Source organism: Lactuca sativa, chromosome 7, assembly GCF_002870075.4.
Source record: "Lactuca sativa cultivar Salinas chromosome 7, Lsat_Salinas_v11, whole genome shotgun sequence".
Lineage (NCBI taxonomy): Eukaryota > Viridiplantae > Streptophyta > Magnoliopsida > Asterales > Asteraceae > Lactuca > Lactuca sativa.
Window position 1 is genome coordinate 181,908,461 of NC_056629.2, and position 72,089 is coordinate 181,980,549.

Below are 72,089 nucleotides of genomic sequence, written 5' to 3' on the forward strand. Positions count from 1 at the left end.
AGATACTAAAAGGGTTTCAAGAAGTAATCAAGAATAAAAAACATGTATTTCATCACTAGCACACAACTAGAGGTTTATAACCTATTGTGTTGACATTTCTGTGCCCATTCCAGTTAAGTTGGCTATACATTTGAGTTCTACATGTTCTCAATTGTTTGCATAGCTACTTGGAAGCAATGGCAGGCCTTTGAGCTGCCAGGTGGCAAGAATTTAAGATTGCACAAGTTCAATCCATATAAGTTAGGATTTGTTACTAACCTGGTCTTGTGATTATGGTTTTGACAAATTCACATGGATAGGAACACTTACACCATAAAATCTAAGTGTCATAAGGTTTCTCCTTGATTCATGAAAATGATGGTAAGGAAACTTTCACTAAGTAGATTTTGAGTAGATAGCAATTGTGGGAATGACAAAAGGTCTAAACATTATGATTACGGCATCCCTCTTCATAATTGTTTAGACACACATGTGGCCTATCTAAGAGAGGTGTATGATTTTGATAAAGTCTTATCAAGGCAATCTAGTATCAAAAATTTGAACTTTAGTAAGAAAGTCAATAAAGTATTGATTTCTAGAAGTCCAGTTGATTTCTGGGTACATGTCAAAGCTAGTGGGAGCATAAGTGTTATGCTAATAATCATCATGTCAGTGGGAGCATGATAATTATGGTAAGAATTGCAAGACAGCAATGTAAATTATAGAAAACAAAAGTTTCAATTTGTGAGGTTGCACGGGTTGAAAAAGTTGTTTTGCTATAATTAAGGAAGAGGAAATTATACTTCATTTCAATTCTAAAAACCTTAGATTGAGTATATGATCATTCTAAAGAGCTTATATTGAGGTTTTAATCACCTTTAGTCAAGAATATATATATATATATATATATATATATATATATATATATATATATATGAATTTCATGTTGGATTGGTTCAACATAAGAAAATTCTATATATTGCGTTCTCAAAATTCGATTATGATTACGACATCCCTATTCATAGTCAAAATTTGAGATTATGGCAAACAAAAATTACTATGGCAAAAGACTGGTCTAGAATCATGTCCTTATGTGAAACATCATGAATCGTGTCCCATTTACTTTGGGTACAAGATCAATTACATGTGCTATAATATTTATCCTTTCTGAATTTTCCAAATGCCTTGGGGCATTAAGGAGGAAAATGTCTAGAATTGGATATGACTAAATTGATTAAGCAATTGTCGAGGACAATCTAAGGTTTACCAAAGATTGGTTGCTCAAGGACAGTTGGAAGTATACTGTTAATATTGGAAGGACCATATTGACATAGTCTAAAAAGAGGCAACTCTTGTTCAGAAGTGGTAGTCAAAATGGGAGTATAGAGTTGTCTTCATAGGTGGAAGCAATGTGTGTAAGGTTAAAGAAACTTCATGCAAGAAGCATGTTCAAAGAAATACGCTTTGAATCTGAGAGATCGTTTCCATGGAACTGCTCTTCATTGAAATACCCTGTAATGACTGTTGAAAAGTCTTTGTGACTTTATTCAGATTCATTACAAGAGGGTCTATGCATATAAGTTTAAAATCTAAACAGATTTCGATAAATGATAAGAATTTGGAATTCTTACATTTAAGACAAGGAATTGGGAGTGTGAAAAGAGAATCATTGAAATTATGTTCAATTGATCTAATTCACAAAGAAAAGGATCATAGACAAACATAGAGTTCATACTTGCTGTATGGCAAAGCTATTGTTTAGAAAACATAGTGTACATGCTTGGAGCATGGGACACATAGTGTTTTTAATTCAAGTATAAAGTTGATAAAACTGAAACAATGAATAATGAGTAATCAGTATGGTGATAAATAGAAAGTTTTTTATTTATATTCATAGGTTTTGATACCATATTAGATTCATTTATTATTGTGTTTCACTTTGCATGTTTTGACTTCCATAATAACTAGGTTATTCTTCTGGGGTGACTAAGTTATTCAAACCATCCACAGTCGGTCATATGTTGGAAGTAGATATGAATCAATATTGTCATGGGTTGGCTTGTAGAGGTCCAAGTTGGTGGACAAAGTTGTGCTACAACACTCATGAGTGCTCATAAGTTCTGAGTATTGGATTCAACCTACGCTCATTTGAATCACTTCATGGATTTTATCACGAGTGATCATGAGATGATAATATCTTACGTTCTCCAAACCTAGATATATGAGTTGTTACTATGAGTTGATAGTATATTGATTGCACAAAAACGCATTGGTAACTCGATGTTATAAAACGTGCCTTTGTGTATGATTCAACAAGTAGTAGAACATGTCATATGAGTCGAAGTTTATCCATTGCTTTTACCTTCGGGATAAAAGCGATATATGTGGGCCCTCGATGATTTAGCGATGACACATGTGCGTGCTTGGCCAAGCCAGGGCTGATTTGATTTGTTCAATCAGTCAATTATCATAAATCGGAAATCGAGAAACAACAAATGAGAATGATTATAATCCATGTCTCAGTCCAATCATTGACAAGGTCAGAGTTTGACAGCGGCTTTAAGAGCTACGATTGCCAGTTAGGTTTTGAAGTCATACTCAATAATAGTTTTAGACTTATCCAAGTGGGAGACTGTTGGATTAATGTCTAAGTCCATAACTATATTTGGTATGTACTTGGGTTGCACTTCACCGACACAATTTATATGGATAGTCTTTTGATGATAGTATATTTATGATTAATATTAATATAGTATAAGTCCTAATATATTAATATGGAATCATATTATTTAATTAGTATTGATCAAAAATTAATTGAGGATTAATTAAGTGAACAAAATGAACTAATTAAATATGGAATCTTAGATATATGTGTGTGATGGGCAAAGTTCATTTAGGTTGGGCTAAGCTTTCATGGATAGTCCATGGAGTGTTTAACCCATGGATCATATGAAATGAAAGGTCATGGGTTTAACCCTAGTCTACACACTATATAAAGATGTCCTTGGTTGGTGAAATTGGCACTAGTGTGGGTACACTAAGAGGGCTAGCCGATTTCACTAGAGAGAACCAAAGTATTCTTATTCTCAAAGTCTTCCATGGTGTTTTGGTGATTTGTGATTCCACTTGAGGCTTCCACAGTATTGGGGCTAAGCTCTTAAAGCTTGAAGACATCAAGCTACATGAAAAGGTATGTCATCTAACTAGAACTTTGTAGTATAGGTGCTTCATAATATGCTAGTTAGGATGAAACCTTGGAATATTTAATATTTGCATGTGTAATAGAGAAAACATAGATCCAAGGTTTATAGGGTTGCATGTACACCATAGGAGTGTTAGAATGCTTAAAACCCAACAACATTCTTGACTCCTAAATCCAAATTTCATAATCTTTTAATGTATAATCAAATATTAAGCAAAGATTATTAAAATTTTACAAACTCATTGGAATACTTACCTCGTGATAAGCATATTCTACACTTCTAGTAGGTAAGTATCAAATTACCCTTTTGTTCTTAATTACTAAAAAATAATTGGGACATATATGAATAAGATGATTTCGGTTCAACTTACTTATACCCGATTTCAAGTAATCCCTTAGTGGTTTGTGTATTTTATATAGTTCCAATTCTATCAGAATGGAATCACGAATTCAAATTCTATCAGAATGGAAACACAAATTCTAATTCTGTTGGAATGGAATATGAATATTTTCTCATTGATTATACATGTTCTACAATTTTTGGTTATTGGTTTTAGTGCAATTAACAAGTCTGTATATTTTTCCAAATGAATATAGTTTTTTTATTTATCATTTGCTAATGCGTTATTGGATTCTAAACTACAATTTGATTTGTTTTCACAGAAGTTGATGCTTTAAGAAGTTGATGCTTGAAAAACGGACAACAAAATTGAAATTGTTTCTTAGCAACATTATTCTTATAGAATGAATTAGTGTATTTGTTAGATTTTGATGTTTTTTTTCCCGATTTGAAAGGTTTTTAGTATTATTCTTTAACAATAAATGTAATTCTTAGCAATTGTTACATGTATTCTATAAGAATTCATGTAATTTTTGTTTTAATTCTTCAATTGATGGTTCGAGAATTTTGTTATTCTACAAGAAATTTTTAAAGTCATGATCAAGAAATATGTTTATTATTTTATGTTTTAACAATCTTTTTATTTTTGAACATACTCAAACATATTCTGTTAAAATGTCCGAATTAAAAACCTTATAATTTGTAAAATCAGATTTTTAAAATTAATAGAATCTATGATCCCTTAAAATATGCTAATTTCCTTTATTAAATCTATATTAATTGACTAAAATACCCTTCTAGTTAAATTAGATGGTATTTTTCAATTATATTTAATTCAATAATATGTATTAATCACTTTCTTAAAATAAATAAAATGATTGACCCACATTTATGCATACAATAACAAAATAATTACTTTGAATAGAATAACCTAAGCCTATATATATATATATATATATATATATATATATATATATATATATATATATATATATATATATATATATATATATATATATATATATATATATATATATATATATATATATATATATATATATATATATCATCCATCCAAATCCTTCATTGTTCATCGACTTTAGAAATAGAGCCAAGGCTTACTTCTATTGTTCATCGGCTTCAAAAGGGTATTCTATACATCTCATCCTTCCAAATCCTTCATTATGTCCACCATGTTCTATTCACCAACTCGATTCCACAATAAAAAGCTTTAACATTGATTGAATACTAGGTTATAACCCGTGGGAACCACGGTTACAAAAATAAATGATTTTTTATAGTTAAAATTCATAATTAGTTAATTACCGATTACTTTTATATATCTCCTTCATTCATATAATATAAATTTTAAACTCATGGAAACCACATTTGAGAAATTAAAATAACAAAGATATGGGTAATAATAATAAATAAATAAGTTAAATTTTGGCATTCTAGGTATAATATTGAAAGTATTAAAACATTTATCTTACTTACGTTGACAAAAAACAATATTCTCTTTCACAAACGACAAATAATATGTTATATCATAAGAAAAACATATATATGATATTCGATAATTAACGTGTGACTAATTATAATAAAATAAAAAGAAAGTAAGAAGATCATGAGGAGAAAAGCTATTTGGTTTTTAATTCACCATATGTTACCTTAGACCGTTAGACGGTTCCAAGCTATTTAAATATCCAAGGTAAGAAGATTATGGGCCGAAAAGAAATTTTCGGTAGAAACACCATAAAGGTGTATAATTAATTAACTTTAACTCCCCCTGTGTTATCTTAGTTGATGTCTATTATCAAGGTGGGGCATTAACACATGATCTTTTTCATGTTTCTGTATGAACTCAATTATTGATACATCAAGGAGTATAATTATCCTTTTCACCAATAAAAACAATAAAAGTCAAAATATTTTAGCCATTTTCAGAAAAATTATCAAAGTTAACATGGAAAACCATATTTCATGACAATACGATCGAAGTCACATTCTTTTATCCAATTATCTCACTCAAATGATCAATTCGACAATTACCCATCCATCTGCAAAAAATTTCTTGCCTGTATTTAGCATGTAAAGCATAAACCTCTATATCCTCTTGTATAATTTTGGAGCCACCCACCGATTTGTTGAGATCTTCTTTATATCTCCAATAGTTCTTTGTAATTTAAATTGCATTATGTTAATTCTAGTTAATAACTTTATATATAAAAAAAGAGGATAAAATTTAGAATCAGAATAAAGACATACAATTAGATAGTCCGAGCAATCAAAAGCTTCAACTTCACTAATTCAACACACACATTATAGCATATTTTTTTAGAATTTCTTTGGATTGTTATCAATTACTATCTCAACATCTATACATGTCACACCCATTTGCTTTTTCTTTGTTGGTAGTTTCTTTTTTATGATTAAAACATATTGCATACATCATTGTTGGCCAACGAAACATTCAACATGACCTAATAGCTCCTTGTTTATTAACAAATTAAAAACTATAACGTCACATGTAAAATTAAGTAATATCAATCCTATATATCATATTTGCATTCAGGAGGAAAAAGGGATGAGATTACACCATCGATGCAACGTTATTTGAACCATTTTTCCTGTTTCGAGTCCACTACCTCTACTTTCATCCAGCAAGTGTGTAAAACATGCAATACATACTACTTCACAACTAAGAAAATCCATTTTCCCGATGTATGTAAAGTAAACATTTGAGCATAACATCAATTATCTACATAGAATAAATAGCAAGTGTCCTTTGCTGATACCACATATTTAAACCAAAACATATAAATTGAAATGGAAAATTATATATATTTTTTTCTTGAGAATAGAAATGCAAGGAGCTCAAAATGTCGTTTCAGATTAATGAATGTAAATGCAAGTTGAGTTGAGTGTAATCAATAACCAAAGTATACCATGTCTTTCTATTTATTTCAGTGAGAACATCTCCTACAACGCTCTTCTTAGGAAGAGCAATATTGTGATTACAGGGTGCTAACACAACATAATTCAGAACCCAAGCAATATTATGAGTTTAACTTTTAGGGTAAATGGCACAAAAAACACTCTTTTTACACAGAAATTCGATTTTGACACCGTTTTTTTTTTTGTGTCAATTTTGACACTGTGTTTTCTAATTTGTTACAATTCTGACCACCTGACCGGTTAACCAGGTTGCATGCTGACGTGGCATGATGACGTGTCAGTTTTGATGACGTGGCATGCTGACATTATATGCTGACGTGTCAAAATTGAATTTTTTTCTCACAAAAAACACTAAGTTTTCATTTTTTTCGATTTTGACACTAAGTTTAATTTTTTCTTTCAACTTTGACACTATGTTTTTTTGTTTCAAATCGAACATCATTTTTTCCAATTTGGTTCAATGTTGATAATTTTCTATTTGAAACCGTATAAATATTTTTTTAATACATTTAAACCGTATAAATATGTTTTTTTTTCATTTAAAAACCATAGTTTTGTATAAATAAATTTTTTTACACTCAAACCATATTTTTATGTATAAATATGTATTAGTTATTTAAAAATTGTATTTTTTATTAAATATGCAACTTTAAAATGTGTTTGGAGATTTGGAGGCGTGTAGTTGATCAAAACTCGAATATCAAGTTTCCAACCCATCAAATTTTTACATCTTATTAGAAGCTTATGGTTAGTTTGATTCTCATGATATAACTAATGCTTTGATTGTAAGAAAAAAAACACCTTGTATTTAAATAAAAATGTGGTTTAAACGAAAAAAATATGTTTATACGGTTTAAAATGTAATAAAAAAAAATATATTTATACGGTTTCAAATGGAAAATAGACAAAATTGAACAAAATTTGATAAATGATGTTCGATTGGAACAAAAAAACATAGTGTCAAAATTGAAATAAAAAATTAAACTTAGTGTCAAAATCGAAAAAAAAGTGAAAACTTAGTGTTTTTTGTGGAAAAAAAATCAATTTTGACACGTCAGCATATCATGTCAGCATGCCACCTCATCAAAACTGACACGTCATCATGCCACGTCAGCATGTAACCTGGTTAACCAGTCAAGTGGTCAGAATTGTAACAAATTGAAAAACACAGTGTCAAAATTGACAAAAAAAAAAAAAACACGGTGTCAAAATCGAATTTCTGTGTAAAAAGAGTGTTTTTTGTGCTATTTACCCTAACTTTTAACATAGAAACCTGATTACATTCAACTCTTTGATGGCTTCAGAAAAGGAATGCTTGATCGTAGTTCTCCTAGCCATTTTATCAAATGCCTAGAATGCAAAAATAAAAAATGATTATGTGTCTTTATGTATTAAACTTTAGTAATTCTTTTACAAAAACCCACAATAGGAAGGAAAGGAAGAGAATCACCAAGATTTGAGTAGTCTACTGGTTATGCTTGACACTTTTGATCAGGGCGGAATGCAATATCGTTTCTTAAATCGTACCAAATGGTAAAGCAACCTGCAATTAAACATAATTTAAGAATAAAACAATTGCACAAAACACCATTAATAAAAGATTCAACAAGATGGTACATCAAATTCCACTGAATATTCAAACCCATTGTTGAAAATATTAGCGAAACTTGGGAAAATTTTATAATGGCGATTTGACTATGAACAAAAACGTTATGAAGAAGGAAGAACAATAGCCCATCTTACTTATTACGATATTGTTTGAAAGGAAAGATTTTTATACCGAAGGCAACAACTGCAACTTTAATCATTCTTCTATAATCTCACTTATGGAAGCAAGGATGGAGCAACATAGAGAAGACGAAGAGGGTGGCCGAGAGGTATTGATTATAAGGTTTGGTGATTTTTTTCCGTGGAAACTGGACGAAGAGAGAAATTAGGGATAGATTCCTGATTTGCTTCCTTGAAATCTGTTTGATTTATTAGCGTTTTAGAACAAATGACAACTGGCAAAATGGCAAATGAATGGACACGTGGAAAAATGGCTAATAAAATGACATGTGGCAAAGTTAAACTTGTCTTTTATTAGGTAGGATTTGAAAGCTTCAACATAGACTGAATCTTTGCAATTATAGTGTTTCGAAAACTTGGAGAATCCCTCAGCATGCTTTAGGTACATTTCTGCTTTGAGTTTTTCTCCTGTTTTGTTTTTGTTTTTGATAATCGTACTACTAAAATGTTGTCATGGACGTCTTAATCAATTAAAAATAACTGCTTGGTTGCATTAATGGGTTGCACAGTGTGACAACCGGCAAATTTGGATCAAGCTAGGTTTAAAATGTATCTATGTATAAGTATAACCACATTGTAACCTTGTTGAAATAAAACTTTGAAAGCAAAAAGGGCATTGTTTGTATATATATATATATATATATATATATATATATATATATATATATATATATATATATATATATATATATATATATATACAATATCGTGTGTAGAAAAAAAACTTCAATGGAATTACACACTTTTACACTAGTTTCATTTTATTTACACACATTATCATGTGTTAAAACTCTTAGGATAAGATCATTAGACTTGGAAATCTTCACACCATCTCTTCAAACAACCCTTAAATCCACTCAAGGTGAGTTCATACCCCCACATTTTCGAGATTTCCATGTTTTAGGGGGGGGGGGGGGGGGATACAAGTCAAAAAAAAATTTATCATACAAATACTTACATGTTTCATCTTTATGTTAAAATATAAGTCATTATTTGCTTAAGATATGGTTATTACTAGATTTTATATACAATTATTTGTGATATATTAGTTTTGAAATGCAAAACTGACAAAAACAAAACATGATTTATGTTATAAAAATCATGAGAAAAATGATGATTTGAAAAATACAAGGTTTTTGGAAGCTTTTTACCAAAATATAGATTTTCTAACCAAATAGAGTACACTCTAGTTATTTCACTATTTTGTAGGTTACAACCCAAAAATATTATGTTTGTCCTTACATTTTGAAACTAGACAATATGATTTCTATGTATTTATATAAATGATTATATAAATGCTTTTGACAAACAAACATGGTAAACTATAATTGGTATAGTTTCGGAGTCACAAACACTACACTATTATTTTAGAAGAAACAAATAATTATTTAAAGATATAATTATTTCATTTACAAGAAAAAGTAGTTTTCAGTTCACTTAAATCGATTGATACTAGTTGTGAGACATTTGGCTTCACCGTACCTACCAGAGTACACATATTGTGAGCTGCATTACAACCAGAGTCTCTTGTAGGGAGAGTGTGACACTTGTGTATAGATCTATAAGGGATTGACAACCCCACACCTCAGTTGTTAGCTACAGTTAGACCGACCAGTCTAGGATGACAAATGTCGTAACAATTTCAATGTCCGAAGCATGTCGTTCAGGCAAGTAGTCACATTAGCATGGTTATAATAACTCACATAGGGTATCGACAACACATTTGATTTACGGGTTAATATACATTCAAGTAGTTTTATATAAAGATAAAACTTCATAACAACATTTTTCAGTACAGTACTACTTACATTTTTAGTCTTGGGATTTAAGACTTACAGCGCATTTATGAAGAAAATATCAGATTTTTTAAAAGTATACACTATCATTTTACACGAAACATTTACAAATCCTTCTCATACAAAAACGCTTATGAATTCACCAACTTAAATTTTGACACTGTTTAAAATCACTTGTATTCTCACGAAATCAGTAAATAGGTAACCACATAAGTTTTTCGTTTATAAAATAAAAAAAATTATAAAACTAAAATCCAAAAATATGTCCTTATAGTTTTCCGTTTGTAAGTGATTATCTAGGAAGTGATATGAAGCTTAGTGTTAAAGGGCAATCAGAAATTCGTATGATGCACTAGAGCTGAATTGTTTAGACTTTTTACTCAATGTGCTGGTAGGCACGAAGGATTCAAAAGGACTAGACATAGATTGATAATGAAAGGACTTGACAGTGTGGACTTAGATAGTTTCGTTTGGACTGACCATACGATGCTTGGATAGATTGAGCAGTGAGATAAACTAGGGAACTTGCGAGATACATTAAAGTCATATGTATGTAGAAATGTGGCTCAACATTTCCTCGATGTACGGACTTATGTCCTTAATTCCGGTACTGATAAGGTGATTGGGGGTTCTCATAAAGTAGGTCTGTAGGAAATTATTTTCTTGCTTTTTATATGTCAGTCATATGTTGCCTCCTTTGCGCGATTGGAATATATCCGACTTGGAATACAACATATGCAACTCTATCTTTATGCACCTCCTTATCTATGCAATTCTTTGTATATCTTAGTTATACGATCTCTCCTCTACATGATTGGAAACAATCCGAACTGGAACACAGCATATGCAACATTCTACCTCTCAATCTCTCTATTTGTGTTAGTCACATGTTGTCCCCTCTGCGTGATTGGAAGAAAATCCGACCTGGGACACAACATATGCCTTTCTATATCTACTTTCTCTTTATTAATAATTGACTATTCACCTAAAGTAAAGATTTCTTTGGAAGTTCTTGATTACAGGGGTATATTAGGACATGGGGAACACGTTCTATTACACCTAAAATTGAACTACTTGAAAGGTTGTCTTTAGATCTCGCTACTGAATTTAAGTGGACAACAATATTCTTGGTCGTCGTCAGCTAAATGGTCCATTTAGGAATATAGGTGTGTGCTGATAAACGATACTGAATTGCTTGACAACTATGATTCCAAAATTCTTAAATTTAGTTATTATTTTTGTTTCTGTTAAATTTGTTCATAGTTTTCCTCTATGCACAAATTAAGGGGGAGAATTAAAAAAAATTAAAAATCAAACAAAAATTAAAAAATTAAAAAAAAATCCAAAAATATTGTTTTTGAGCGTATTTAGTTTTATCTTTATTTTTATTTATTTCTTAGTTATTTCTGTTGTGTGCTAAGTTTTCTTTTAGTTTTTTTTTATCTCAAAATTTTCTTTGTCTTGAAAAGCGAATTAAAAATCAGAGAACTCAAAGGAAGAAGAGACTCAAGGAGACTGTATCAGAACTTTCTGAGCCAAGGTTTCATCCTTGAACAACTGTGGTGAGAAGGGTTTTTCATAAATCTGTGATCCACAGGAACTTTCTACTCAATGGTTACTTTTCAAGGTATAAAGATCATCGTTAAAGAACTCTTATTCGAAGGAAGAAGAAATGAAGATTGTTTTTCAACATTTAATTTTTCAACCCTAGAAGCAAGGTGAATCTGTACTTGAAGTTATGTGACAGATTGCATTGAAGCCTCCTCAATCAATTTGATGTTATCTATGAACCTGCTGAAGTGATCCAGAAGAATCAGACTCTCTGTTGCTTTCTCGGAAGATTCCTAAAGCTGAAGGTGTTGATTTTCAAGAATCCCTACTAGAAGCCACCACACCCAATGTGCGTTCAAAGTAAAATTTTTGAAGAAAAGTCCAAGTGTTAAAGATGAAGCCATTCATTTAGAAATTCGTTTGCTCATCTTGAAGTTATGAAGAAATCGAAGACAAAAGCTAGAGCCAAGCACAAAGTGAAGATTGAAAAGAAAGGCAAGCTACAAACCTAGGGGAAGTTTGTTAGGTCATAAGAAAAGAAAGCTAGAAACCAAGGGGGAGATTGTTGGGTCTAAATTTATGGTTTATACTTTACTTTTCTAGGCATTTGTAGTTTTCGGTCTAGGGCCGAAAACAATCTTGGTTTTAGTTGTAGTTTGGACCAAAATCACATGTGATTTCGGTTTGGCCTTCGGGTTTTGGGCTTGGGTTTGTTCATTTGTATAAATAGTGTGTTATTAGGCATGTTTGGGTGGTCTCTAGAGAGTAGAAAACATGAAAGGGGAGGCCATTATTATACTTGATGTTCTAGAGAAGAGAAGAACAAGAACAAGAACAAGATGAATCTTCAATACACACAATATTATTCAGTGATGATCCGGTACACAAGATTCACACACAAGATTCAGTAAATAGGTAACCACATAAGTTTTTGGTGGATGGGATGTCGTTGCATCATGTTATTTATTTTGTCATATGTATTTGTAGGGTTTAAAAGTACTCCATGGATTGTGGCAATGGCCCCTCTTGATGAAGTGTAGGTTAAAAGCCCAAAACTTGTCTTTTCCCTATAAATAGTCATGTATTATTCATTATTAGGGTTAAGAGTGAGGCAAAATGCAGCCGCCATGTTGTGAGGTTTCTTATGTAGAGTTAGATTATTTATTCTATTCTGAAAGTGTAATCTATTCCTCATGATTTGAATAAATCGAGTGATCATTCGACATAATCTTCATATTTGTGTTTGTTTTTATTTTCCAAATCTTGTTAATCAAATATCAATTATGGTTTTATTCCTAAAAAGGGTTATCAAAGCGGGTCTTTGAAGATCTATTAATTTTTGAAGTATCGGTTCTTGATTTGATGATTTTCTGCACAAGATTTTGAAAATTATTGGTGTTTTTGGCGTCTTGGAATCAAAATTATGTTCAATAAACTGTTCATGGAGACTTATATACTTTGTTGTTGTTCATCTAGTATTATATCAATCCCATTCATTTTTCTATTCATATATTTCTTTTTGGATCTGGTCATTCGTTTGATGTTGACAATTCTATTTCCTTGTTTTAGCCCAGTTTCTTCCGATTAATGTGTAGCATCTAGTTCCTGGTATGTATTTTAATCTAAGTAATTTTTGGCATTTTAGCTGGGACTCGGCGAGTTGTAGGCCCGACTCGCCGAGTAGAGACGACATTTTGAGCACGTTTAAGTTGGCGACTCGGCGAGTCCATATCCTGGAGTCGGCGAGTCTGCGAGTCTGGAAGAAACCCTAGATCTACGGGTTTTGCACCCTATATAAAACATGTTATGAGCCCCAAACTCGCCTCCTTCACCCTCAGAGCATCATTTAGCTAACCCTAGCCATTCCTTGAGCATTTTGAGCATTTCTTGTGTGAATCTTGAAGTTTTAAAGAGAAGAAGGAAGCTAGATCCAAAGGAGTAGAAGGAGATCCAAGATCTTGCGCCCACTACAGAGTTTATTGAGGTAATGATCGGATTCCTTTTATTTCTATGAGCGATTCTCCATTGTTAATCACATTTAGGCCATTTTATCCATTTCTTAGCTTGTTTATAGTAGAGAGATCACATTAGGTTGATTAGGCTTCGGATCTAGCCATGTTTCAGTTCCAAAAACATAGATCTAACCCCTTTATGGAGCCATTTTGCATGAAAGCCCAAGATCTACTCTTTTAAGTCTCTTTTGAGCCTTTAAATCCCTTTTCATGCATATGTACATGTAAAGTTGGAAACTTTACATGGTAAACAATCCTTAGAAACCCAGATCTATAAGTTGTATGCAGTGGTTTTGAACAGAATCGATTGTATAGAAGTGCATGCAACCGACTCAGCGAGTCGTTCTTCAGACTCGGCGAGTCGAGTCGCGAGTCCTTGAGTTTTCCCCTTCTATGTTTATGTCGAATGGAACCAGTGAGTTTTAGGTGAACTCAGTGAGTCGGAGATCGGACTCATTCACGGAGGGACTCGGCGAGTCCAAGGAAATCTTCATATCCCAAGAACAGACTCGGCGAGTTGTTCATACAACTCGGCGAGTCCCAGTTGGAGTGTTAATTTGATGAAGGAGAACTCGACGAGTTGTTCATACAACTCGGCGAGTCGGATGCAGATTGACTAAGAGTTTGTATCAAAGAGGAACTCCTCGAATCTATGCCAAACTCGACGAGTAGTAGGGAGCAGAATTAAGAAATGAGAATAAGGACTCGACGAGTTGGTGGGCCAACTCAACGAGTCAGGTCAACTGTATGTTGACTTTGACCAAGAGGTTGACTTTTACCAGGGGTAAAATAGCCAGTTTACCCTCAGTATAGTTATCAGTATTTGATTGAGTGTACTTATGGAAATTTTAGCCGGGGTGAAACCGGAGCCGCAACAGACAGATTCCAGAGCAGTTCATTCAGCAGCTAGACTACGACGTGAGTCTTCCTTCCAGTAGGAACGACTCTACGGCCACAATGCCGACCTGTTTAGTTAGCAGTAGTTCCGGACCTCGGTCCGATGCAGTAGTTAGATTGCTTGACGTCTTTGTGATTCGAGCATGCTTTGTGTTATGTGTTCCGGACTTCGGTCCGATGCAGTATACAATATATGTGCTTATGTTAGTTGATATGTTTATACTAATCCATGTTATGCTCAGTCAGTTTTCAGACTTCGGTCCGATGCAGGGGACAAGGTCCCAGTCAGTTCCGGATTTCGGTCCGATGTAGCTAGTTCCGGACTTCGGTCCGATGCAGGGGACAAGGAATCGGGATGATGGAATTGATATGGATGTATTCAGCACTTGAACCATAGTCAGAATTTCTGATAAGATCGAAAGTTCACTAGATTCTATATTTCTTTGAAGTTATGTTCGCATCACCAAGTGGGTCTTGTAATCAGTGCTTTTAGAACAATCAGAATAAATTGAATGAGGTCTCAGAAATAAGCATGTGTTTGGAATGTTGGGGCTTAAATCGTAAGTGTGGTCAAACTTCAAGGCCAAAGTTGTTATGAAAAGTTCTTACCTGTGAACGAATGAAGAACGAATCGATCTCAATTAGGATGAACATTGGTCAACAGAAAAGTCAAAATCCCTATGAAAGTCTTACCTATGAATCCTCAACCTATGAATGTTTGTTGACTATGTGTCACGAGCAAACCTGTGAACGGGTTCGTCTTTGAAATTGGTTTGCTTTGGGTGTGATACTAGGCGTTCAGAACTCAGGGCTCGGTATGAAGCTTGTGCTCAAATCGAGCATAGAACGAACTTAGGTTCGGTTTTTATCCTTGGAAAGAAAGAGGGAAAAGCAAACCTATGATTGGATTCGGTTTGGCTTAGGTTTCACATTTGTTCGCATCGTGATGCTCGGACCGAACATGGTTTCGTTTTTGTATCATCGATCTTGGAACGGACTTGGATTCGGTTTCTTGTGCTTAGAATGAAAGTACAAATCGTGGTGGTACCGTTCCAATCGTGTTCTTTAATTCAGTCGCATATATTGGGGATGAAGACACAATGTTACGTTAATGGTCCATGCAACTTCAGCGAATTGACACTTTTGGTCACTATTGTTTTCATAGCTTGCAGGTTTGGACCATTTCTAGAAACTGTTGCAAATGAAGGGGAATATGATGCAGATTTATTATTTTAATCCCATAACTTTCAGCAATATGATAGTTTCAGCCCATTTTTCGAAAAGTTTGCAAATTTGAGGGCCGGTGAACAGTTTTGGATTTTTTAACGCACATATTTTTTCGTAAACAGAAAATTATGCATTCCATCAGGTCTTCGTGGTTCGTAATTTATACTTTTTCGGATTTTATACTTCATTGTGTATATCATTTTGTCACGGGGGAGCGTAGTAATTTTTTTTCCATTCAAGATCATTCTCATAAACATTTGAAGGCTTTATAATCACATTTTTTTATTATAAATTAGGGGAGAATTTGGTATGGCCATTCGAAATTGGATTTGTGACTTTTCACATTTGAAGATTTTTGATAAAGGTTGTGGTAGAATTATGAAGGTAGCTTTTTACTGTAGTAGTTCTTCATCGAGCTCTTCTAAAGCTTTTATAGAGAAGTATCATATACAGTAGTAGTTCTTCATCGAGCTCTTCTAAGGACTTGTTATATCTCCGACTTCTAGTATTTTCAAATCTTAAAATTTGGTTGTTACATGATAATTTTTGGTAGCTTATATGATTAGCCTATTTGAAGATCATTGTGACTTGGAGGGGGATTTCTTACAAGACAGGAAATGATTTGGTTTCTTAATTTTGAAATGGGTTTTTATGGCGGGTTTGGCTTTCTTGAAGATCTTTGGGATTACATTAGAAAATGAAGTTTAAGGACATTACTTCAGTGTTTTGTTTATATATCCTAGCACCTGTTTTGGAAGACTTATGAAGAATCAAGAATCGTGGATTGCTTCAAATATTCCTCTTCGTGAGATCATTTCTTATTTGCTAGATGCTTGTTTTCGAAGTTGAAGCCTTGTCATCCATTCTATACTTTGAGGGGGAGATTGTAGGGTTTCAAAGTACTCCATTGATTGTGGAAATGGCCCCCCTTGATGAAATGTAGGTTAAAAGCCCAAGAGTTGTCTATTCCTTATAAATAGTCATGTATTATTCATTATTAGGGTTAAGAGTGAGGCAAAATGTAGCCGCCACGTTGTGAGGTTTCTTATGTAGATTTAGATTATTTAGTCTATTCTGAAAGCGTAATCTATTCCTCATGATTTGAATAAATTGAGTGATCATTCGACATAATCTTCATATTTGTGTTTGTTCTTATTTTCTGCATCTTGTTCATCAAATATCAATTAGGGCTTTATTCCTAACAATATTTGATATCATGTAAACATTGTTTTGAGCACAATGTAAACTTATTAAATATTCAATACAATGATTGTAATTCTTTGATCGCTATTATTCAATTGTTATGATACTGTACATGAAGTCATCCGCCCCCAGACGTTTTCGTCATTCTGGTTTGGGGGTGTGACACACACGGAAGTATGGTCGAACCATTAGGGACTCATCCTAAAAGGGAATGCCTCTTTACCTAAGACAAATACCAGTCAAAAAATAAAAATGTAAAAAAAGTTTTTTTTTGTGATTTAATAACTTAAAATAATAGTGAAAATAACTTAATAAAATTCAATAATAAAAAGCATTTCAGTTTAGTTGCGACTTTCCTAATTATGCAATCAACACAACCCTAATTATTTAAAATGTGTTTTATCTAAGATGGTACTGAAAACTACTAATAAGTTATATTAAGTTCTCTTTTACATAGTTAATTAACCAAATCAAGCTCTTCAGATAATCCTAACTTTTTACTAACCTAATTAAACCAACTCTTAACCATGTTAGAAAATCGACATTATGATCGGTGTAAAATTCCCAACAATATTCAATACTTCTCACACGCTCTGAAGCGTAAAAATATGAAATTTCAGTTTATAACAGTCAAATCCCAATACGAACCAATCTATTACTTGTTACTTATTACCAGTTTATAAAAACAATTACGAATTTTAACAACTGATTAACTAGATTGATTTAATCCTAAATTAGGAAATCAGACTAAAAAGAACTAAAATCAAACATTCCTTAAGCACAAAACTGAAATAACTAGATAAAATCACACAATAAAAACCAAGTCTAATTATTTATTACATAAAAAGTACTAATCTTTTGTAGAACTGAAAGGTAGAGTTTTAGCCTGATATGGCTAAAAACGATCTAAACTAATAAAAAGAGAAATTAAATAACTAAATCTTACTAAACTAAATGAGAGTGACGATCCACAGTCTTTAGATCTTTAGAAATTGATGGAAATAGAGAAAAATTACCAAAAATTGCCTGATAAAGGGTTTCTTCCGCCTCTGGTCGTATAGGCTTCTAATGAGAGAACACCTGGTATTTATATAGTAGACTTCACAATAAATAAGGGTTCTAGAAAGAAGCACACCCCTTGCTAAGGAAGTTAGGCTTGTGTTTGGAGGCGGATGGAATCCATGTGCAGTTAAATGAAGTATATTGCCAAAAAGAGACCTTTTTTAGAAGCATGGGCATGAAGAATGACCCACGCTTTGGTTTCTAGATCGTGCTCACTCAATGCAATTTGAAAATCCGAGAAAATTAGAAAAAATTAGAAAAAATTAGAAAAATGGACTTCGATGGGGAAGCACGGCCCGTGCTTAGGCTTCGTAGATATCAGAATTCAGAAAAATACTTCATAAGTTGTTCAGAGGTGGAGCACGACCCGTGCTTAGGCTACACAACTTTAAACATAAAAAACAATCCATTGTTTAGGATCAGCTGGCAGGCACGAACCATGTTCGGGAAGCACAACCCATCCTTCATGACCAAAGTTTTTAGAAGGCCACAGAAAAGTTCAGAAATCTTCCGGTTAAGTTTTAAAAGTGGAGAAGGGGCCATATTTTGTCTTTTTTTAGCGTTTTAGCTCCAGATAAGCTCCATTTATTCTCCAGATATGCTCCAATGAATCCAAAATTACCGCTCCACTCGAAATATCTGAAAAATGACATAAAAACAGATGCAATATGGGAATTTTGATGAAATACGTGAGTTGAACATTATTTAAACTAATGTATAAAATTGTATAAAATATGATGAAAAAAACTAATAATAACTACAATAAAGATGCATAAAATGACATCTAACATGTACCCTCGGTGCGTATTTACTCTTCATCTTTTTTTCTAAGGAAATGGAGTTTGCGATCTCCTCCGTCGTGTTTGGTCGGCAGCTGTTAAGTCGAAGAATAAATTAGAGTTTGCAAGAGCGGACGCCTGTTATACCGTTGTTGTGCACGATTTGAGCAAATGACATATTACTAGTAGTTCCACTAATGGAATAACACAGGGAAGTAGGGTCGAATCCTCAGGGACACAACCTAATGGTCAATGTCTCTTTACATAAGGCACGTACTAGTCATTACAACAGGAAAAATATAACAAATGGGGGTTTTGATTATTAACTAAAAACTAGAATTATAGTGAAATAAACTAAATGAAATTAGTAATAAAAATGAATTCAATTATGCTATGACTTTCCTAATCATGCAATCAACATGGACCCGATTATTTAAGATGCATTATATCTAAGTTGGTACTGAGAACAACTAATAAGCTCTAGTATATTCTCTTTTACCTAATTAGTTAACCAAAACAAGATCTTTAAATTAACCCTAACATTTTATTATCCAATTAAAGAAGCTCTTAATTAACATCAGAAAGGTTGTATTAATATGTGTAAAATTCCCAGCAACACCCAATACTTCTCATAAACATGGAAGCGTAAAGATATGATCTTTCAGTTTATATCATAGTTGTATCCCAACACCGAACCAATATTATACTTGTTACTTATTACCAGTTTACTAGAACAATTACGGATTCTATTAATTGATTAACTATAATGATTGATTACATGATAAGTAATAATCTGTGTTGAACATAAAAATTAGGGTTTAGCCAGATATGGCAAAAATCCGATAAAAACTAGAGAATTGAAAGATTAAACTACTGAATCTTACCAAACTAACTTAGAGACACCATCCACGGTCTTCAAATCTTCATTAATCGCTGAAATCGGTGAGAAATTAACTTAAAAATAGTGTTTTTCGTCGTTTGGGGCATCAAGAATCGACTTGGGTTCAAAGTGATCACAGGGTTCATAGTTATATGCAAGCTAGTTACCTCCGGAGCAAGAAAGGCAAAACCACGATCACATTTATCCAAAAATGCGATCACATTAAATCTTCCAGTTTACTAGTTTTTATCAGAATTTAGCCATGTCTCGCTAAACCCTAGTTTTTAGTTCTGCACAGATTATTACTTATCATGTAATCAATCATTAGACCTGGTTTTGATTTGTGTTTCTATCGAGATTCTTTAGCTTTGAACTTAATCACTGTTTGATTTTAAATCTTTTTAGATTGATAGCTTAATTACGATTAAATCATAAAGAAAGGCAAAACTACGATCACCTTTATCCAAGCATGCATTTAACATCAACAAGCCTTTTGTTCAAGTGCTCTATGGGAGTAAAATCTATATGCCCAAGAGTCATTATAGAATGATATTGCTAAGATAATATTTGATCCTAAAGGATCACACTAAAAACAACTTGATGCAAATATATTATTTATAAGAATTTGATATATATATATATATATATATATATATATATATATATATATATATATATAATATATATATATATATATATATATATATATATATATATATATATATATATATATATATATATATATATATATATAGGCTTAGGTTATTCTATTCAAACTAATTATTGTACATCTATCGTATCCTATGAGAATTATTAAGAGAATAAGTTGTTTAGCAATGTGAATACGTTCAACCTTACAAGAATATCGTCATTTTCATGCATTCTCGTTAATTATTATTTTTTTTGTTCTCACACATCGTTTTTCACTCATTTTCATTCTGACAGAATACGATCGAATAAAACATTCTGACAACACTTGTGAGAATAATAATAATAAGTGTATAATAACCTTATAGGCGATTTAATTAGTGAGAATGTGTGTTAATGACAATAGTTATGTAAGATTGAACATATTTATATTATCAAACAACATATTTTCTTTATCATTCTCATAGCCTACGAAAGATTTATAATAATTAGTTAGAATACTTGAAACTACCTCCTCTCTCTCTCTGTCTCTCTCTCTCTCTCTCTCTCTATATATATATATATATATATATATATATATATATATATATATATATATATATATATATATATATATATATATATATATATATATATATATATATATATATATATATATATATATATATATAGAGGCAATCAAGTTCGTATAAATAATATATTTGCATTAAGTTGTTTTTAGTATGAGCCTTTATGATCATAAATTATCTTAGCAATATCATTCTATAATGACTCTTGTTTATTTCATGGAAATACTAAATTTCAATGTTAAGCATCAAAATGTATCATCATATATCATAAGGTATAATTTATTATCTCATGTCCATCTTTTTGGACCAAAAGGGTTTTTTGTCTTATACAGATTTATATGTTTTATAAGTTATAAAGATTAGAAGAGTTTTATAGAAAGAATAATCACGGAAACCATAAAGAAGAAGGAAGACTTGCTTTTGATTAATTTATTCCAAACATCATGCTCTTAGAAAGCATGGCTAGTTGATTTGATGAAGCATGGGTCTTAAAGTGCTAACACCCATGGGATAAAGGCTTAATGTAAAGAATTAAAAGGACTAGTTTTCTTACTTCCTTCACTATGTGGAAACCACGAAATTTCTGGCTTCCCATCTCCATATTTTGTGTAGTTTTGTCTCTTAAAGTGTTAAGAACATAAAGATGAAGATGACACTTGAATACTTTCTTTTAAGGCAAACTAGTTTCCTTGTTCGGAGAGCTTAAGAGATTCTTTTATTACAAGAAGAAGACTAGCATCTTATCAAGTTGATTTATTGTTGGTAGATATATCTAGATAACTTCTACCTTGAAGTTTCATTCCACACTTCATCAACTTTAAATCTCCCATGAGAATCAAAGTTTTCAAAGGTTCTAACACTTTTCTTTGTATGATTGTTCTTATCTTTCTAAGTCTTGAAAAATGATCTTTTGGTAGGAATAAAACTAGTTTTATTTTTATTCAAATCTCAAGAATTTCGTTGCATTGTTTATGTTTTGAAGCAATTTTTGAATAAAAACTCAACAATTAGTATCATAGCCATTTTTGCAATATTTGTAAGATTAATTGTTAAGTTGATGAAATCTTTGTTTTTGGAAAACATGGATGATTTTCTCTTTGCAAGAAAAATCCATACATATTTTCAATGACAATTTTAAAATGAAGAAGGAGCCATTTTTGAAGACCAAAGGATAATTTTTGCAACTTTGAAGTGTGGAGGGGATAATGCAACCTTTCTAAATATTGTTACAAAAGGTGTTGTTGTTGGCAACTTCCCTTGCTTGGAGCTATTTGATCTAATACAACCTTTTCTGAAAAGTGTTGCATGTTGCTGAATTATTACTTCCAAGAAGCTTTTCAACATTTTGCAAGCAATAGGTGTTTTCTCAAGTAGAAGCTTCTATAACAACATTACTAGAAGATTTTTGGTCCCTTTAAATGTCTCTTTAGGAATGGACTTGACATTTTGTGATGTCTCACAAAATGTCATTAGTTGGTTGGTTTATGCACTTGTGTTTTAATATGTTTGTGTTTTTTTTATATTCATGTTGTTATTATTATGTTATGGCTGATAAATTAATTTTTCAAATGAAAAATAATATTTAAACATAAATACATATCACAAAGGATAAAGATATAAAAGTGGTTTTAAATTGGTGTAAAACCCTTTTTAATTTGAGAAGAATCCCGTAATGAATGATGTGTAGTCTTACATACCAAGACCGAAGGTATACAATAAAATCTATAATTATTGATGTAAAAAGTGATTTTAAATCGACATAAAACCCCTTTTGATCTATAAAAATTCCCGTAAACTTTATGAGTTGTTAACTTCCTATGTGAGTCGCTATAATCATACTATGACTGAATGAACCTGCCACGACGTTTCTCAAGCGTCGCAAAACTGATATGACATTTGTCACCACAGACCTGCCGGTCTAGCTGTTGCATGCAGCTCAGGTGTGGGGTGTCTAACCCAATATAGATCTATACACAACTATCACGTTCTCCCTACAAGAGACTCTGATTATAACTACTAGGAATTTGGATCCCGCACTCGGACGTTCGGGAAGAGAATGTCTCACAATTTAAGTTAACTAGTTTACGTGTGGTGTGCGTGAGTGTAAAACCTTTTTCAGTGGGAATAAAACCTTCCGAAATGTGTTTGATGTGTTAATGGAAACATAAACCATACCTATTATAGTTTATCAAAACGTTTAAATGTAATAGTTATAACTTTGTTTATTATGGTTAACTACTCTATTTGTGAATTTTTGTTTACCGATATGCATATGTACTTTTTACTAAAGTGAAGCAACATGCATTATAACAACTAATCGATTACCATAGTTTTGTAGGTAAAACTCCATTAGTTTTCTGATGTATGACTATATACTAAGTCAAAATGTCATCTATTTGTAAGAACATAATTTCACATAAAGATTTACACCTTGCTCAACATGTTACAAAGTGAAATGAAATTGATAGCATTTTTCTATTGTTAATATTTTCATTTACTGTTCTTAGAAAATTTATAGAAAATCATCAAAGGTCCAAATCAAAATCCGTAAAATTCTGAGAGTTTGTGAAATGAGTTTAGTTTGTTCATAATTTTAATTATGAATTTTAACCACCTTCAACTTGTGTGAAAAAGTACATAATCACAGACTGGTCCGGATTGATGTTTGAAATGATAGGAAGTTTTGTAAAAATCACCATAAATTGTAGAAAATCGTATGGAGATTTGCAAGTAGTCATTTTAAAGCTGAGAACTTGAACTACTTGCACCTAATACAGTTTTGAAAACTAAAATGTTTAAGTTGTCAACAACAGTCCGTGAATGGAGTCCAACTTTTCTGATGAAAGATGTTAGAAAAGTATAGTTATGTTCTTGGTGTTTTAACTTGTATTCCCCCCCCCCCCCCCTAAAAACTTAAGAAAACATGAAAATGTAAGGGTATGAACTCATCCTAAGTGATTTCAGTAGATGAATGTTGGAGAAAGGAAGTGTTCAACTCAAGAACACTTGAAGATGCCTTGCAGATTTTCGAGAATCTAACATCAAAGTGATGGAGTTTGTGTAAGCAATCAATGATTTGAGTAGAATGAAGTGTAATAATCACAAGGAGGTTGAATTATACTTACCAAGAGTATAATAAAGCTTGATGATCAGCCTTGGAGTCTCGAAATATAGAGAAAAAGTTTGAGAGAAAAGTGTTTGATCTTTTGGTGGAAAATGAGAAAATGAATGAAGTGTGAGGAGAGACGATGGATGTTCCATCTCTAAGAACGTGGGAAATGGCTGATGATTGATGGAAAGGTAAAAGGAAGTGACTAGGGATGGTGGGGAGGAGTGTGGGTTAGTCATGGAGTGGGTATGGTGGTTGCTTGTGTCATAAACTAAGGAAAAGTCAACACTCCACCTCTTGTACTTCACCCACCCTTCTTGGTTAAGGCTTATCCCCAAAAACATGATTAATTAAAAAATATGGGGCCTTATATGTTAAATTAAAGTTTTGGGTGAAAATCACATGTTAAAACAATTAAAAACGGGCCTAAAACGCAAAACTAGTCGAAAACCGGGTGAAAAAGAGCTCCCTGCGAGGCCTCTCAGTCCTAGGCCGAGGTTCGGTCCCTTCTGCTGCTGGGCCGAAGGCGAAATGGAGCGAAGGGGGGGGGGGGGCAGGGGTAGGAGGCGAAGGCGAGGGTAGCTTCGGTCCCTTGTGCGAGGTTCGGGCCCAAGAGGACCCTTCGGGTTTGGTCCAAGAGGGTTCGCTTCTGATGCCTTCGCTTCTGACACCTTCGCTTCTGACAAGTTCGCTTCTGACAAGTTCGGTTCCTAAGAGGGGTTTCGGGTCCTTAAAAGGGTTCGGCTCCTTAAGTGGGGTTTCGGGTCCTTAAGTCATTTTTATCCGTTTTTGCCCCGTTTTAAGCGGTTTTTGACTTGGTTGAGGGTCGGGATGGCCCGAAAGACTACAAAAAGTTTAAGAAACTTTTGAGAGAGATTTGGGAGAGATTTCACATTCTTGGAGAGATTTCTCATACAAAGAGAGATTTGGGAAAGGTTTGACATTCTTGGAGAGATTTATCATACAAAGAGAGATTTGGAAGAGATTTGACATACGTGGAGAGATTTCTCATACAAAGAAAGATTTGGGAGAAATTCCACATTCTTGGAGAGATTTGGGAGAGATTTCACATACTTGGAGAGATTTCTCATACGGAGAGAGATTTAGGAGAGATTCCACGTTCTTGGAGAGATTTGCGAGAGATTTGACATACTTGGGGAGATTTCTCATACGGAGAGAGATTTGGGAGAGATTCCACATTCTTGGAGAGATTTGGAAGAGATTATAGATAAAGAGAGATAGAGTGAAAACGATTGAGAAAGGTTTCGTGTGTGAGATTTGTGAGTGTTTGGCTCCGCAACACAAGGTCCTTATATCCCGTTAAGCCATGTTCAAGGACCTTACACACTCCCGATGAGTATGCAACATTGTTTTAGCGGTTTGGTTTGTTACTTACCATAGTTTTAGGTTAAGGAAATCTAGATGTACGTAATTTTCAATTTATGATTTCTCATTAGAATAGCGAGTTGTATAGTAATTACCTAACAGAAGCCCTAGTACATAAGGGTTAGTTGAGTTGCCCGGATTGACTTGTTGACTTTATTTGACTTTGACTTGACCGGAATTTGACGGTTGTCACATCATCCCCCCGTTAGAGGGAATTTCGTCCCAAAATTAGCACTTTGACCGAGACTTCATGAATTTGGAGAAAAGATGGGGAAAACTTCTCGTAGTACAAGTAGTTGATATGGCGGGGACCAATCCGCCTGATGTTAAATGACGCCTTGGAATTTCTTATTGTAACTTGAGCTAAGTCAATTTAAAGGAGTTATTGTTTTTGAAATGATAGTGTCTTCTATGTGTGCCTTTATGCTCCCCGCTACAAAGTGAAGACTCTCGTTCGTTTCGATTTCGCCAAGTGGTAAGTGAGCACACCCACGTTTTACCGAAGTTAATCACCCAAGCTATTAACATGTCGCCCAAGTTTTGAACAATCCCTTCTGTTCTGCCCGTTGGTTTGCTGTTGGTAGGCCATACACAAGTCCAACCTAGTTCCGTGTAAGGGTTGCCAAGGTGACGAAACGAATCTACTCTCTCTAATAGAGATGACAGATATTAATAGACCCTGTGGTCGCATAATCTTTTTGATGTACGTTCTAGTTGATTCCTCCATCTTGTCGGTTTCTTTGATTAGCAGGGAGTGTGCGGATTCAGCCAGTCTGTCGATCGTTACCCAAATGGTATCGAGACCATCCATTGCCTTGGGTAGCTTGGTTATGAAACCCATGGCTAGCCTCTCCCACTTCCTTTCAGGTATCACTAGTTGTTGCAGGAGACGCGAAGGCTTCATTTATTCTCTCTTGATATTGGCACAAGTCCGATACTTTCCCACATGTGTAACGATGTCTGATTTCCTATTCTCCCACTGAGGGTACTTTTTAAGGTCCGGACATATCTTGTCCGAGCTTGGATGAAGGGAGTAGCGAGTTCTCGTGTGCTTCGTTCGTGACATTATTTTCTGAATCCATCAACCTCGGTGTCCAGATCCGGTTCATAGTATGACATGCCCTTCCGTCCGTGCCCTCTAGGTTCTTATGATTGGTGAACATTGTATGCTTCATGTCGTAGAGATGGTGCCTCTAAACCTCTAGGGCGAACACTACCACTCCTAGTTCGAGGTCATGCGTTTTCTAGCTGACCTCGTATGTCTTTAGCTGTCTTAAGTCATAAGTAATAACTTTTCCTCAGAGCGCTGCATAGGGCCTGTTGTAGTGTTCCTCGATTGCTTAGTTCGGTAGGAAGCATGAGGGTTTGGTTTACGCGACTAAACTTATTCGGATAGTAGGACGTTCACTAGTCCTCCTGGGCAACCTTGGCCCGAAGTTCATGGCAGGACTCGACCTGGTCCATCTATCATTAAGTTGCACATATAGGTCGTATGTGGCTAAGGTTAGCAAAACAGTTGGATGGGTGACTCTGCCCCAAGTCCACCACCAGACATGGAACAGGAAATAGGGCGGAAGAACACATCCAATGTTCGTAGAATCTTAATTATACGTTGTCCTCGCGTATACACGTAGTAGTGGTAGATTAACAATATGATGGGTTTTATTCATAAGAACATCCTATGTGCTCATACAAACCCTAATGCTTGGATCTAGTTTTCTCTATTGTACATGCAATTCATCCAAGACTATAAACCCTAGATCTAGAATATGATAATCAATATAACATATGAATTAGGGTTTAGATCATACCTTGATTGTTATGTACCAATAACAATCTCAAATCCTTCTTGTATTGACTTTAGAAAGCTTAGAGTCACAAATGTCACTCCTCTAATGGTTCACAACACCAAGAGCAAGAGGATGAAGAAGAGAAGAGAAGGAGGCTCTCAAAAACGTGTGGAAACCCTAACCAATTAGTTCACCATGTTTTTGGGGCATAAGGGCTCTTTAAATAGTGAGGCTATTAGGGTTATCTAACAATGAAACCCTAATTTGGATGCTTAAGCCCTAAGCAACCCATGGACTCCTTTCCTTAAAGGCCTTGGACGATTTCTAATGGGTTTCCCCATAGAATTCGTCCAACCTTATAATATAAGGCAATCCATAGCCCAATTCCAATTATCTTATAATTACAATTCCAGTCCCTTAAGATTAATTAATCTCTTTTAGTCACAAACTTAATTCTTATTCATTCTTGACTAATATTAATTAAACAATATGATTTCTCCTTCAATATATTATTCTCATAATATATTAATAAATCATATTTAATCCTTTCTCTCCATAATTCATCCTATCAAGTTGCTTTGGTGAAGGCAACCCAAAAGGACCATTCACCTTCGGGTCAAGTACATACCAAAATAGTTATGGACTTAGACACTAATCCAACAGTCTCCCACTTGGATAAGTCTAATAACTATTATGCGTATGACTTCCGATCCAGATCTACAATCGTAGCTTTCCAAAGCCGCTGTCAACTCTGATCCTATCAGATACGCGTGTCCTTTAGATAAGGGATCATATATTCCTCAATTCTAGATATCGTATAAGACATGATTTCTAATCATTCTTTCTATACTATTTCTCGACTTATGATTTATCACGACTGACTAATTGAACAAATCAAATTAGCCCTAGCCTGGCCGAGCATTTACGTTTGTCATCACTAAATCATCGAGGGGCCCAAAGATATCGCTTTTATCCTTCTTTGGATAAAAGGAACGGATAAACTTTGATTCAATGCTCGCTTGCAGTCACTCACCGAATCATACACAACAATATGTTTTATGACACCAAGTTACTGGTGCGTTTACATATTATCAATGTGCAACCGATTTGCAAGATATAACTCACACGTCTTGGTTTCAAGAATATAAGATGTTATTGTCTCACCAATCACTCGTGATACAATTCATGAAGTGATCCAAGTGAGCGTGGGTTTAATCCAATGCTCAAATCATATTCATAAGCACTCATGAATGTTGCAGCAAACATTTGCTTATGTCTAATGCTCTTTAGACAATCCACACACCAATTCACGACAGTCTTCATTCATACCTACTTCCAACATATGAACGACTGTGGCCCGTTCGAATAATTTGACTGTTCAAAACCAATTAAATTATTCAGGAAGTCAAAACATGCAAAGTGAAAAACAAGAATAATACTAATCCCATATTGCATCAAACCTTTGAGCATACACCTTTTATTTATCACCATATCGATTACTCATTATTTGTTGATTCAGGTAATCAACTTTTTACTTGAATTATTACAACACTTGTCCCATGCTCTTAGCATTCACACAATGTTTACCTATGGTTCTTACTTTGTGAAATAGATCAAATGAACACATTTCCAATCATACTTATTTCACAACTCCCAATCCTTTTCACAAGTGACAGAATATCAAATTCTTGCCACTTATGGAATATGCTAGATTCTAACATTTTATGCAATGATCCTTTCGTAATGTCATAGCACAAAAGTCACAATGACTATTGCCAATGATAATACAAAGTCATCTATCAGAGATTGTTACAATACAATTCCTTAGATATGATGTCTCTCACTCAAAGTACATTCCTTTGAACATCCTTTTGCATAAAAGTTTCTAATCTAGACATAGATTTTCAATATTCAATTCCTAATATGGACATGTTTCCATATTTTCCATATGACAACTCATTCTTAATAGAATCTTATCTATTCATAATAATGTCGATATGGTCCATCCAATACTATACTTCCAACTACTCACAAGCGACCAATCCTCAGTGAACTTTGGATTGTCCTTTGATAGTTGTTTAATTATCTTAGTCAAAACCGATTCTTGTCCTTTTTCCCTCTAAATGCGCTAGACATTTGGAAAATTTTAGAATGGTCAAATATTATAGCATTTGCAATCGATCCTATACCAGAAGTGTATGGGACACGATGCATAATGTCTTACATAAAGATTTGATACCTTATCAGCCTTCTTCCATAATATTTTATGTGCTACATTCTTAAAATTCGAACTATGAAGAGGAATGCCGTAATCATAGTCGAAATTCGAGAACACACTATTGATCCTTAACTAAATTTATTAACATTCCACAACCTAAGCCTTTATATTTTAAATGAAGCATAATATTCTCTCCCTTAATTATAGCAAAACAACTTTACAGCCCTTACGACTTTGCAAGGTATAACTCTTGTTTTTCTATAATTAATATTGCTAACTTGCAATACTTGCCTTAATAATCATACAATCATAACATTTATACTCCCACTATGATTATTATTATAAACATAACACTTATGCTCCCACTAGCTTTGACATGTATTTAGAAACAACTTAACTTTCAGAAAAACAATACCTATTGAATTTCTTAAGTTCATGTTTCTAATACCTCATTCTTTGATAATCCTTTATCTAAACTTATACACCTTTGCCTTAGATAGCTCATATGTATGTCTAAACAATTCAGACTAATTGCCAAATCTCACAATTTGAATCATGGAAAGGGATACCGTAACCATAATCGAATTCGAGAATACAATTTTCATAATCACTATCTTTTTAAAATCTCTCTTAGTGAAAGTATTTCCTCACAGTCATTTTGATGAAGGAGGGAATCTTATGACACTTTGATTTTAATGGTGTATGTGTTCCTATCCATGTGAATTTGTCAAAACTAAAGTTTGCGACAAATTCAAACTCATATGGACTGAGCTTTCTTAATGTTGATTTCTTGCCTTATGGTAGCACAGCTGCTCACCATGTCTTCCAAGTAGTTAAGCAGCTCACCCTTTCCTATCAATGTACTTTTCATTGATCAAGGTCCTTGCCTTTTACGCATTCAAATGAGAACTCATAGAGCTCACATGCATAATTAACTCAATTGGAATGGCACATAAACAATATAGTGTCAACACGATAGGTTGTAAACCTCAACTCATGTGCTAGTGATGATCGATAAGGTCTATTTTGATTTGTTCTTGAACCTTTCAAGACCATTAAGACTCCCACTGACTCCTTGACATATAAGATTCTCTTGTCAATAAACATTTCTTGACAAATATTCAAGATTTAGTGTAGCTTTTATCAAAACACTTCATAAATTGGTCCTAGTTGGTCTTTGTCTTATCCAAGACATCACAACTTTCCACATATGATGAATGTTATAAACCTTCTTAATACTTATTACTCAATGTCACAATCTTCACTCTAAGACTTGTTTCGGAACGAAGTATGATTGACTTCTTGATTTAACCATTTCTTCAATTTTTGATTCCTCTTCTTAGACATACAATTGTACTAAGACTCACTTAGAGGATCAATTGAGATATGGTTCTTAATCATTAAGACCTATCATAAAGCGTTAAAGGTACTCTCCCTTCTTCGTAGAATGGAGAAACTTTTATCTTTCTGCCTACTTGATTCTTCTTATTCATTCTGCTATTGATTTAAACATTTTCAATCGATTCAAAATTACACTTAATCTTATGAGTATAATCATATTTAGTAAACCTTTAGTTGACTTTGATCAACACATAACTTTGTGTACTCGATCTCCTAGTCCTTCACTTGACACTTTGTCAACGAATTAGTCTAATTTCCAAATATGAAATTTCTCATTCATCATGCAACCAAGTTGCGTGATTCCAAATTTCTGTCCAACTGAAACTTGGGCGATGAGAAACTCTCCTTATTTGGTAAAATTTTTGACATTTCCATAATTAAGAATCAAACCCATTATTGCTAATAATAGAAACATTCAAACATCAATTTTTCATACACGCCATTGCAAGGATAAATAAATAATATAAAATCAAAATTTATTTTATTGCGGAAAAAATTTGTCCTTACAATGCAATTCATTGAAAAACTATGCTAATACATATTTCTTAGCAATCTAATTCTAACTCTAAGTAGTAGCTCAAGAATCTAATCTTCAAGTAATGCGATCGAAATCCATTTCTTCACGGTTAGATTCTTCTCACTTCTTCCCTTAAGCTTCCTCTCTTTTCTTCGATCCTACAAAACATCAATTGTAATCTTATCACATTATGTATTAAGAATCTAGAATAGGAGCTTAAAAGAGTTAGTCAATGGATTTTACCTAAAGCAGAGCCATGCGTTTTGACTCTCCCATCTCTTAGATCTCTTAGGTAAATAGGGCAACTTCGTCTCCAATGCCCCTTCTCTTGGCAATAAAAGCAAATTCACTCTTTTGGAACAGGACATGGAACTAGTTCAGACATTTCCTTTCTCTTATGATCAAACCTTTCGATCATAGCATGTCTTTCGTTTCCATTATCTATATCCATAGAGGTCTTGAAGGAAGATTCACCACTCAACTTTGCTTTTCCAGTGCGCCAAACCATTGTTGATTTAGCAGCAATAAGCATATAAGTGAGATCTATAAGGGTCACGTCGTCGTTCATCATATAGTACTCTCTTACGAACTCACTATACGAGTTAGGAAGTGACTGAAGAACCTAGTCAACAGCCATCTCCTCACAAACAAAGGATCCTAACACTCTTAACCTATCAATGTGTGAATTCATCCCTAGGACGTGTGCACACACCTACTTTCCTTCTTTATGTTTACTTGCCAAAAGGGCTTGAGTGAGCTTGAACTTTTCAAGCCTTCGAACTTGTGGGTTAGGGAGAATAATTGGAGGAGGTGGGGGAAGAGAAGCATGATCTCTTGTTCATCGATCGAATCGTGGAATATCATCTTCATGTGGAAAGCTTGTTCCACGGGATTTGGGAATACCATAGTTGTCATACTTTGACATCTATAAAACGGGAGAAAAAACAAATTCAAGTTAGTTGATTGATTGAGTCCTTAATAAATCAACCAAACGAGATATTAAGGCTTGGACCCAACACAATATGCTACAACCTAGAAAAGGGATGCCGTAATCTAGTTGCAGAATATTTGAAGGTAAGTGAATGACGATTCACTAATTTTCCACCATGTAATACAAAAAAGAAATTTAAGTTTTAAATTTATGAAAACTCCTATATCCTTTGAGATTCATTGAACATTTCAATGGCATGTTTAAATCTCGATATGCCCCTCTAGTTTGTGACTAGGATGCCGAGGATCACAAAGCGGGTGTGAATAACCATGCAAACTTACATGGTGCCCTCACATGTTACAGTCACCTATTCGATGTGCCGGTAAACCATACACGCTCCACTGAACTATGACAAACATTGAGTCTCCCTTTGCTACCTTTGCTTAGAACCATTTAGTGTGCCGGTAAACCACAGACGCTCCACTGACGTCTTCGCAAGGGCACAATGTGTAATTTCATGGAATTGCATCAATTCACTTTTGCCTAAAGTAACTAAGATTGGGAATTTTGTAAAACATATAGTTACTTTTGTACTTCATTATACTTATAATGGAAGGTTCTGTCCTATCCTACCCGTTTAGCTAACGACCCTCCACTAGTCAAGAGTGCGGTGGGTAAGAGTGGATACCCATTCAATCGCCATTTTATAGGCAATTTCCTTAAACTCCCCTTATAGACCAGCTTCGTGAATGAGGCCTACTAACGGTAAGACTGACTTTTACTCATACATGTATATAATGTTAGACTTTTAATGTTATATATAGTATAGGGTGTATTTTACACTTTTAAAGTACTAGGTGGTCAAATTTAACAATTATACTTTTAATTCAATTAAATTGTGAACCAAAACTTTTATGGATTTATTAAACCTCTTTTAATTATACACCTTAATTAATTAATAAAACCATAAGGGTGTGATATGAACTTTTCAAAACAATACTAGGGTTTTAGAATTTAACATTCCTAGATTAAACTTTTAATCAACTATTAAATTCCAAAACTTGAGGGCAAGTTTTGAAACCTTTTCAAAACATTAGGGTTTCAACTATCTAAATTTCAAAACAAAACTTTTGAGTTCAAATGTAAACTATAAAACCTAAAGGGGAAAATTGAAAATTTTCATAACACAAGGATCAAATAACAAATAATATAAATTAAACAATTAATTTCATCATTATCTATATTTGACCTAATTTTAATTTCTTGCAAAATAAGTTACCTAATTAATACAAATAATCAACTTTAATCATATAAGGTAGTTATTATCTAATCAATTGGAAATTATCTTTTGTTTAATCAAGGATGTACTCATAAATATGATTAAAATTGGATTTTAATGACCTAAAACAGATAAGGCAATAATCCATGAGAAAAACAGCAAGAAATCCCAAAATCCCCTCTTTCTGACGCTCAAACTCGCCGAGTACCCATATGGACTCGCCGAGTAGGGGCCTACTCGCCGAGTCCACAATGGGACTCGCCGAGTTCATCAGGCAGTTTCATAAAATCGAAATTTTCAACTTGAACAAACATACAAGGTATCAATACAATAGAAACCAATCAAGGCTCTGATACCACTGATGGGTTTTGGTCATAAGAACATCCTATGTGCTTATACAAAGCCTAATGCTTGGATCTAGGTTTTTCTATTGTACATGCAATTCATCCAAGACTATAAACCCTAGATCTAGAATATGATAATCAATATAACATATGAATTAGGGTTTAGATCATACCTTGATTGTTATGTACCAATAACAATCTCAAATCCTTCTTGTATTGACTTTAGAAAGCTTAGAGTCACAAATGTCACTCCTCTAATGGTTCACAAACACCAAGAGCAAGAGGATGAAGAAGAGAAGAGAAGGAGGCTCTCAAAAACGTGTGGAAACCCTACCCAATTAGTTCACCACGTTTTTGGGGCATAAGGGCTCTTTAAATAGTGAGGCTATTAGGGTTATCTAACAAGGAAACCCTAATTTGGATGCTTAAGCCCTAAGCAACCCATGGACTCCTTTCCTTAAAGGCCTTAGACGATTTCTAATGGGTTTCCCCATAGAATTCGTCCAACCTTATAATATAAGGCAATCTATAGCCCAATTCCAATTATCTTATAATTACATTTCCAGTCCCTTAAGTTTAATTAATCTATTTTAGTCACAAACTTAATTCTTATTAATTTTTGACTAATATTAATTAAACAATATGATTTATCCTTTAATATATTATTCTCATAATATATTAATAAATCATATTTAATCCTTTCTCTCCATAATTTATCCTATCAAGTTACTTTGGCGAAGGCAACCCAAAAGGACCATGCACCATCGGGTCAAGTACATACCAAAATAGTTATGGACTTAGACAATAATCCAACACAATATCCGTCCCAAGCTTTTGTGCTTGAACCTTGTCAGCTGTATGGGTGACATTCCCAAAAGGTCTCCTGTAAATACTTGTGATAAGGTTTCGGGAAGTATAACACCACTCTGGTACGTGTTTTGGGGTTTCACAGCAAGAGATGACCCAGAGGTCCGTGCTGGACGTGTTTATGGGAGACAAAGGTTTCTATACTCGGTGGGTTAGGTGAAGGGTCCTTTCGTAGTCGTTAAACCGGGATGATGAGGACTATACCAATCAAAATTGAATGGTGACAATAGTATCTCTTTTAGGTAAAACGTGTGTTAAGTTGTATTCGTAAGGAGTGCTCATTAGAGTGATAAAGTATTTTGTGTTTCTTTTCCGTGTGTTCCGTTCCGTTCGATATTATTATTACTGTAGATGATTCATACCGTAGTGTCTAGCACTAGTAGTGAGTGTGTTTCGATAGCTAGTAATGATACTTGATATCATGATCCCTGACAGGTCATTTTGTGATCGAGCGATATATGAACGTCGTTTGTAATTTGATGTTGGTGAAATCTTGGAGTGGGTGGCTCCACTCAATTCCCACTACTTGACATGGAACAGGAGTCAGGTTGGAATTATTTGTTTCAAGACTTTAGTATTTTGATTATAATTAACCCCGATGTATGCCCAAAGTCACCATAGCTTACAGATAATGATCTTAGGGTCATTTATGAGTGTCTCTGGTTTGATTTGAACGATAGAGTATTTTAATTACTTTTAGAAGGACGGTGATTTTACCAAGAATACCAAATTCATTACAAACATATGGTACTTAAACGTTTTTGTCGTTGGAAACATTACAAAGTTCCTAATATGGTTCCCTTGCTGCTCCTACTGGTGTGTTCATCACACTCCTCCTACTCCTCCGTCATTCCTCTCAGTTGGACAGTCTCTTTTGAAGTGTCCCGTTTCACCACATAGGTAGCATACTAGGCCTACCTTGGTGCTGGTGATTAAAGGGAGATGCTAGGTCGGGGCCTTGCAGAAACGGACGGTATGTCCTTTCCTGTTGCAGTTGTTACAGTGTAAAATCCGGCAAGCTCCTGTGTGATGGTAGTTACACTTGTTACACTATGGGAGTGCTCCCATATATTTCTTGTCTGATGCTTGAGCGATAGATGTTGTGGCTGATGTCGAGGCATGTGTTCTGACTGCTGTTGTAATCGCAGGTGCAGCCACGGATTGCTTTCTTCCAGCGAACTTTTGAGGTAGGTTACACTTCTTTTCATCCCAAAACTTTCGCTTCTAGTTTGTAGGTTTGTGGCCTGAGGCGCCTTCGTTGGCAAACACCCGCTAGTGTTCTTGATTGTTAATGCAGTTAGTATTTCTGACACCATCTCCACGCCTGTTGGCATGGTTAGCATTGAACTGCGCCATGACGGTTGCCACGGCTGCCGTGACTGCAGCTTGAAAAGTACCAGAGTCTATCTGCAGGGTTGGCGCCTTGCTAGTTGGTTGGTTGCCTCTTAGTGAAGACATAGCTCTGTTTCACGATGAAAAACGACTTCGTGGGTGGAAATAATTATCTCAAGTGCATCCTTATGATTTATATTCACATATATAAATTCTTGCACATTATTGTACTATTCCTAGTGTTTCTGCTAACGTTCCTGAGACGGATTTATGGCAGTGGGTAGAAGCATGTTTCATACGGGCGTTTTAAGATTTACTCATCTTGGGATCATGTTTGTTCAAACACACTTGGCTGAGGAGTTCTGATGGGATCCGGTGCATTAGTGCTTGTATGATCGCATCCTATAGGTCTACGAAGAAGGAACCTCTCAACCAAAATGTTCAAAGGTGAGACGATAATGAGTTTTTAGAATGTCTATGTCGCAAGTTTTCTCACTAAGTTTATCTTAGTTCAATTTGTAATGTATTTCGGTTGTTTTATGGTGTTCTGTAAACAGTTCCTAACGAGAGTCTTTATATGATAAACTCATGTATTTTAGTAGTTCTGAATCCAAGTGAAACCTTGTAACTTGATCCAAGCTAGGTCCTTATTATGACCAATTGTTGTATGCTTAGTTATATAATTAAGACTAAATAGACCTTCGAGTCTGTTAGGTATGTCCTAAGCCCATCTTGTTAATATGATTTTAGTAATTCTGGTTTCAGCAAAAATTTTGACCTCGATGGACGTCTGTCTCACATCCATGCAAGGAAAAGTTTTGATAGCAACTAGATCTCTCGATTAGTATGATCGCTTAAATCGCAGTGTCGTTCTTACTCCTAGAATAGAGTAGCACCAACACATACTCATGAACCTAATTTACAAGGTCTTGTGAGCGGTATGAACTCTACTCACGACGATCCGTCCCTTGCGATGCCTGAGGCAAAGTCGATGCACCTTGCAGTTCTACCAATCGATGCTTGGTTGCAATCATCCTTTCTTCGAATGCCGTGTGTCTACCCTGTTACTCTCTTGTCTCTTCCCGAGCGGCGATAAGGTCCTAAAAACATTATTGGCCCCTGAAATAGTAGTCTCTTTCTGAGTCTCGGGTACGTGAGACGGTAGGGTCTGTAGTAGCGCGCAGTTTCCAAACTCGGGTTGTAGTCTTCCTATTTTAATCCCCGATGTTCATGATCTGTTAAGTCTTCGCCGGGAGGGCTCTGTCAGTCGGTCCCCCGTGGTTAAGGTCATAGCATGCTCGTTGGTCTCCACATGGTGGTTGCTGTCATTGTTGTCGACTTCAAACCTCGATCACGGTTGCCCAATGAGGCACAGGTTCAATGTAGTCGAAACGATTCGCGGGAACCCTGGCTATGCATGGAGGGTTGATTACCTCTGGTTCCACTTCTGATTCTTCTCATACCCATCCACCATTTCTCTGGTTGGGAAAGCAGGGGTCGTTTGGTAAGTAGGATCTTGTTATGTTATACGTGCGAGAATAGGAGTGGAAGAGATAATTACTAGGCGTCTAACTCTATAATTAATTACTTGTAGGGGGTCTTTAGTTTTCACATAAATTGGTTATATTATTACAAAATACTCCTATAGTATTTTAATTTTTGACTTATGCTTTTCAATGTTTGTTTGTAGATAGAGTTGGTAAGTTTTTAAACTTGTTGCAACGCCACAACCATTCTCGGGCATATGCTAATCACTTCTGGGTTAGACATAGTTGATCAGGTTATGTCCTTCCCAGACCTGACTATACATCCCCAAGCCTACTTGTGCCATTCAACAATCATTACTTTTGTTTTGTTCTAGAATGATGTTGACCTTAGTCTGTATGCATGCATGTATACTTTTAATAAGAAACTATTTATTTCTAAAAGTATAATTGTTTTGAAAACATTAAATCAGAGACTTTAGTCCCAATGCATTTATAGTTTGTATATCTCATGTGGTTCGATATACTTAGTTCACTATAAATAATGCTCTGATACCAATCTGTCACACCCCCAAACCAAGGATGGCGGAAACGTCCGGGGGTGGAGGACTTCATGTAGTATCACAACAACAAGTATAATAGTGCTCAAAGTAAATACAACCATCATAAATATAATTGAAAAAGTTACACCAAAGTATATGTTTACATGATTCAAATCAATTACATTATGATGACAAAATGAACTGTTTGACGATTTATCGTCCCATCCTCAAAATGCTGTTGATTTCCTGTTTCACTGAATTCCTGAGAATACAAGTAGTTTAGAAAAAGTGTCAACAATTAAGTTGGTGAGTTCATAAGCTTTTTAGATACAGAGTTTGGAAACCGTTCTTTGTAATGTGTTGTGTGTTACCAAGAAAAATCCAATATTTTCCTTATAAAAGTTATCTGGTCCTAAATACCAGAACCGAGAATGAACAAGTATTTGTCATACTTAAAGATATAAAAGTGGTTTTAAATTGGCGTAAAACACTTTTTAATTTGAGAAGAATCCCGTAATGAATGATGTGTAGTCTTAAATACCAAGACCGAAGGTATACAATAAAATCTGTAATTATTGATGTAAAAAGTGATTTTAAATCGACATAAAACCCCTTTTGATCTATAAAAACTCTCGTAAACTTTATGAGTTGTTAACTTCCTATGTGAGTCGCTATAATCATACTATGACTGAATGAACCTGCCACAATGTTTCTCAGGCGTCGCAAAACTGATATGACATTTGTCACCACTGACCTGCCGGTCTAGCTGTTGCATGCAACTCAGGTGTGGGGTGTCTAACCCAATATAGATCTATACACAACTATCACGTTCTCCCTACAAGAGACTCTGATTATAACTACCAGGATTTGGATCCCGCACTCGGACGTACGGGAAGAGAATGTCTCACAATTTAAGTTATCAAGTTTATGTGTGGTGTGATGAGTGTAAAACCTTTTTCTGTGGGAACAAAACCTTCCGAAATGTGTTTGATGTGCTAATGGAAACATAAATCATACCTATTATAGTTTATCAAAATGTTTAAATGTAATAGTTATAACTTTGTTTATTATTGTTAACTGCTGTATTTGTGAATGTAAAAACCCTTTTGTTTACCGATATGTATATGTACTTTTTACTAAAGTGAAGCAACATGCATTATAACAACTAATTGATTACCATACTTTTGTTGGTAAAAATCCATTAGTTTTCTGATGTATGACTATATACTAAGTCAAAATGTCATCTATTTGTAAGAACATAATTTCACATAAAAATTTACACCTTGCTCAACAAGTTACAAAGTGAAATGAAATTGATAGCATTTTTCTGTTGTTAATATTTTCATTTACTGTTCTTAGAAAACTTATAGAAAAATCATCAAAGGTCCAAATCAGAATCCGTAAAATTCTGAGAGTTTGGGAAATGAGTCTAGTTTGTTCATAATTTTTATTATGAATTTTAATGACCATCAACTTGTGTGAAAAAGTACATAATCACAGACTGGTCCGGATTGATGTTTGAAATGATAGGAAGTTTTGTAAAAATCACCATAAATTGTAGAAAAATCGTATGGAGATGTACAAGTATTCATTTTAAAGCTAAGAACTTGAACTATTTGCACCTAATACGGTTTTGAAAACTAAAATGTTTAAGTTGTCCAAAGCAGTCTTTGAATGGAGTCCAACTTTTCTGATGAAAGATGTTAGAAAAGTTTAGTTATGTTCATGGTGTTTTAACTTGTATCCCCCCCCCCTAAAAACTTAAGAAAACATGAAAATGTAGGGGTATGAACTCACCTTAAGTGATTTCAGTAGATGAATGTTGGAGAAAGGAAGTTTTCAACTCAAGAACACTTGAAGATGCCATGCAGATTTTCGAGAATCTAACATCAAAGTGATGGAGTTTATGTAAGCAATCAATGATTTGAGTAGAATGAAGTGTAATAATCACAAGGAGGATGAATTATACTTACCAAGAGTATAATAAACCTTGATGTTCATCCTTGGAGTCTCGAAATAGAGAGAAAAAGTTTGAGAGAAAAGTGTTTGATCTTTTGGTGGAAAATGAGAAAATGAATGAAGTGTGAGGAGAGAGGATGGATGTTCCATCTCTAAGAACGTGGGAAATGGCTGATAATTGATGGAAAGGTAGAAGGAAGTAACTAGGGATGGTGGGGAGGAGTGTGGGTTAGTCATGGAGTGGGTATGGTGGTTGCTTGTGTCATAAACTAAGGAAAACTCAACACTCCACCTCTTGTACTTCACCCACCTTTCTTGGATAATGCTTATCCCCAAAAACGTGATTAATTAATAAATATCGGTCCTTATATGTTAAAATAAAGTTTTTGGGTGAAAATCCCGCGTTAAAACAATTAAAAACATACCTAAAATGCAAAACTATTCGAAAACCGGGTGAAAAAGAGCTCCTCGCGAGGCCTCTCTGTCCTAGGCCGAGGTTCGGTCCCTTCTGCTGCTGGGCCGAAGGCGAAATGGAGCGAAAGGGGGGGGGGGGGGGGGTAGGAGGCGAAGGCAAGGGTAACTTCGGTCCCTTGTGCGAGGTTCGGGCCCAAGAGGACCCTTCGGGTTCGGTCCAAGAGGGTTCGCTTCTGATGCCTTCGCTTCTGACACCTTCGCTTCTGACAAGTTCGCTTCTGACAAGTTCGGTTCCTAAGAGGGGTTTCGGGTCCTTAAGAGGGTTCAGCTCCTTAGGAAGGGTTTCAGGTCCTTAAGTCCTTTTTATCCGTTTTTGCCCCGTTTTAAGCGGTTTTTGACCTGGTTGAGGGTCGGGATGGCCCGAAAGACTACAAAAAGTTTAAGAAACTTTTGAGAGAGATTTGGGAGAGATTTCACATTCTTGGAGAGATTTCTCATACAAAGAGAGATTTGGGAGAGGTCTGACATTCTTGGAGAGATTTCTCATACAAAGAGAGATTTGACATACGTGGAGAGATTTCTCATACAAAGAGAGATTTGGGAAAGATTCCACATTCTTGGAGAGATTTGGGAGAGATTTGACATACTTGGAGAGATTTCTCATACGGAGAGAGATTTGGGAGAGATTCCACATTCTTGGAGAGATTTGGGTGAGATTTGACATACTTGGGGAGATTTCTCATACAGAGAGAGATTTGGGAGAGATTCCACATTCTTGGAGAGATTTAGGAGAGATTCTAGATAAAGAGTGATAGACTGAAAACGATTGAGAGAGGTTTCGTGTGTGACATTTGTGAGTGTTTGGCTCTGCAACGCAAGGTCCGTAAACCCTGTTAAGCCATGTTCAAGGACCTTACACACTCCCGATGAGTATGCAACATTGTTTTATCGGTTTGGTTCGTTACTTACCACATTTTTAGGTTAAGGAAATCTAGATGTACGTACTTTTCAATTTATGATTTCTCATTGGAATAGCGAGTTGTATAGTAACTACCTAACATAAGCCCTAGTACACAAGGGTTAGTTGAGTTGCCCGGTTTGACTTGTTGACTTTATTTGACTTTGACTTAACCGGAATTTGACAGTTGTCACATTTAGGGTCTTAGTCAACAGTTGGACTTTTGGGACCATTGAGGGGTAAAATGGTCTCTTAGCCTTTTGAGAGGACATAGGAAGGGATTAGTCTAGCCTTCAGAGCCGTTAATGATTTAAAACAATTACTTTATGTGATTAGGCGAGGCTAGTTCGTTTTTTCGAGATTCAGGGATTGACCACGTGAGTTACTAGACATCAGACGAGGTGAGTCTTCTCACTATACTGTACCTGGAAGGGTACCTATGTGTGACCGGAAAGTCTTATATGCTATGAGATGTATGTGCTATATGTTGATATGTGATATGTATATGTTATGTATGCTATGTATGATAAGGACCGGAAGGTCAAGATGATATGGACTGGAAGGTCAAGATGACATGGACCGGAAGGTCGATACGGGAAGGACCGGAAGGTCTACCGGGATTCAGGACAGAAGTCCCCTGAGACACTTAGACCGGAAGGTTCCATAGAGATATGGCTTGGAAAGGCGTATGTGTTGTATGCGGTATTTTGGGGAACTCACTAAGCATTTATGCTTACTGTGTTATCTGATGTGTGTTTCAGGTACTAGCGAGGATCGCAGGAAGGCGTCGGCATGATATGTACACACTGATGAAGATCTATGCACTTGAGATTCTGGGATATATTTTGTGATGATAACATGGGATACATTATGTTTTTCTATTATCTTGTGAATAAAGTATGTTTTAAAAATGAAAATTTGTTTTGAAAATTTACGTTGTTACAGTTATGGTTGCTATGGAAACAAATCAAGCCCCTCTTGGGTCAATCCCATCTCATGTGGTTCGGTTGGCTACACGCATAACATGTCAAACCTACTGCTTGACAAGATTCACTGTGTGGCTTACCGCACTTGGCATATCACCCGCAGACCTGCTGGGAGGATTGGAGGTGTTAGAATTCTTGGCCTGACCCACTGCTGCCTGAACCTGCTCCGCCTTCCGCTTTGTCCGGAGCTCCAACTCAACTTCCCGTTCACAAGCCTTCTCCACCCTGTCATTGAGGGTCATGCACCCCGAAAAGCTCACAAACTCCCGGATATCATCCCTCAAGCATGGAATGATACCTCATCTTCTTCATCTCCTCATCCGTAGTGTACTACAGAACCAAAAGTACTCTTGTCCAAAACTTGGCGGTAATCTCCGTCATAGTCTCTCTAGTCTGTTGTAGATCCCGAAACTCTCTCACCAAGCGCTGCAACTTGATGGACGGTGAAAACTCATGATCAAACCTCCTCACAAACTCCTACCAAGTCATGTCATCCACACCGACTGATCCCACCTCGCAGGTAACCTCTTCCCACCAGTCTCGTGCTCGATCCCTCAACATATAATATGTGAACCCCACCTTTTCCGCCTCGGGGAAAAAGCTCGTGCACTGGGCATTCTCCATATCTACCACCCAGCATCGACTAGTGATGGGATCCCTGACCCCAAATAACTCAGGCGCACCACACACCTTAAACTCTCTAAACGAGGGAGCTCGGACCCTAATATGGCCAACAAAATTCTCGGCTCGGAAAGACCTCAACCGCTCCTCCATGATCTCATTGATGCCCTCCTTGATAGTACCAAATATCACCGGGGTAGTGTAAAGGATGCGACGAGTAACCTCGTCCACAATAATAAGGTGTAACCTCTCATCAATGGGCTCTACAACAAATCCTAAACCTGATCCTGATCCTGATCCCGAACCCGAACCTCGCGTGATCATCACCATCCTCAACTGAAAAATACCACATGATAAAAAACACTTATAAAGAATTCAAAAGGGATTCCTCCCCACTGGAATCCTTAGAGCTTCCAGGTCTGACATTGTTTCGGGTACAGGTCATGTGCTATCAGTAATACGAGCCCAATACTACTTTCCACACCTACCTGTACTTTCCCCAAGGCCATACCTGATCCTAGTCTATTTTAGGATTTCCCAATCCCTACTGAACTAGAAACTCAAAGCAATCATAACAATTTGTCATATGCATGCAAGTTATGTTGGATTAGGTGTCTAAGCCCATAACTATTATTGGTATGTACTTGACCCGAGAGTAGCATGATCCATTTGGGCTGCATGGCATCGGAACAATTTGGATAGACTTTTGTGAGAAGAGGATATTTATGATTTATTAATATATTATAGGTTCTAATATATTAATATGAAATCATATTATTTAATTATTATTGATCAAGAATTAGTTTGGAATTAATTTTGTGATCAGAAGAGACTAATTAAATAAATGGGGATTGATTTGGTAAATCATTCATTCTTATAAAGTAGGCTTATGATCCATAGTTCCTCATGTTGGTCGAAACCCATGTGGTGACCCATGGATACACCATGGAGGTTAAAACCCATGAATCATGAGGAATATGGAAGGTCATCAGTTACATGGTGTAACCCTAATGTGCACACTATATAAGAAGCCTCATAGCTCATGAAATTGGCACTAAGGAGTGACTAGTGATAGATACATGAGGGCTAGCCGATTTTGAGTGTAAATATAATCTTCTCTCAAGTTATTCCAATTGTTGGTGGTGTTGTGTGAACCATTTGAGGTACAACACTTCATACACTAAGCTCTTAAAGCTCCAAGGCTTCTAACTAGAATAAAAGGTATGTCATCCAACTTGTTTTATTACCCAAGTATTAAGCTTTTGTATGCTAGTTAGGGTAATACCTTGGAAAGTTCAAGTTTTCCTGTATAATAGAAAAAACATAGATCCAAGGTATCTAGGGTTGCAAGTAGACCTTAGGAGTGTAAGAATTCTTAAAACCCACTGATGGACTCACCGAGTCCGTTCACAAACTCATCCAACTCGTCGAGTTCGTTCTTGCACTCGACGAGTTGGAGCCCCTGAGTGCATATTTTCAATGTTTTTTGCTGGAATTGGACTAGGATCATTACCCTAAGTTGTTTTTGAACTTATAAACCTGTTTTGATGTGGTAATGATCATGCTTATCCAATTTATAAGATAATTGTCAAAGTTTCATGTTTTGTATTAGTTTATACGGTTAGGCGAATTACATGAAATTTGTTTGATATGAATTGTCTTGTTCTTATGAGTTTAATTTAGAACATAGGCAAATTGTTTGTTTTTTTCTCTTATTAGATTTTTTTGATCTAAATGATTTTGATGAATTTCATAACGTGTCCTGAAGTTATGAAAATGAATTTTTTTTTCTTTAAAAGAGTCATTAAACTCATAGGTTATAGAAACTTGAAGAGTCTTTTCCCATAAATGGTTTTATGAACTCCATAACTTGTCCTCAAGTTATGGAATGTCAGAAGTCTTTTCTTAAAACCTATATTAAACTCATAAGTTATGGATTCCAAAAGTTTTTGAATAGTTCAAAACTTGCCCTCAACTTTTGGAATTTTGTAAAGTTTCACTTTTGAGTACTTTAATTCCAAACCCTAGCATTTTAAAAGTTTAAAATTCAACCCTTATACTATTATAATATTATAGGTTTAATATATATATATATATATATATATATATATATATATATATATATATATATATATATATAAGAGTAAATTCAGTCTTACCGTTACTAGGCCTCATTCACGAAGCTGGTCTATAAGGGGGGTATAAGGTTACTGCCTATAAAATGGCAGTTTAATGGGTGTCCACTCTCACCCACCGCTTCCTTGACTGGTGGAGTGTCGTTAGCCAAATGGGTAGGATAGGACTCTAGTTCTCCCATCATTAAAAGTATAATCATTAATATAAAGTGACTAAACACTTATAAATTCCCAAATCATAGTTACTTAGGAACATGGGAATATGGTGCTAACCCATGAAATTGCACCTTGCACCTTGTTAAGCCGATTAGTGGAGCGTGTGTGGTTAACCGACACACTAATCGGGACTGACAGTGTGTGGCAAAGGGTAGCCTGATGTTAATCATAGATCAATGGAGCGTGTGTGGTTAACCGGCACATTGAGTAGGTGATTGTAACATTGAGTGTACCAAGCTAATTTTCATGGTTGTTGACACCTTGTTTGTGATCCTCGGAATCCCAGTTACAAACTTGAAGGGCACAATTGAGATTTAAACATGTCATTGAATTGTTAAATGAATCTTTATGGATCTAGGAGTTTCAATTCACTTAGAACCTAAAATTCTTTTTCTTTTTTCGTGGTGGAAATTGGTAAATCGTCATTTACCTACCTTCAAATGTTTTGCAGTTTGGATTACGACATCCCTCTTCCAAATTGTAAAATATTGTGTTGTGTCCTAGCCCTAATATTTCATTTGGGTGCTATATTAAGGACTAAATCAACTAACTTGAATTTCTCCCTTGTAGATGTCTGCCTCAGACAACTATGGTCTTCTCAAATCCTTTGGAACAAGCTTTCCTCTTGAAGATGGTGTCTCGCGGTTGGATCATGGGAGTCATACTTCACTTCCTCCACCTCCTCCAATAATTATCCCTGACCCATAATTTCTGAGACTTGAAAAATTCAAGGTCACTCAAGCCCTACTTTCAATAAAACATCAAGATGGAAGGCATGTGTGTACTTACGTCTTGGAGATGAAGTCACATATTCACAGGCTGAGAGTATTGGGTGTCGAAGTCTCAAGGAAGTTAGTTGTTGACAAGGTTCTTCAATCACTTCCTAATTCATATAGTGAGTTCATTAAGGACTACTATGTGACAGACCACAACATGAACCTTATTGATCTTACCTATTTGCATGTTGCTGCTGAATCAGCAATAATGTGGCGCACTGGGAAAGCAAATTTGATGGGAAGATCTACTCCCCAAACTTCCATGGACATTGACAATGGAAACATTGGAAGTCCAGAAAAGATTTCTCTATCCAAGGGAAAGAGAAAGGCTGAGTCTGAGATTGTCCCATGTACCATTCCCAAAGAGTCCATATGTTTCTGTTGCCAAGAAAAGGGGTATTGGTTGCGAAGCTACCCTGACTACCTGAAAGATCTGAGAAAAGGTAAAATCAAAAAGTTTGACTATGCTTCAGGTAAATCTACTGTCTGACTCTATTAAGTTTCTAATTGTTGATTCTGAATACACGATGTGACAAGGTTACATTTTGATGTTTTATAGGATCATGCGAAGGGAAGAAAGCTTAAAGGAAGAGTATGTCGAATCTGATCGCGAAGATGGATTTCAATCGCATGGTTCGTAGATCAGATTTTTGAGCTGCTGCTTAGGAGCTATCATAGATTGCCAGGAAATATGTAATAACATAGTTTTTATTTGAAGTTGCATTGTAAGGAAAAGTTTTTTCTGCATTTTATAAATAAATAAAATTTTGTTTTTTATTTTATTATATCTCCTTGCAATGGCATTTGTGAAAATTGATGTTTGTATGTTTCTATTGTTAGCAATATGGATTTGATTCTTTCGTTTGTGGTAGTATCGAGTATTTTCCAAATAAGGAATGATTCTCATCACCCGGGTTTCAATTGGACAGAAACTTGGAATTATACAAGTTGTATTGTATGATGAATGAGAATCTTCATCTTTGGTAAATTAAGACTAATTCCTTGTTCACATCTATATGTGAGTCAAGTGAAGGACTAGGGGATCAGGTACACTGGGTGTGCGCTGATCAAAGATCCATTACAAATATCGATAAAACTATTCGTCATGATTTACTAAAGTTTAGTATACATGCTTATGCTTACAAGTTTAAGTATAATTCTGAAACATTGGAAAAGTTTCAATGAATGGCAGAGCGAATGAAAAAAATCAAATTAGGCAAAGAGATAAAGGTTTCTCTAATCTGAAAATATGGGACAGTACTTATGTATCGTGTTTTATGACCATCTTAATGATTGTGGAAAACCATGTCATAATTGATCCTTTAAGAATATCTTAGTGCATTTGTATGGCTAAGAAGAGGAATCATTAATTGTTGAAATGGTTAAATCAAGAAGATGAGTCATACTTCGTTCCAAAACAAATCTTAGAGTCATACTCCAAGATTGTGCCTTGAGTGACATTAAAATTAAGAAAGGTTTAAAACACTTATAAAATGTATAGTAAAAGCTTTCTACTCTTGTAGATTTGAAATTGGATAGTTGTGATGTTTTGGATAAAACAAAGACCAACTAAGGCCAATTGTGTGAAGTGTTTGTCTTGATAAGAATCCACACTAACTCTTGAATATTTGATTAGCTAAGGAATGGTTCATGACAAGAGAATCTTATATGTCAAGAGGTCAGTAGGAGTCTTAAAGCTCTTGAAAGTTTCAAGAACTAATCAAGAGTAAACCTAATGTAAACACTAGCACACGACTTGAGGTTTGTAACCTATCGTGTTGACATATTCTTGTTTCTGTGCCCATTCCAGTTAAGTTGACTACGCATGTGAGTTCAATGAATTATCAGTTGTTTTCATAACAACTTGGAAGCAATGGTAGGCCCTTGTGCTACCAAGTGGCAAGAAATTAAGATTAAAACATATTCAGTCCATAAGAGTTTGGATTTGTCACTATTCTTGTCTTTTGATTATGGTTTGACAAATTCACATGGATAGGTACACATACACCATAAAATCTAAGTGACATAAGGTTTTTCTCCGATTCATGAAAATGATTGTGAGGAAACGCTTTCACTAAGTAGATTTTAAGGAGATAGCAATTGTGGTATTTGCATTCTCAAATTAGATTATGATTACGACATCCCTTTTCATAATCCAAATTGTGATAAATGGCAAAAGGGCTGAAAATTTGAGACTTATTGCTATAAGTTTTAAAATTGTTTAGACACACATGTGAGCTATCTAAGGAAAGGTGTATGATTTCGAGAAGCCTAGATAAAGTCTTATTGAAGCATCTCGTATCAGAAATCTGAAGTTTGGTAAGAAAGTCAATAAGTATTGATTTCTAGAAGTCCTGCTGATTTATGAATACATGTCAAAGCTAGTGGGAGCATAAGTGTTATGCTAGTAAGATAATAATTATTATGCTAGTGGGAGCATAGTTATTATAAGTATTTCGAGTTAGCAATTTTAATTATAGAAAACAAAAGTTTCAATTCGCAAAGTTGTGTTTTTGAAAAGTTGTTTTGTTATAATTAAGGGAGAGGAATTTATACTTCATTTCAAATCTAAAAGCTTAGACTGAGATTTTAATCAATTTTAGTCAAATATATATGAATGTTATGTATGAATGGTTCAACATAAGGAAATTATATATATGGAAAGGTTAATTGCATTCTCAAAATTTGGTTATGATTACGACATCCCTCTTCATAATATAAATTTTGAGAACATGGCAAATATAAATACTATAGCAAAAGAATGATTATGTATCATGTATTTATGTTAGACATTATGAATCGTATCCCATATGCTTCGGGTATAGGATCGATTGCATATGCTATCATATTCTCGTGTTCTAAATTTTCCAAATGCCAAGGGCATTAAGAGGGAAAAGGACTAGAACCGGTCATGACTAAAGTGGTTGAGCAACTGTTAAGGACAATCTAAGGATCGCTAATGATTAGTCGCTTAAGGACAGTTGGAAGTATAGTAATAAATGGACCATATTGACATTATTATGAATAGACTATAGACAGGAGTATACAAATAATGAATTGTCGTATCGCAAATATGGGATGCGTCCATATTGGGAGTTGACAAATAGATGAGATATTTAGAAACTTTTATGCAAGAAGTATGTTCAAAGGAATGTAGTTTGAATTTGAGACTTCATTTCCATGGAATTGTCTTGTAACAATCTCCAAAGGAATACTTTGTGATATCATCGGTCAAGTCTCTATGACTTTTGGTACCTAGACATTACAAAGGAATCATTACATGATAGTTTAGAATCTAACACTTTCTAGTAGTGACAAGAATATGGAATTCTTACACTTGTAATAAGGATTTGGAATTTTGAAATGAGCATCATTGAAATGGTTTTCAATTGATCTATTTCATAAATTAAGGACCACAGACAAACATAGTGTGCATGCTTGATGCATGGCATAACTATCGTTTAAACAAACATAGTGTTCATGCTTGGAGCATGACATAAATATTGTTTTAATTCAAGTATTAAGTTGATTATTCGAAACATTATACTATGAATATTGAGTAATCAATATGACTCAAAAGTTTTTGGGCCATATAGGATTAGTATTATTATTGTGTTTCACTTTGCATGTTTTGACTTCCCGAATAACTAGCTTATTCAAACCATCCACAGTCGATCATACTTTGGAAGTAGGTATTGAGGCATGACTGTCATGAATGGGTCTGTAGTTTGTCTAGGACAAAATGGCTACAGTGTTCATGAGTGCTCCTGAATAATATTCGAGTATTGGATTCAACCCACGCTCATTTGAATCACTTCATGGATTTTATCATGAGTGCTCTTCAAACGTTAATATCTTATATTCTTTAAATGCAGACATGTGAGTTGTAGTTGTGAGTCGTTTGCACATTGACATATGTAAACACACCAGTAACTTGATTGTTATAAAATATATCGTTATGTGTAATTTGATGAGTAATTACAAGCAAGCATTTGGGCCGAAGTTTATCCGTTCCTTTTACCCCATATGGATAAAAGCGATATATGTGGGCCCCTCGATGATTTAGTGATGGCATCAGGCCTGGACTAATTTTATTTGTTCAATTAGTCGGTTATCATAAATCAAAAATCGGGAAACAACAGATGGACAAAGAGAATGATTATAACCCATGTCTCATTTCATATGATATCTAGAATGGAGGAATATATGATCCCTTATCTAATGGACACGTCATTGACTAGATTAGAGTTCGACAGCGGCTTTTAAGAGCTACGATTGCTAGTCGGGTTGGAGTCATGCTTGCAATAATAGTTATTAGACTTATCCAAGTGGGAGACTGTTGGATTAGGTGTCTAAGCCCATAACTATTATTGGTATGTACTTGACCCGAGAGTAGCATGGTCCATTTGGGTTGCATGGCATCAGAACAATTTGGATAAACTTTTGTGAGAAGAGGATATTTATGATTTATTAATATATTATAGGTTTTAATATATTAATATAAAATCATATTATTTAATTAGTATTGATCAAGAATTAGTTTGGAATTAATTTTGTGATCAGAAGATACCAATTAATAAATGGGGATTGATTTGGTAAATCATTCATTCTTATAAAGTGGGCTTATGATCCATAGTTCCTCATGTAGGCTAAACCCATGTGGTGACCCATGGATACACCATGGAGGTTAGAACCCATGAATCATGAGGAATATGGAAAGTCATGAGTTACATGGGGTAATGCTAATGTGCACACTATATAAGAAGCCTCATAGCTCATGAAATTGGCACTAAGGAGTGACTAGTGATAGACACATGAGGACTAGCCGATTTTGAGTGTAAATATAATCTTCTCTCAAGTTATTCCAATTGTTGGTGGTGTTGTGTAAACCATTTGAGTTGCAACACTTGGGGCACTAAGCTTTTAAAGCTCCATGGCTTCCAACTACAAGAAAAGGTATGTCATCCAACTTGTTTTATTACCCCAAGTATTAAGCATTTGTATGCTAGTTAGGATAATACCTTGGAAAGTTCAAGTTTGCATGTATAATAGAGAAAAAATAAATCCAAGGTATTTAGGGTTTCATGTACACCTTAGGAGTGTTGGAATGCTCAGAACCCAACAAGTTATACACAAATAAAATCACATAGACTGCCAAATAAGCTTCTACTCTAAACCACAACCAGACAAGGAACATGAATAAGGCATAATTCATCATTCTAGGGCTATGCTATCCTAGAAATATACAAATCTGAAAGCATACACATGGCAAGTAATCAATTCAACATCAATATCCAAATATAACTATAGCATGGCTAGTATATTGGGAACACTTACTTGAGCTCAGCCATACGTGCATTTCGCTCTCCCTTTTTACTTATAAATAATTGTTTTCAAGAAAATTTGTAACTTTTGGTTTATTTTTAAAAAAGTTTTACCATATCTTTAGTTTGAGTTCTGACACACCCAAGAGTGCGCTCGAATCCCTTAAACCAAGGATCTGATACCAACTTGTAATAGCCCAAAATTCATAGGAAATTTTTCATTAAATAATTAATAATATCAACCACATTTGTTTCCAAAAATGCCATTACATAAATACATTGTTCAAAAGATCAGAGTATTCAAATACTAAGTGTAGAAAACTAGGGAATGCACGTTGGGCCATTAAGTTGGGCTCTTTCCCTTAGAACCATAAGTACCAGAAACACCCAAAAAAATTGTAAGCACACGCTTAGTGTGTTTCCCAAACACATAAACACATAACCATATATTGCCATGCACACATAAACATACTTTTTCCATGGACTCCCTCCATGGTCTACAATTGGAATGTCGTGGGCTACACCCATGGTCTTGTATCCCAGTACCATGGGCTCCCCCCAAGGTCTTGCCAAGTGCCATGGGGTCCCTTACTGGTCTTCACAAAATTTAACGCATAAGTCAATGAAAACCATAGTATAATCAATTACTAACATCTCATAAAAAATAATGGGCCGGCCTTGGTGCCGTCGACCCATGGGTGTAGTGAGAAGACTCACCTGAATCAACTGAACACAGTAGATGCTCGCTTAACAGTCTAAAAACTCACATTGAACAATAATACAAATAACCCTAAATTAGGATTATAATTCCACCTCGTCAAAGAGTCCAAACACTTAAGCCTAATCCCTTACATGGTGGCCCAAAAGTCTTTCCTATACTAATGGGTCTAGGATCCAAGATAAAAGTTATTAATGGTCCTCATGGCCTAACAATCACAACCAATACAACTATGGCCCAAAACAGAATAACAGTCCACTTAACTCTAAAAGGGACCAGGCCCAAAACAGAATAAGGCCCAATAAGCTCACAAGTCCACACTAATCCCAAACCCATTTGAGGTGTGTACGCCCAACGTACCACTCCAATACGCTTAGCATACAGAGCCCTTTTGTTTTACGCCAACATACATGATATTACGCCCATCGTACAAGCTAATTATGCACCACGACCATTAAGTGCTTAATACATGGAATTTCAACATTAAACTTCATATCTGAGTCCATTAAGATTTCCTAGGGCATAAAGTTTGCAACTTTATGCCCTTGCATGCCATAAGGGTCCCCAATACTCTATTATTCCAATTAAGTCCTCATTTAGGACTTCAAGATCATGCATGGAATCAAAACAACCTTCAAGATGGCACCTTTATGCATCTAACATGAGCAAGGAGCTTAGATCTAACCATCCTAGTCTCTGGAGTTGCTCAACTCTCAAGAGAGGGTCCAAGGACCAAAAGGGACTCCATAACAGAACCCTAACTCAAACTAACAAAAGAGATGAAAAGGTTATTACTATATACCTCCAGAAGTTCCTCAAGGTGAACTAGATGCAACATCCAGAAGCTCAAACACACTCAATACTTGCTCACCACCTACTCCTTCTTGAATGTTCTCTAACATAGCCACCAAAACACTCTTTAATCTCAAGGATCACACTCTCATGAAAATATAGGGTTAAGGGACGAAATGAGGCTATAGAGGTTGATTAGGGTTTGGTCCAAATGATATAAGGTTGATTAAATAGGGTGCAAGTCAAGATATTAGGGTTTTAGCCACTTGACACATATGCCCCGTGTACCTGCTCATATGCCCAACATATGAGCCTCAGCCACCTGATGCACATCTTTCATGTACTCTAAGTGTACTACATGTACGCCCATCGTACGAAAGGGTCTTTTTTCCAAAATGAAATTACTTAAATATGGGCAATGGAATACATGGATTGGAGTGTTACAAATTGTAGTTATGTACTCTGATTCACAGGTTGAATCAGCCATTGTGTCCTGCTTGGAACTCTTCCAAGTTACTACTTCACCATTCAGAGTAAACACCCAGACTGACTAAGAACGAAAGTTGTCTCTATCCATCTGGAAATTGGTGTCACTGCATCCACTTACTATTAATGTATCACCGCCACCAAGGACTAGAAGCATGTCCTTCGTCCTCCACATATACTTAAGAATGTTTTAAACCGCTGTCTAATGAGCTTTACCTGGATTTCCCTGATAACGATTGACCATGCTCAAGGCAAATGACACATCATGGCAAGTACATGTCATAATGTACATGATCGACCTAACATTCGAGGCATAAGGTACCCGACTCATATCATCTATCTCTTCGTCTGTACTAGGGGTTTTAGTCTTACTCAATTTGGTATTGCTTTGGATAGGTAGCTCTCCTTTCTTGGAATTTTCCATACTAAACCTCTTTAATACTTTATCCAAGTATGTGCTCTGACTAAGTATAATTAGTTTCTTATTTCTATCTCTCAAGATTCTTATCCCGAGAATATAGGTTTCTTCTCCAAGGTATTTCACGGCAAAACACTTTCTAAGCCAAGATTTAATTTCTTGCAAAGTTGTAATGTCGTTTCCCATGAGAAGTATATCATTGACATACAACACTAGAAAAGTCACTATACTCCCACTAGCCTTGATATACACACATGACTAATCTTCACTCCTATAGAAACTTAACTCTTTGACATTCTCATGGAAGCAAAGATTCCAGCTATGAGATGCTTATTTTAATTCGTATATGGATTTCTCAAGCTTGCACACTCTGTTTTGATGCTCTGCATCTACAAAACCCTCTGGCTAACTTATGTAAAAATCTTCAGCAAACTTCCCATTAAGGAAAGTGGTTTTGACATCCATCTGCCCAATTTCATAGTCATTAGATGTAGCCATGGTGAGCATTATCCGAATAGATTTCATCTTGTCCATTGGTAAGAAGGTTTCATCATAGTCAACCCCTGTGGTTTGAGTACAGCTCTCACAACCAGTCGAGCCTTGAAAATGTTTACCTTTCCATCCATTTCGGTCTTCTTCATGAAGATCCATTTAAACCCAATTGTCTTTCGACCTGGTACATTATCAACCAAATTCCAAACTTGGTTGTCATACATGGACTTGATATCGTTGTCCATTTCCTCTTTCCATTTAGCAGCCTTAGGGCCTACCATTGCTTCCTTGTACCTACCTGGTTCATCCAAATTTATTAATTTCCTATCACTGACAAACGTGTCACCATTTATAGTAATATGGAAGCCATAACACTTAGGTGGCATGCTAACTCTATTGGAACTCCTAAGAGGTAATGACTTTTCTATCTGTTCAATAGGAATTTCTTCCTCTGGTTGAGTGCTAGTATCTTCTAAGGCTCATTCACTGCTTGACTCTTGAATTCTTCAAGGTCAATAGTACTCCCACTGCCATCTTTGAATATGAGCTCTCTCTAGAAAGACTCCCCTTTCCTGGTACAAAGACCACATCCTCACTAGTTCTGTAGAACAAATATCCAAAAGACTACTTTGGGTAACCAATGAAAATACACTCCTTACTTCTAGATGCTATTTTTTCATGAGTCTCTCGTCTTACGAAAGCTTCACAACCCCAGACTTTGATATGTGCTAACGAGGGAACTTTCCCTGTCCACATCTCATGAGGTGTTTTGGAAACCTTCTTTGTAGGGATTGAAGATATGGGCGGTTGTCTCTAACTCATACCCCTAGAAGTAAATAGTAAGAGAAGCACGAATCATCATGGAACAGGCCATGTCTAACAAGTTCCGATTATGCCTCTCAGCTACACCATTCAATTGTGGTGTCCTAGGAGGATTCTATTGTGAAACTATTTGTTAGATTAGGTGTCTCAACTCATAACTATAATTATTATATACTTGATTTGATAGTGGCATGGTCCTTTTGGGTTGCCTTCACTCTAGCAACTTGAGATGATGACTATCGGAGAGAGAGATTGAATTTATTATTTGGAATAATAAAGTGATTTATTAATGTACTATGAAAATAATATATTAATTATAAATCATTTCATTTAATTAGTATTTAATCAGAAATTAATTTGGAATTAAAGGAACTGATTAAAGGAACAAGTGTTGTTTTGCAAATCATTAATAATTGCAAAACGGGGCTCTTGGACTCCTTGGATAGGAATGGATGAAAATTATAGGGTGGCCCTATAAGATTTTCGTCTAACGCCTTCCAAAGAGGAGTCCATGGGTTGCTTAGGCCTTAAGTAGGGAATTAGGGTTTCCTCCTGAAAACCTAGCTTTGGGACTAAGCCACCTCATGTATAAAAGGGATATAACCCTTAGATTTTTGGCCCTATTCCTTAAGAACCCTAATGGAGCTGATTTCTAAGTGTATTCCCTACTCTCTCCTATCATCCTCTTGATAATGGTGTTTGTGATCCATTAGAGGTGTAACATTTGAGGTACTAAGCTTTCAAGAGTCAAGGACCTTCAAGGTGTTCTTTTTATTGCTACATAACAAGTGAGGTAATCTTATAAACCCTAATTATATGTAATTTTCGAATTATATATGCTATATGTAGGGTTTTTCTTTGGTATTAAATTTGCATGTTCAACTAGTGAAAAACTTGGATCCAAAGCAATTAGGGTTGCTTGATCAGATAGGTTATAGTTATGCTCATAACCCATCACTATTCTACATTCCTTTAGATAGTCGTTGAACTCAATACTAAGATACTCTCCGCCTCTATCGGATCTAAGTATCTTTATCTTCCTACCCAATTGATTCTCGACTTCTTGTCTAAACTCTTTAAACTTTTCAAAGGTTTCTGACTTATGCTTGAGTATATATACTCATATATGCTATAATCATCAATCAAAGTCACATAAAATCGATTTGCATCCCTTATGGATGATCTAAAGGGTCCACACACATAAGTGTGTATGAGATCCAACAAACCTTCACCTCTTTCACAACATCCAGTGAAAGGTGATTTTTTCATCTTTCCCAATAGACAAGATTCACATGTTGATGGGTTTTAGCCATAAGAACATCCTATGTGCTCATGCAAACCCTAATGCTTGGATCTAGGTTTCTCTATGATACATGCAATTCATCCAAGACTTTAAACCCTAGTTCTAGCATACAATTAATCATATTAACATAAGAATGGGGTTTAGATCTTACCTTGATTGTTATGTAGCAATAACAATCTCAAATCCTCCTTGTAATGGCTTTAGAAAGCTTAGAGTCACAAGTGTCACTCCTCTAATGGCTCACAAACACCAAGTGTAAGAGGATGAAGAATGATAAGAGAGGAAGCACCAAAAAAACGTGTAGAAACCCTAAGGAATAAGTTGGCCACGTTTTTGGTGCCCTAGGGGTCCTTAAATAGTGAGGCTATTAGGGTTATCTAACAAGGAAACCCTAATTTGACTACTTAGGACCTAAGCAACCCATTGACTCCCTCCTTAGAGGCCTTGGATGATTTCTAATGGGTTTCCCCATAGAATTCGTCCACTCCATCCTCCATGGAGTCCATTAGCCCAATATTCAACTATCACACAATTGACAGTTCTAGTCCCCTTTATTTAATTAATGTATTTTAGCGACAAAGTTAATTCTCATTAATTCTTGACTAATATTAATTAAACAATATGATTTCTCCTTTAATATATTATTCTCATAATATATTAATAAATCATATTTAATCCTTTCTCTCTATAATTCATCCTATCAAGTTGCTTTGGTGAAGGCAACCCAAAAGGACCATGCACCACCGGGTCAAGTACATACCAAAATAGTTATGGACTTAGACACTAATCGAACAGTCTCCCACTTGGATAAGTCTAATAACTATTATGCATATGACTTCAGATCCTGATCTGCAGTCGTAGCTTTCAAAAAACCGCTGTCAACTCTGATCTTATCAGATATGCGTGCCCTTTAGATAAGGGATCATATATTCCTCCATTATATATATCATATAGATGTGAGACATGAATTTTAATCATTCTCTCTATACTATTTCCTGACTTCCGATTTATGACGACTGACAACAGACTACAATTAAACACATCAAATTAGTCCCGGCTTGGCCAAGCGCTTAAGTGCCATCACGAAATCATCGAGGGGCCCAAAGATATCGCTTTTATCCTACTTTGGATAAAAGTAACGGATAAACTTTGATCCAATGCTTGCTTGTACTCACTCACCGAATCACACACAACAATATGTTTTATATCACCAAGTTACTGGTGTGTTTTCATATTATCAATGTGTAACCTACTCGCAAGATACAACTCACACATCTCGGTTTTCAAGAATATAAGAGGTTATCGTCTCACCAATCACTTGTGATAAAATTCATGAAGTGATCCAAGTGAGCGTGGGTTTAATCCAATGCTCAAATTATATTCATAAGCACTCATGAACGTTGCAGCAAACATTTGCTTATGTCTAATACACTTTAGACAATCCACACACCAATTCACGACAATCTTCATTCATACCTACTTCCAACATATGAACGACTGTGGTCCGTTCGAATAATTCGATTGTTCTGAACCAATTTAATTATTCAGGAAGTCAAAACATGCAAAGTGAAACACAAGAATAATACTAATCCCGTATGGCCCCAAACTCTGGGTATAAATAAAACATTTTATTTAATCACCATATTTATTACTCATTATTTGTTGTTTCGGGTAATCAACTTATTACTTGAATTATTACTACACTTTTCCCATGCTCTCAGCATGCACACAATGTTAACCTATGGTCCTTACTTTGTGAAATAGATCAAATGAACACATTTCCAATCATACTTATTTCATAACTCCCAATCCTTATCACAAGTGTAAGAATATCAAATTCTTGCCACTTATAGAATATGCTAGATTCTAACATTTTATGCAACGATCCTTTCATAAAGTCATAGCTCAAAATCATCAAGACTTGGCCAATATCTATCCGAAACAATATGGAAACATTTCCATATTCGCCATATGAAAACTCATTCTTAATAGAGTCTTATCTATTCATAATAATGTCGATATGATCCATCAAATACCATACTTCCAACTACTCACAAGCGACCAATCCTTAGCGAGCTTTGGATCGTCCTTTAATAGTTGTTTAATTATTTTAGTCCAAACCGATTCTAGTCCTTTTTCCCTCTAAATGCGCTAGACATTTGGAAAATATTAGAATGTTCAAATATTATAGCATTTGCAATCGATCCTTTACCCGAAGTGTATCAGACACGATGCATAATTTCTTACATAAAGATCTAATACTTTATCAATCTTCTGCCATAATATATTATGTGTCTCGTTCTTACAATTCGAACTATGAAGAGGTATGCCATAATCATAATCGAAATTTGAGAACACACTATGTATCCTTGACTAAATTTATTAACATTCCACAGCCTAAGCCTTTAAATTTGAAATGAAGCATAATATTCTCTCCCATAATTATAGAAAAACAACTATTCAACCCTTACGACTTTGCAAAGTATAACTCTTATTTTCTATAATTAATATTGCTAACTTGGAATACTTGCCTTAATAATCATACAAGCACAACATTTATGCTCCCACTATCATGATGATTATTGTCATATAAGCATAACACTTATGTTTCCATTAGCTTTGACATGTATTCAGAAAACAGCTTAACTTCTAGAAAACAATACCTATTGAATTTCTTAAGTTCATATTTCTAATACCTAATGCTTTAATAATCATTTATCTAAGCTTCTCAAACTTATACACCTTTGCCTTAGATAGCTCATATGTGTGTCTAAACAATTCAGACTAATTGCCAAATCTCACAATTCTAATTATGGAAAGGGATACCGTAACCATAATCGAATTCGAGAATACAATTTTCACAATCATTATCTTCTTAAAATCTCTCTTAGTGAAAGTATTTCCTCACAGTCATTTTCATGAAGGAGGAAATCTTATGACACTTAGATTTTAATGGTGTATGTGTTCCTATCCATGCGAATTTGTCAAAACCAAAGTTTGCGACAAATCCAAACTCATATGGACCGAACTTTCTCAATCTTGATTTCTTTGCCTTATGGTAACACGAGTGCCCACCATGTCTTCCAAGTAGTTAAGCAGCTCGCCCTTTCCTATCAATGTACTTTTCATTGATCAAGGTGATTGCCTTTTATATGTTCAAATGAGAACTCATAGAACTCACATGCATAATTAACTCAATTGGAACGACACAGAAACAAGATAGTATCAACACGATAGGTTGTAAACCTCAAGTCGTGTGCTAGTGATGATCGATAAGGTTTATTCTTGATTAGTTCTTGAAACCTTTCAAGATCATTGAGACTCCCATTGACTCCTTGACATATGAGATTCTCTTGTCAAGAAACCTTTTCTTGATAAACAAATATTCAAGAGTTAGTGTAGCTTTTATCAAGACAAAACACTTCACAAAATTGGTCCTAGTTGGTCTTTGTCTTATCCAAGACATCACAACCTTCCAATTTCAAATGTGCAAGAATAAGAAAACCTTTTCAAATTCCACATCTGATGAATGTTATAAACCTTCTTAAGACTTGTCACTCAATGTCACAATCTTAGCTCTAAGACTTGTTTTTGGAACGAAGTATGATTGACTTCTTGATTTAACCATTTCTTCAATTATCGATTCCTCTTCTTAGACATACAATTGCACTAAGACTCACTTAGAGGATCAATTAGGATATGGTTATTAATCATTAAGACCTATCATAAAACATAATAAAAGGTACTCTTCCTTCTTTTTAGAATAGAGAAACTTTTTATCTTTCTGCCTACTTGATTCTTCTTATTCATTATGCTATTGATTGAAACTCTCTCAATCAACTCAAAATTACACTTAATCTTATAAGTATAATCATATTTACTTAACCTTAGTAAATAATGATGAATATCTTTGTTACTCTTGTGGTGGACTTGATCAACATACTACCTTGTGTACTTGATCTCCTAGTACTTCACTTGACACTTTGTCAACGAATTAGTCTAAATTCCAAAACATGGAAGTTTTCATTCGTCAAACAATACTCGTTGCATGATTCCAAGTTTCTATCCACTTGAAACTTGGGCGATGAGAAACTCTCCCTATTGGGTAAATTCTTGACATTTGCACAAATAACATAATTAAGAATCAAATCCATTATTGCTTGAAACCTTCAAACATCAATTTTTCATACACGCCATTGCAAGGTTAAATAAATAATATAAAATCAAAATTTATTTTATTGCGAAAAAATTTGTCCTTTCAATGCAATTCATTTGAAAAACTATGTTAATACATATTTCTTAGCAATCTATTCTAACTCCAAGTAGTAGCTCAAAAATCCAATCTTCAAGCAATGTGATCGAAAACCATTTCTTCACGATTGGATTCCGCTCACTTCTTCCCTTAAGCTTCCTCTCGTTTCTATGATCCTACAAAACATCAAAATGTAATCTTATCACATCATGTATTTAGAATCTAGAATAGGAACTTAAAAGAGTTAGTTAATGGATTTTACCTAAAGTAGAGCCATACGTTTTGAATCTCCCATCTCTTAGATCTCTTAGGTAAATAGGGCAGCTTCGTCTCCAATGCCCCTTCTCTTGGCAATAGAAGCAAATGGACTATTTTCGAATGGCACAAGGAACTATCTCAGAATCTACCTTTTCTGGATCTCCAATGTCACCATTTTCAATATCCATTGAGGTCTGGAATGCAGATTCACCAATCAACTTTGCTTTTCCAGTGCGCCAAACCATTGTTGATTCAGCAGCAATAAGCATATAGGTGAGATCGATGAGGGTCACATCGTGGTTCATCACATAGTACTCTCTTACGAACTTACTATATGAGTCAGTAAGCGACTGAAGAACCCAGTCAACAGCCAGCTCCTCACAGACAACGGATCCCAACATTCTTAACCTATCAATGTGTGACTTCATCTTTAGGAAATATGCACACACTGAATTTCCTTCTTCATGTTTATTTGCCAAAAGGGCTTGAGTGAGCTTGAACTTTTCAAGCCTTCGAACTTGTGGGTTAGGGAGAATAATTGGAGGAGGTGGAGGAAGATCTCTTGTTCCTCGATCGAATCGTGGAATATCATCTTCATGTGGAAAGCTTGTTCCACGGGATTTGGGAAGACCATAGTTGTTGTACTTTGACATCTACAAAACAGGAGAAAAAATTCAAGTTAAGTTGATTAGAATCCTCGATGTGACACCCAAATGAAACATCGAGGCTAGGATCCAACACAATACTCTACAACCTAGAAGAGAGATGCCGTAATCTAGTTGCAGAATATTTGAAGGTATGTAAATGACAATTTACCAATCTCCACCATGAAAAACGAAAAATTAATTTAAGTTTTAAATCTATTGAAAATTCCTAGATCCTTTGAGATTCATTGAACTTTTGAATGACATGTTTAGAAAAATGGACTTCGATGGGGAAGCACGGCCCGTGCTTAGGCTTCGTAGATATCAGAATTCAGAAAAATACTTCATAAGTTGTTCAGAGGTGGAGCATGACCCGTGCTTAGGCTACACAACTTTAAACATAAAAAACAATCCATTGTTTAGGATTAGCTGGCAGGTATGAACCATGCTCGGGAAGCACAACCCATCCTTCACGACCAAAGTTTTTAGAAGGCCACAGAAAAGTTCAAAAATCTTCCGGTTAAGTTTTAAAAGTGCAGAAGGGGCCATATTTTGTCTTTTTTTAGCGTTTTGGCTCCAGATAAGCTCCATTATTCTCCAGATATGCTCCAATGAATCCAAAATTACCGCTCCACTCGAAATATCTGAAAAATGACATAAAAACAGATGCAATATGGGAATTTTGATGAAATACGTGAGTTGAACATTATTTAAACTAATGTATAAAATTGTATAAAATATGATGCTAAAACTAATAATAACTACAATAAAGATGCATAAAATGACATCTAACATGTACCCTCGGTGCGTATTTACCCTTTATCTTTTTTTCTAAGGAAATGGAGTTTGCGATCTCCTCCGTCGTGTTTGGTCGGCAGCTGTTAAGTCGAAGAATAAATTAGAGTTTGCAAGAGCGAACGCCTGTTATACCGTTGTTGTGCACGATTTAAGCAAATGACATATTACTACTAGTTCCACTAATGGAATAACACAGGGAAGCAGGGTCGAATCCTCAGGGACACAACCTAATGGTCAATGTCTCTTTACATAAGGCACGTACTAGTCATTACAACAGGAAAAATATAACAAATGGGGGTTTTGATTATTAACTAAAAACTAGAATTATAGTGAAATAAACTAAATGAAATCAGTAATAAAAATGAATTCAATTATCCTATGACTTTCCTAATCATGCAATCAACATGGACCCGATTATTTAAGATGCATTATATCTAAGTTGGTACTGAGAACAACTAATAAGCTCTAGTATATTCTCTTTTACCTAATTAGTTAACCAAAACAAGATCTTTAAATTAACCTTAACATTTTATTATCCAATTAAAGAAGCTCTTAATTAACATCAGAAAGGTTGTATTAATATGTGTAAAATTCCCAGCAACACCCAATACTTCTCATAAACATGGAAGCGTAAAGATATGATCTTTCAGTTTATATCATAGTTGTATCCCAACACCGAACCAATATTATACTTGTTACTTATTACCAGTTTACTAGAACAATTACGGATTCTATTAATTGATTAACTATAATGATTGATTACATGATAAGTAATAATCTGTGTTGAACATAAAAATTAGGGTTTAGCCAGATATGGCGAAAATCCGATAAAAACTAGAAAATTGAAAGATTAAACTACTGAATCTTACCAAACTAACTTAGAGACACCATCTGCGGTCTTAAAATCTTCATTAATCGCCGAAATCGGTGAAAAATTAACTTAAAAATAGTGTTTTTCGTCGTTTGGGGCATCACGAATCGACTTGGGTTCAAAGTGATCACAGGGTTCATAGTTATATGCAAGCTAGTTACCTCCGGAGCAAGAAAGGCAAAACCACGATCACATTTATCCAAAAATGCGATCACATTAAATCTTCCAGTTTACTAGTTTTTATCAGAATTTAGCCATGTCTCGCTAAACCCTAGTTTTTAGTTCTGCACAGATTATTACTTATCATGTAATCAATCATTAGACCTGGTTTTGATTTGTGTTTCTATCGAGATTCTTTAGCTTTGAACTTAATCACTGTTTGATTTTGAATCTTTTTAGATTGATAGCTTAATTACGATTAAATCATAAAGAAAGGCAAAACTACGATCACCTTTATCCAAGCATGCATTTAACATCAACAAGCCTTTTGTTCAAGTGCTCTATTGGAGTAAAATCTATATGCCCAAGAGTCATTATAGAATGATATTGCTAAGATAATATTTGATCCTAAAGGATCACACTAAAAACAACTTGATGCAAATATATTATTTATAAGAATTTGATATATATATATATATATATATATATATATATATATATATATATATATATATATATATATATATAGGCTTAGGTTATTCTATTCAAACTAATTATTGTACATCTATCGTATCCTATGAGAATTATTAAGAGAATAAGTTGTTTATCAAACAACATATTTTCTTTATCATTCTCATAGCCTACGAAAGATTTATAATAATTAGTTAGAATACTTGAAACTACCTCCTCTCTCTCTCTCTCTCTCTATATATATATATATATATATATATATATATATATATATATATATAGAGAGAGAGAGAGAGAGAGAGAGAGAGGCAATCAAGTTCGTATAAATAATATATTTGCATTAAGTTGTTTTTAGTATGAGCCTTTATGATCATAAATTATCTTAGCAATATCATTATATAATGACTCTTGTTTATTTCATGGAAATACTAAATTTCAATGTTAAGCATCAAAATGTATCATCATATATCATAAGGTATAATTTATTATCTCATGTCCATCTTTTTGGACCAAAAGGGTTTTTTGTCTTATACAGATTTATATGTTTTATAAGTTATAAAGATTAGAAGAGTTTTATAGAAAGAATAATCACGGAAACCATAAAGAAGAAGGAAGACTTGCTTTTGATTAATTTATTCAAAACATCATGCTCTTAGAAAGCATGGCTAGTTGATTTGATGAAGCATGGGTCTTAAAGTGCTAACACCCATGGGATAAAGGCTTAATGTAAAGAATTAAAAGGACTAGTTTTCTTACTTCCTTCACTATGTGGAAACCACGAAATTTCTGGCTTCCCATCTCCATATTCTGTGTAGTTTTGTCTCTTAAAGTGTTAAGAACATAAAGATGAAGATGACACTTGAATACTTTCTTTTAAGGCAAACTAGTTTCCTTGTTCGGAGAGCTTAAGAGATTCTTTTATTACAAGAAGAAGACTAGCATCTTATCAAGTTGATTTATTGTTGGTGGATATATCTAGATAACTTCTACCTTGAAGTTTCATTCCACACTTCATCAACTTTAAATCTCCCATGAGAATCAAAGTTTTCAAAGGTTCTAACACTTTTCTTTGTATGATTGTTCTTATCTTTCTAAGTCTTGAAAAATGATCTTTTGGTAGGAATAAAACTAGTTTTATTTTTATTCAAATCTCAAGTATTTCGTTGCATTGTTTATGTTTTGAAGCAATTTTTGAATAAAAACTCAACAATTAGTATCATATCCATTTTTGCAATATTTGTAAGATTAATTGTTAAGTTGATGAAATCTTTGTTTTTGGAAAACATGGATGATTTTCTCTTTGCAAGAAAAATCCATACATATTTTCAATGACAATTTTAAAATGTTTATAATTGTTATTTTTGTCTAAAAGTTCACATGCATCTTTTTAGTCATAAAAGTTGCCTTAGAAAAACAAAGATTATTTTTATATAATTTGTGAGTATATAAATGTGTATGATGTGCATAAACTAGCCAATGACCTTTTTGTTGTTGTTTGTGTTGATTTGTTGAAAAAGTGGTCGTAATATTTATTATTCGTATGTTATGTAATAATTAAATAGGTTAGTTTTCTTCATTTATTTTGTAAGTAATAGATTAGTTTTAATAAACAATTTATTTAGACACAAATGTAACAAAAAATGAAGAATGAGCCACTTCTGAAGACCAAAGGATAATTTTTGCAACTTTGAAGTGTGGAGGGGATAATGCAACCTTTCTAAATATTGTTACAAAAGGTGTTGTTGTTGGCAACTTCCCTTGCATGGAGCTATTTGATCTAATACAACCTTTTCTGAAAAGTGTTGCATGTTGCTGAATTATTACTTCCAAGAAGCTTTTCAACATTTTGCAAGCAATAGGTGTTTTCTCAAGTAGAAGCTTCTATAACAACATTACTATAAGATTTTTGGTCCCTTTAAATGTCTCTTTAGGAATGGACTTGACATTTTGTGATGTCTCACAAAATGTCATTAGTTGGTTGGTTTATGCACTTGTGTTTTAATATGTTTATGTTTTTTTTATATTCATGTTGTTATTATTATGTTATGGCTGATAAATTAATTTTTCAAATGAAAAATAATATTTGATCATAAATACACATCACAAAGGATAAAGATATAAAAGTGGTTTTAAATTGGTGTAAAACCCTTTTTAATTTGAGAAGAATCCCGTAATGAATGATGTGTAGTCTTACATACCAAGACCGAAGGTATACAATAAAATCTGTAATTATTGATGTAAAAAGTGATTTTAAATCGACATAAAACCCCTTTTGATCTATAAAAATTCCCGTAAACTTTATGAGTTGTTAACTTCCTATGTGAGTCGCTATAATCATACTATGACTGAATGAACCTGCCACGACGTTTCTCAAGCGTCGCAAAACTGATATGACATTTGTCACCACAAACCTGCCGGTCTAGCTGTTGCATGCAGCTCAGGTGTGGGGTGTCTAACCCAATATAGATCTATACACAACTATCACGTTCTCCCTACAAGAGACTCTGATTATAACTACTAGGAATTTGGATCCCGACCTCGGACGTTCGGGAAGAGAATGTCTCACAATTTAAGTTAACTAGTTTACGTGTGGTGTGCGTGAGTGTAAAACCTTTTTCTGTGGGAATAAAACCTTCCGAAATGTGTTTGATGTGTTAATGGAAACATAAACCATACATATTATAGTTTATCAAAACGTTTAAATGTAATAGTTATAACTTTGTTTATTATGGTTAACTACTCTATTTGTGAATGTAAAAACCCTTTTGTTTACCGATATGCATATGTACTTTTTACTAAAGTGAAGCAACATGCATTATAACAACTAATCGATTACCATAGTTTTGTAGGTAAAACTCCATTAGTTTTCTGATGTATGACTATATACTAAGTCAAAATGTCATCTATTTGTAAGAACATAATTTCACATAAAGATTTACACCTTGCTCAACATGTTACAAAGTGAAATGAAATTGATAGCATTTTTCTATTGTTAATATTTTCATTTACTGTTCTTAGAAAATTTATAGAAAATCATCAAAGGTCCAAATCAAAATCCATAAAATTCTGAGAGTTTGGGAAATGAGTTTAGTTTGTTCATAATTTTAATTATGAATTTTAACGACCTTCAACTTGTGTGAAAAAGTATATAATCACATACTGGTCCGGATTGATGTTTGAAATGATAGGAAGTTTTGTAAAAATCACCATAAATTGTAGAAAATCGTATGGAGATGTGCAAGTAGTCATTTTAAAGCTAAGAACTTGAACTATTTGCACCTAATACAGTTTTGAAAACTAAAATGTTTAAGTTGTTAACAACAGTCCGTGAATGGAGTCCAACTTTTCTGATGAAAGATGTTAGAAAAGTATAGTTATGTTCTTGGTGTTTTAACTTGTATCCCCCCCCCCCATAAAAACTTAAGAAAACATGAAAATGTAAGGGTATGAACTCATCCTAAGTGATTTCAGTAGTTGAATGTGTTGGAGAAAGGAAGTGTTCAACTCAAGAACACTTGAAGATGCCTTGCAGATTTTCGAGAATCTAACATCAAAGTGATGGAGTTTGTGTAAGCAATCAATGATTTGAGTAGAATGAAGTGTAATAATCACAAGGAGGTTGAATTATACTTACCAAGAATATAATAAAGCTTGATGATCAGCCTTGGAGTCTCGAAATATAGAGAAAAAGTTTGAGAGAAAAGTGTTTGATCTTTTGGTGGAAAATGAGAAAATGAATGAAGTGTGAGGAGAGACGATGGATGTTCCATCTCTAAGAACGTGGGAAATGGCTGATGATTGATGGAAAGGTAAAAGGAAGTGACTAGGGATGGTGGGGAGGAGTGTGGGTTAGTCATGGAGTGGGTATGGTGGTTGCTTGTGTCATAAACTAAGGAAAACTCAACACTCCACCTCTTGTACTTCACCCACCCTTCTTGGTTAAGTCTTATCCCCAAAAACGTGATTAATTAATAAATATGGGGCCTTATATGTTAAAATAAAGTTTTGGGTGAAAATCACGCGTTAAAACAATTAAAAACGGGCCTAAAACGCAAAACTAGTCAAAAACCGGGTGAAAAAGAGCTCCCTGCGAGGCCTCTCAGTCCTAGGCCGAGGTTCGGTCCCTTCTGCTGCTGGGCCGAAGGCGAAATGGAGCAAAGGGGGGGGGGGGTAGGAGGCGATGGCGAGGGTAGCTTCGGTCCCTTGTGCGAGGTTCGGGCCCAAGAGGACCCTTCGGGTTCGGTCCAAGAGGGTTCGCTTCTGATGCCTTCGCTTCTGACACCTTCGCTTCTGACACCTTCGCTTCTGACAAGTTCGCTTCTGACAAGTTCGGTTCCTAAGAGGGTTTTCGGGTCCTTAAAAGGGTTCGGCTCCTTAAGAGGGGTTTCGGGTCCTTAAGTCATTTTTATCCGTTTTTGCCCCGTTTTAAGCGGTTTTTGACCTGGTTGAGGGTCGGGATGGCCCGAAAGACTACAAAAAGTTTAAGAAACTTTTGAGAGAGATTTGGGAGAGATTTCACATTCTTGGAGAGATTTCTCATACAAAGAGAGATTTGGGAGAGGTTTGACATTCTTGGAGAGATTTCTCATACAAAGAGAGATTTGGGAGAGATTTGACATACGTGGAGAGATTTCTCATACAAAGAGAGATTTGGGAGAAATTCCACATTCTTGGAGAGATTTGGGAGAGATTTGACATACTTGGAGAGATTTCTCATACGGAGAGAGATTTGGGAGAGATTCCACATTCTTGGAGAGATTTGCGAGAGATTTGACATACTTGGGGAGATTTCTCATACGGAGAGAGATTTGGGAGAGATTCCACATTCTTGGAGAGATTTGGAAGAGATTATAGATAAAGAGAGATAGAGTGAAAACGATTGAGAAAGGTTTCGTGTGTGATATTTGTGAGTGTTTGGCTCCGCAACACAAGGTTCGTATATCTCGTTAAGCCATGTTCAAGGACCTTACACACTCCCGATGAGTATGCAACATTGTTTTAGCGGTTTGGTTTGTTACTTACCATAGTTTTAGGTTAAGTAAATCTACATGTACGTACTTTTCAATTTATGATTTCTCATTAGAATAGCGAGTTGTATAGTAATTACCTAACAGAAGCCCTAGTACATAAGGGTTAGTTGAGTTGCCCAGATTGACTTGTTGGCTTTATTTGACTTTGACTTGACCAGAATTTGACGGTTGTCACATCATCCCCCCGTTAGAGGGAATTTCATCCCAAAATTAGCACTTTGACCGAGACTTCATGAATTTGGAGAAAAGATGGGGAAAACTTCTTGTAGTACAAGTAGTTGATATGGCGGGGACCAATCCGCCTGATGTTAAATGACGCCTTGGAATTTCTTATTGTAACTTGAGCTAAGTCAATTTAAAGGAGTTACTGTTTTTGAAATGATAATGTATTCTATGTGTGCCTTTATGCTCCCCGATACTTTCCCACATGTGTAACGATGTCTGATTTCCTATTCTCCCACTGAGGGTACTTTTTAAGGTCCGGACATATCTTGTCCGAGCCTGGATGAAGGGAGTAGCGAGTTCTCGTGTGCTTCGTTCGTGACATTATTTTCTGAATCCATCAACCTCGGTGTCCAGATCCGGTTCATGGGATGACATGCCCCGCCGTCCGTGCCCTCTAGGTTCTTATGATCGGTGAACATTGTATGCTTCATGTCGTAGAGATGGTGCCTCTAAACCTCTAGGGAGAACACTACCGCTCCTAGTTCGAGGTCATGCGTTTTCTAGCCGACCTCGTATGTCTTTAGCTGTCTTAAGTCATAAGTAATAACTTTTCCTCAGAGCGCTGCATAGGGCCTGTTGTAGCGTTCCTCGATTGCTTAGTTCGGTAGGAAGCATGAGGGTTTGGTTTACGCGACTAAACTTATTCGGATAGTAGGACGTTCACTAGTCCTCCTGGGCAACCTTGGCCCGAAGTTCATGGCAGGACTCGACCTGGTCCATCTATCATTAAGTTGCACATATAGGTCGTATGTGCCTAAGGTTAGCAAAACAGTTGGATGGGTGACTCTGCCCCAAGTCCACCACCAGACATGGAACAGGAAATAGGGCGGAAGAACACATCCAATGTTCATAGAATCTTAATTATACGTTGTCCTCGCGTATACACGTGGTAGTGGTAGATTAACAATATGATGGGTTTTATTCATAAGAACATCCTATGTGCTCATACAAACCCTAATGCTTGGATCTAGTTTTCTCTATTGTACATGCAATTCATCCAAGACTATAAACCCTAGATCTAGAATATGATAATCAATATAACAGATGAATTAGGGTTTAGATCATACCTTGATTGTTATGTACCAATAACAATCTCAAATCCTTCTTGTATTGACTTTAGAAAGCTTAGAGTCACAAATGTCACTCCTCTAATGGTTCACAACACCAAGAGCAAGAGGATGAAGAAGAGAAGAGAAGGAGGCTCTCAAAAACGTGTGGAAACCCTAACCAATTAGTTCACCACGTTTTTGGGGCATAAGGGCTCTTTAAATAGTGAGGCTATTAGGGTTATCTAACAATGAAACCCTAATTTGGATGCTTAAGCCCTAAGCAACCCATGGACTCCTTTCCTTAAAGGCCTTGGACGATTTCTAATGGGTTTCCCCATACAATTCATCCAACCTTATAATATAAGGCAATCCATAGCCCAATTGCAATTATCTTATAATTACAATTCCAGTCCCTTAAGTTTAATTAATCTCTTTTAGTCACAAACTTAATTCTTATTAATTCTTGACTAATATTAATTAAACAATATGATTTCTCCTTTAATATATTATTCTCATAATATATTAATAAATCATATTTAATCCTTTCTCTCCATAATTCATCCTATCAAGTTGCTTTGGTGAAGGCAACCCAAAAGGACCATTCACCTTCGGGTCAAGTACATACCAAAATAGTTATGGACTTAGACACTAATCTAATAGTCTCCCACTTGGATAAGTCTAATAACTATTATGCGTATGACTTCTGATCCAGATCTACAATCGTAGCTTTCCAAAGCCACTGTCAACTCTGATCCTATCAGATACGCGTGTCCTTTAGATAAGGGATCATATATTCCTCACTTCTAGATATCGTATAAGACATGATTTCTAATCATTCTTTCTGTACTATTTCTTGACTTATGATTTATCACGACTGACTAATTAAACAAATCAAATTAGCCCTAGCCCGGCCGAGCATTTACGTTTGTCATCACTAAATCATCGAGGGGCCCAAAGATATCGCTTTTATCCTTCTTTGGATAAAAGGAACGGATAAACGTTGATTCAATGTTCGCTTGCAGTCACTTACTGAATCACACACAACAATATGTTTTATGACACCAAGTTACTGGTGCGTTTACATATTATCAATGTGCAACCGATTTGCAAGATATAACTCACACGTCTCGGTTTCAAGAATATAAGATGTTATTTTCTCACCAATCACTCGTGATACAATTCATGGAGTGATCCAAGTGAGCGTGGGTTTAATCCAATGCTCAAATCATATTCATAAGCACTCATGAATGTTGCAGCAAACATTTGCTTATGTCTAATGCTCTTTAGACAATCCACACACCAATTCACGACAGTCTTCATTCATACCTACTTCTAACATATGAACGACCGTGGCCCGTTCGAATAATTTGACTATTCAAAACCAATTAAATTATTCAGGAAGTCAAAACATGCAAAGTGAAACACAAGAATAATACTAATCCCATATGGGCTCAAACCTTTGAGCATACACCTTTTATTTATCACTATATCGATTACTCATTATTTGTTGTTTCAGGTAATCAACTTTTTACTTGAATTATTACAACACTTGTCCCATGCTCTTAGCATGCACACAATGTTTACCTATGGTTCTTACTTTGTGAAATAGATCAAATGAACACATTTCCAATCATACTTATTTCACAACTCCCAATCCTTTTCACAAGTGACAGAATATCAAATTCTTGCCACTTATGGAATATGCTAGATTCTAACATTTTATGCAATGATCCTTTCGTAATGTCATAGCACAAAAGTCACAATGACTATTGCCAATGATAATACAAAGTCCTCTATCGGAGATTGTTACAATACAATTCC